Genomic DNA, 72,089 nt, shown 5'->3' with positions numbered 1-72,089 from the left:
TACGTACTAAACAACATTACTGTGGGCTGAAAATCAAAGCAAAGTAAATGTCAGAAAAAAATCAGTAGAGATAGAAATGGTATTATGATTTATACTATTAAATATATATAATTGATACTGCAAAAGCCTATCAGATATACAGGCTGGAGACAAAATAAGACACCAAAAGCCATGTGAATGTCCACAGCCTGAAGATGAGGTAGTTAGTAAAGCAGTTAAATCAAGATCCTGTGTAGTTTGTAGTGAAGAATGTTAGCTGTGCATAATAAATCAAAGACATGTACACAAAACAAAAAAGTTAAACTCACAATTTCAAAAAGATAAGCAAACCGAAGTGTCCAAACCGGTCTATTCACAAGAAACAGAGATTGTGAGAGCTGTGAGTCAAGATTTCATAGATAGACTTCTGAAGTTGTACCCCCTAATGAACCTGTAATGCAAATAATGAACCTGTAATGCAAAAAGAACAGTTCTCCAAAGCAGGACAAGTTATTAAGTGCAAACAATCTTGTTAAATTCTCCAAATAGAGAACACTTGAATAAATTAAACAGATACATGGACTGTTCCAGTTTTTAAAAGGATTCTAAGGACTGAAAGCTACATTAAAACATTATTCTTTTCATTGTGCAGCAAAAGTCAGATTTTGATGTAAACAGGTTGTGACATGCATAGTATAGTGATAAAATTAACATATTGTGATTAATGAAATTAATCATGTTAACACAGAGCTATACCAGTTTTGTAGCTTTAAAGAGGGAGGATGTTAGATATGGGTATATACCTTTAAATGTTGATGAGTTAGCTATGGAGATTATTAGTATGTGACGTAGTACATAGACGTTAAGAGAATTCCAGTCTGTAATACACAACAATGTCACTGCCTCTGGGTGTGATTTATTCAACTTCCTGATGTGATATTATGGGTTTTCAGTCTTATCTCCATAATACAAATTTCATCTTGTGCAACACTAATGAAATAAAACAGATTTCTTCAATAAAAAGAGCTGGAAACACTTGCTAGCTGTCCTCCCCCCAAATTATGAGCCAACATAAACTAAATCATGGGGCTAAATATTTAATCAATAGCTTAATCTGTTGTTGAAAGGCGTTTTCCTATAACCATGGATAGCAACAAAGAAGACACTTTTAAGAAAACATTCAGTGACTGATCATCAGAATTATAACATGGTAGACATTGTGTTTACTGAAGGAAACCTATGGTGCCCTCAGCCAGTCTTCAGTCTGCTTTAAAGTCCTCCACAGGGCCAGTGTAGATGGTTGGTTAAACATGCTACAGTTAAAACAAGCCTGACTGCTTAATTCAGTGGAATAACATTTCATATCTTAGTGTTCAGACAGAGCATGTCTACTGTTGCAGTTACAGGCAATCTTTTAACATAAGTTTGTCATGTACATTTTATGGAAAGTATTAGAAAAAGCCTAAGTAACTCCATTATTTAAATTCTCTGTCACCATCAAGTTGCTATTGTCAACTTTCTCTGCTCCAGCAATGTAACATCCTCCACCTCTCCTTTAAACTACTTCTCAAATTTATTCTCCAGCAGAAGTGAACTGGTGGCTATTAATTGCCCCCATTGCCATATTTTTTCAAGTTTGGTATTATTCTAGTTCTTTAGCATTCTTTTCTTTCCTTATTTTTTCCATTTTTTTATTCATTATTGTCTCTGTTTAAGCACTTGTGGATACTTTTCAGTGCTCTTTAATTTACTAGTTGTTTTGTACATCACGTGTGCTTTAGTGTCACATTTATTGGCAGTGCGCCATATAAATGTAGAATGTTGGCATTTGCATATTATTAGATTACATACATATCTATAGTATAACAGATGCCATATTACTACTTATAGGTTCATAGATTCATAGGTAAGTACCAGGCTGGCTGCTCTTGTACACCATTTTAAGCCTAGTCAATTTTTCTCAGAGGTGAGAATCAAACCAAGTACCCTGTACTCTTTGTCATGTAAACACCTTAATCATTATGCCAATCCCCAACTTATTAAATGAATATTAATAATAGGTCATAAAGAATGAGTGTAAAACCAAAGAAATGTAAGGTCCTGAGGGCAGATGACAAATCCTTGGCCCACGCTATGTGTCACTTTCCCTACCTTCTGGGTACACTAAAGAACCGATTTAGCAAACACATTTTCCTTCCACATTATATAAGAACTGTCATATGTCTTTCTCATACCTTCTTTAATTTTTTCACTCTTGTTGATGCTATTACCTCTGCATGAATACTGTTCTAATCACCCACCATGTCTATGTAAAAAAATTCTTATCTCTGCCGAGCTTACCAGCATGTCTAATTGTTGTCTATCTCTTGGCAGCCCTAACTAGGCATATGTATGCACACACACACACACACACACACACACACACACACACACACACACACAAGAGCAGCTTTCCACTTGAGTAGCAGACAATGTAAGGAATGCATGTACTATGTCTCAGCTTAGTCTCTGTATGCTTATGCTTTGCCATGCAGTGTATATTGAAGCAAATGTATAACACAGTGAGTGTACCCAGAAGGACTCTGTAGAGTCCACTGAAGTACATCAAGACAGCTGTTTCAGAGACACAGGATAAAGTGTAAGATGTCACAACCCTACTGTCTGTCTTTTCTAACACAACTGCAACTATTTGCAAGTGAACAGAATGAAATACCTATTGTAAATAATGTGTGTGTGTATATGTGTGTGTGTGTGTGTGTGTGTGTGTGTGTGTGTGTGTGTGTGTGTGTGTGTGTGTGTGTGTGTGTGTGTGTGTGTGTGTGTGTGTGTGTGTGTGTGTGTGTGTCTCATACAGAAATACAAATATATAGATATGTGTGTGAATATTTATATTTATATTAATATGCATGGCGCACTGCCTCAACTTCAAAGCTTACATGGATCGGGGACGAGTTTAGGGGGCTTGTGGGACTGCCGAGCAGTCCAAATTCCATGCCCCTGCAATGAAGAAATGCCGCAACTTCACATTTAAATGAGCGAGTCTGCTCATATGTGTACAATGTAACACTCCACTCCACCATATGTTCAACAACTAACAGAATATAAAATAAAAAGAATATTTTTTTTTTCTTCCGATATAGCTGTCAGTGTACCATCTTAGCAGTAGTGTGTGTGAGCAACTATCAAAATATGTTGCAGTAACATCTGCATCTTGGACAGTTTGTATGTAAGATACAGCTCATGTATATAATGATCTAGCAAAATCCAGTTGCACAATATAAAGACATTGGGTAGTGTAATAATACATGTAAGGGACATATAACTGCAGTTAATAGGAATGTAGTGAAAACTAGAAGGATATATAAGTTGTTAATTGAGCTATGTTTTTCCACCCTACTCTATGTGCATAAAAAATACAATTCCACACCTCAATCGGTATGTCTAATCTCAAAACATTTGTCGGGACATATTTCCTATTGGTTTATAAATATTTGCATTTATTTCTATGCATGTGCCCTGTTAAAATACCACAATATTGGTGGCCTGTTGCCATCAATTAAATCTGCATGCTGTTGTAATGTCTACTATTGTTGTGTATATGCATGTGTTATGCCTGCTTTTCAACTGTTGAAAATCTGGTGTGTTGGTTTAATGGGAATACTTCTGCATGCTGTTATAACTAACTGGGAATGCTGTTGACTGTTACTACCCCATATCTTTATTAAACTCTCCAAAACATAGTTCGTATGGGAAGGCCGGTCCCAGTGGACCCACCTGTCCCACCTCAGCTGGCTATGGCACCTGGCATCAGCAGATCCAGTGCCCAGCCTGGGACCTCCTCCTCCATTGGCCCTGTGCCACCTTCAGGTGGAAGTGCTGCAGAGGATGGGGCTCGACCCCGTGCAAGTGTGGGCGGAGAGGCACCTATCACCCTTTGTATGGTCCGGGCTGTGGTGCGTAGAGAGATTGAACATTCTGTTGCAGAACCTCTATGCCAGCTTGAGGCCCGAGTGGTGCAACTCCCAGGTCAGCCTGCCCCTCCTACACAGCTCCCAGCACAGCCACCTTCTGGGCCGTGAAGGTGCAATGGTGACTGCCCATGGGTGGGGACCTCAGTCCCACTGTTTCCATCTGGGGGTTCATGGGCTTGCGATTTCCAAACATCCCTCCCTGTCAAAGATGTTCACCCACCACATGTGTCATATACCGTCCCTGCATGTGTCTTGTTTGTCTTGTCTGTTTACCTCCCCAACCTACCTCCCCAAATATACCTACTTCCCCTACCCCACATTCCACTCTCACCTGAAAAAAAAGGGCAATCTGCTCCCAAAAAAAAAAATTACGCCCCATACATAGCTGCCCATTTTGCACACATGTCCACTGGACACATGAAATGTAGTTTAATTGGCATTACAACATACTTTGTTGTCCTCACCCCTCTCTCAGGGGTTGAAGGGTTCATATCTACCTTCAAATTTATTACATATGCACAACTGTTGCTGTTGAAGAAATGGGCAGCTAAGGACCTTCCCTACACCCGTCCTGCACATCCCAAGCTATTTTCCATATTGTCTTTTCCTCTTTGTGCCCCTTTTTCATCACTTTCCTATCTCCCCATTTTTCTTTTCTTTCAAAAAAATTAGCATGGGGGTGAGTGGGAGTAAGCAACATTAAGCAGTAGTGAGCGGGTTTGCGCTTGGCTAAGCAATGCAAAGCATTGCGCAAACCCATGCAAACCCACTTACAACTGCTTAAAAGTGCCTTAGTCACTCTGTATGTGAGGGCCCTTGTTCTGCTCAGGAACAAAATAAAACACCTCTGTAAGTCTCGAACCCCGGACCTTGCACACACTACACAACATGAAGTACCACGGTAGATATACATCCAGTTAGTGCTTAAATAATTATATCATGCATCAGAATGAGTGAATGTAAAGGAAAATTCGGAATACCATACCACACAACTTGTTCTGTGGATGTTGACCAACAGTTGTTGTGGGATTACATTACATGACTGTGATAAGAGAAACAGCCATTCTAGCAGGAAATAATGTTGCAACATCACCTTCCAACCCCAGACAGTATCACAGCAGGACAAACACTAGCATATCTGTTTAGGGTAGAGGCCATACCTCTCAACTGTCCCTACTTTTCAGGGACGCCCCTGATTTTGACCCAAATTTTAGCTCTGTCCCTCTGAATCCCTCCTAAAACTAGTGACTTTGGGCAGAAAGGTGGTGAATTACACTTAATGAATAATGACAATAATTGAGAGTTATACACTTCTTTTACTTCAGAAAAGATGTATTAATTCATATGCTCTGATTATTTCAATGTTTCAACTTAATAGCACTAATATTTTAAAAGTGACCCTGATTGTCCCTGAGTTTTTCTTGACGTTTCCCTGATTCTGTTCAAATTTGTACCTGATTGGTTGAGAGGTCTGGCAGAGGCAGAAACACATAGGCATATTAGCCTTTCTGCTTACACACTGTGGAAATAGCTTTGGAAGAAGTTTTGGAAATATACCTTTATGTAGGAATAAATCACTGAAATACAAATGGATGTAGCCATGTACTGGTAGCAACAAACTGTAAGAATGCCATTGCTCTATTGCTGAAAAGACCTGTGTGGTGCACAGACAAAAAATAACAGGCTATTATCTGGCTATCATGTGGATAGGTCCACAGTTGGGCGTTACGCAGATAGACTACATGCCTTGATAAACTCACATGTACACAGCAACCCTGGAAGTCCAGCAAGATAAAATCCACACAATACTACTTACACTCTCTGTACTTCTGCAACCCTACCCAAATGTAGGATATACCTGTGTGTGCATGGTCTGAAATAAGAACTATACCAACCTTCTGTCTTAAACAATGATGTCCACACCAGACAAGGATGATCTCCATCTTGGAAAGATGAAAGGGCCACGCCTACATGAGTCAGCAATTTATAGTACTGTATTGCTATGACAGTGATTACTTCAATTACTACACAGCAGGCTGCATGCAATTAGCAAATGGTGGGCACTAATTAGTGCAGAGGTCATCACATGCTCATGTGCAATTCCTACAAAAGCAGGCTGCAATCTATGCCAACAAACTCAATCACTCTATTGCAGAGACTGACAGAGAGAGAGAGAGAGACAGAGAGACAGAGAGAGAGAGAGAAAAGGAAAAATAAATATTACCAAATTATACAAAGGAAAGGTATGTGACACATATGTATTTACTGGCATGTAGTAGATGTTACTGAAGAATAGTCTACATAATGTGAAACATTCATATGTGGCAGCAGTACTTTCTGCACAGATGTTCTGCTTAACTACTGCTATGGACAATACTGTGTGTACCTGTGGGCAGTGGGACATACCTGTGAAATGTGTAGCTCAGCATTAAATGTTAAAGATCTGATCCATGTTATCTGTGTTCTGTACAGTAGTGTGGCCAATGGCTGTTGGGGGGATTAGCGCTGACATTATATAAACATGGGTGTGACAGAACAACACATGCATGATAGTCATATTAAAGTGTAGCTTAGCATTGGCAAGTGCTGTAGCAGTCTAGTATGCTTATCTAGCATCTGTTGCCATATATACCTCCCTAATGGTAGTCTGTGTTCATATGTGACACCTGTTTGTGTTGCAGCAAGACCCAACAGTTCAGCTGTGAGGTCCAGGGACTTACAACAGTGTTGACCATGTGTGTGTATGCCACACACATACAGAGAAATATATATGTGTCATATATATTCACATCTGTATATGTGCATAGAGCAGGGGACATATTGCAACTGTTTGCGAAGGGGTATATATATATATATATATATATATATATATATGTGTGTGTGTGTGTGTGTGTGTGTGTGTGTGTGTGTGTGTGTGTGTTAAATTCAAGCCAAGTTTTATTCCTGGAAATACAATGGTGAACGCTTTTGCAGTAAAAAACTGCTTCATCAGACATATTCTGCATTTCACTCATCAGTTTAAAAATACATATGAGCCTATCAGAACTCAATAGCAATTAATAAAGCATCCAATAAGAATTCACTACTATATAGCCCATTAATGAGCTAGCTATATCAAAAATAAAATGTAAATATACAATAAATACTGAAAAATATAAATACATATAGGATACATATAAAATATACCTGCATGTATCATATTATAATAAAACACATAAAGGACACATATTTCTTAAGATGTCTCTTATCTAACATAAGTTTGATGGAAAATTTATCATTCAACCCTTTCCCCATAGTGGCTCTCATTCTAATAATCCATTCTAGTTCTTTACATTCTACTTTATTCCTCTCCACACCCCTCTATTCCCAATCAAAACTTTCTCTATGACCATAAATTTAAATGTGTGTGATACATCCGTATCTATCACATGTCTAGCAAGGGCATTAGTGTCTGCTCTCCTACGAATAGCATAAAGGTGTTCCCTAATGCGATCACATAATCTACGTGTAGTCATACCTACATAGAAAGATAAGCACAATTCACAGTAAGCCAAATAAACTATATTATATGTGTTGGAGTCTGCTCTAAAGTTGAATGTCAGAGCCTTCCCAGTGTCTGGATGTAAAAAATAACCTTTACTATCCACTGCTTCACAGAAATTACATTTCCCACATGGTAAGGTGCCATGTACATGTTCAGTAATCCCAGTGCAGTGCAAATCACTATTTCTCGGCCCACAAAGTAACCTTTTAAGTGATTTCTGATTCTTAAAAGCAAAACTGGGTCTGTCTCCAACCATATTTTTTACCTTATCATCCACACATAAAATATTCCAATGCTTCCTATAGATCCTTTGTAGCAGTCTGATATTACTGGAGTAAGTAACAGGTACGATCAGAACTTGATTTCTATTAGGTTTTTGCCCATCTGTATAGGTACAGTTAGAGAAATAATGTTTAGCTTCACTATTCCTGAGAGTCATCATGGTAGACACAATAGGGTTAACTTCTTCAACTTTATAACCTCTCTCTTTAAATGTCCTCTCTAATGTAGGCATTTCTTGCATGAATGTCCCATCTTCCACTGGTAATCTAGACATCCTAAATGCTTGCCCCTTTACAACATTCCTGAACACGTGGTTGGGGTGCATACTGTGTCTATGGACATATGTATTTCTACTGCATTCTTTTTCATAGACCTCAGTATAAAACTTCCCTGTGCTTTTTCTTTTAATATTAATATCCAAAAACTCCATAGAAGTATATGAGGTTGTAAAAGTAAATTTTAAAAAATCAGTACTATTGTTGACATTAGTAAAGAAATAGTTAAAGGAGTCCAGCCCTCCTTGCCAAAAAAGAAAGAGATCATCTACAAATCTCCGATAAAAAATAGCATGTTTACTGAAGTCATATGTTAAAATATGGTGACGCTCCCAGGTCCCCATTACAAGGTTGGCATAGCTATTGGCACAAGAAGCGCCCATAGCCATGCCATCCAATTGTCTATATACAAACTGCTCAAACAGAAATAGTTTATTTTCTAATACAATTTCCATAAGAAAACATAGAAAATCTATGGTGGCAGCATCATATGTGCCATCTTCCATCAGGTATTGTTTCAAATATTCTATACCAGTCATATTGGGGATCATAGTAAAAAGTGATTTAACATCCATAGTAACCAGTAAACAATCAGTTCCAGGATGTGTATTTTCTAGAAACTCAAAAAGATCTTCTAAAAACTGTTTTGTGTCTTTCAAGATATGCTTATTCAAAGCCAATACAGGTTTCGTATGATGTTCTATATAAATAGAGAGGGGTTCAGTACTGCATCCCCCACCAGCCACTAAAGGTCTCATGGGTGGGCAGGAAGGGTGTTTATGGATTTTAGGGAGCCCTTGAATAATGGGTGTAATGGGTTCCTTCACTATAAAATAATTAAACAAATCAATATTTATAACACAACTTTGTAGACACTCAAATAAAGCATTGTGAATTCTATTATTAAAAGAATTAATATTCCCATTAGGGACTTCTTCATAGACATTAACATCATTTAACATGGATAGCATAGTCTGTCTATAGAATTCATAGTCCATCACTACAATTCAGCCCCCTTTATCAGCGGGTCTAATACAAATATCATGATTTCGGCATAAAGATGATAAGGCTGCCTTTTCATCCCTGTTAAGGTTATTATGACACTTAGTAGTTGTTCTGTTATCATATAGACTATAGATATATTTCAGACATGCTTTTTCGAATGTTTCAACCACACCATCAACAATTGGTATAGAGTTACTCAATTTTTTAAAACATCTACTTGTATCAGAATTGGTAGCACAATCATTATGTTGCATTTTTTAAAGTAAGTTCCTGGTAAACATTTTAAGTTCGATTATATTATCTGTGATAGTCATTCTGTTTGAAGGCACAAAAGTCATACCTTTATCTAGTACGGCAATTTCAGCTAGTGTAAGTTCACACTGAGAAATGTTCCAAATTAAGGATGTGGTTTGTGTGACTACATTTTCTTGAAGGTGTTGGAGCCGTTCTCCTCTGTCGACGCCTTGCGTTTCATTCGGTTCTTGCCCTGAGGAAATTCACAAAAATGCATGCCCCTGATAGGGTATGGAGATGTTGGTAGTAAATTCCCCACATCAGCAGGGGAATAAGCAATAACATCTTTATTACCAGCCACAAATGAAGGATTGGTAGTTTTTTTGCGTGTTCCAAGAGAAACTTGCTGGTTCTTTCCTTCGTTGTTCACTTCTGATGTTGCCTGAATACTCTGTGCACTTGGCTGTTCCTGTGGAACATATACGTCATCCTGGGCCACAGTACTTAAGGTGGATACTTCCTTGTTAGTATTCATAGTATTGATGTTATGCATATTAATTCTATTGGGAGCATTTGTTGTTGAATTGTTGACAGTGTCTGCCCTCGACCACGCAAAGACTCGGCCGTTGGTAAAATCTTCATAGTCTCTCTGAATTTCTTTATTTTTATAATTTAAGGGCTGAGCTTCATAGGCATATAGAAGTTCACTAACATAGTCCACCTTAAGATCAACAATCGAAAGTGGATACTTATCATAAAGTTCTTCTTGCAGACTAGTTATACGAGTGACTAGAGATTCCTCTTCAGGTCTAAAATAGTCAATCAGTAAACGCATGTAACTAAAACTAATCTCAATATTGATACGTTGCCATTGTAAAAGCATGTCTTTATAGACATTGCCATAAGAAGGCATATTAAGTACTCGCAAGCCACGAGGTATAATGCGGAGATTGAGACAGGCTTCAAAGTGAAATCTTTGCAGCCGTAGACATACTAGTTTGCGTGTTTCATTCTCTATTTTATGAAGGTCTCTCTTAAGTGAAACTGAGTCATAGTCACAGTCAGATTCTTCTGTACCTGATGTAGTCACAGGAACAAAGTTCAGTAAAGGATTATTCCTATTCTGAATAAATGGGAATGTCTTCCTTACATCAGAAGTTGTGTTCTCAGTAAAGCCTTTTTTAGGATCCATCACCAGTGTAGCATCCATGCCTTCAGCCATGTCACAGCACCACTGTAACAAAAGAAACACTATAATCCAAAACAGAAATGTGGTGTGTACAAACTGGTCAGTCAAAATATAGGAAATCCAATAAAAAAACAAAGAGCAACCAGACCACAGCTAATAAAATCAAGCCAAGTTTTATTCCAGGAAGTGCAATGGTGAGCGCTTTCACAGTAAAAAACTGCTTCATCAGACAAATTCTTCATTTCACTCATCAGTTTAAAAATACATATGAGCCAATCAGAACTCAGTAGCAATTAATAATGCATCCAATAAGAATTCACTGCTATATAGCCCATTAATGAGCTAGCTATATCAAAATAAAAGGTAACTATACAATAAATACTGAAAAATATAAATACATATAGGATACATATAAAATATACCTGCATGTATCATATTATAATAAAATACATAAAGGACACCTATTTCTTAAGATGTCTCTTATCTAGCATAGGTTTGATGGAAAATTTATCATTCAACCCTTTCCCCATAGTGGCTCTCATTCTAATAATCCAGTCTAGTTCTTTACATTCTACTTTATTCCTCTCCACACCCCCTCTATTCCCAATCCAAACTTTCTCTATGACCATAAGTTTAAATGTGTGTGATACATTCGTATCTATCACATGTCTAGCAAGGGCATTAGTGTCTGCTCTCCTACGAATATCATAAAGGTGTTCCCTAATGCGATCACATAATCTACGTGTAGTCATACCTACATAGAAAGATAAGCACAATTCACAGTAAGCCAAATAAACTATATTGTATGTGTTGGAGTCTGCTCTAAAGTTGAATGTCAGAGCCTTTCCAGTGTCTGGATGTGAAAAATAACCTTTACTATCCACTGCTTCACAGAAATTACATTTCCCACATGGTAAGGTGCCATGTACATGTTCAGTAATCCCAGTGCAGTGCAAATCACTATTTCTTGGCCCACAAAGTAACCTTTTAAGTGATTTCTGATTCTTAAAAGCAAAACTGGGTCTGTCTCCAACCATATTTTTTACCTTATCATCCACACATATAATTTTCCAATGCTTCCTATAGATCCTTTGTAGCAGTCTGATATTACTGGAGTAAGTAACAGGTACTCTCAGTACTTGATTTCTATTAGGTTTTTGCCCATCTGTATAGGTACTGTTAGAGAAATAGGGTTTAGCTTCACTATTCCTGAGAGTCATCACGGTAGACACAATAGGGTTAACTTCTTCAACTTTTTAACCTCTCTCTTTAAATGTCCTCTATAATGTATGCATTTCTTGCATGAATGACCCATCTTCCACTGGTAATCTAGACATCCTAAATGCTTGCCCCTTTACAACATTCCTGAACACGTGGTTGGGGTGCATACTGTGTCTATGGACATATGTATTTCTACTGCATTCTTTTCAATAGACCTCAGTATAAATCTTCCCCATGCTTTTCCTTTTAATATTAATATCCAAAAACACCATAGAAGTATATGAGGTTTTAAAAGTAAATTTTAAAAAATCAGTACTATTGTTGACATTAGTAAAGAAAGAGTCACCATATTCTAACATATGACTTCAGTAAACATGTTATTTTTTATCGGAGATTTGTAGATGATCTCTTTCTTCTTTGGCAAGGAGGGCTGGACTCCTTTAACTCTTTCTTTACTAATGTCAACAATAAATGTATGTGTGTGAGTAATTATTGTAATCTGTGCTCAGGTACAACATATTGTATTATGTATGTAAGTATATATATATATATATATATATATATATATATATATATATATGGGTCTACGACTAATGACCGAAACGACGATTCCCGACAGAATATTCACCGGCGAGATGACCGACAGGTAAGTTTACCGACAGGGTTATTTGCCGACAGCGGAAAGACCGACAAGGGAATGTGCGATCGCGACCCGGTAAGTGTGCGATGGTGACGGAGTTAGGAGCGGTCAGGTAAGTGCTCGAGATTGTGGGATGTCGGCTTAGGCTGTGGGAAAGGTGAGTGTGTGTTTGTGTCGGAGGTATGGTTGGGTAAGGTAAGTGTGTGTTAGTGAGGGACTGTAGTTTAGGGACGGGTTAAGTGAGTTAGGGTTAGGGTGCAGGTAGGTGATGTGTGCGTTAGTGTCGGAGCTTGGGCTAGGGGTGGGTTAAGTGAGTTAGGGTTAGGGTGCAGGTAGGTGATGTGTGCGTTAGTGTCGGAGCTTGGGCTAGGGGTGGGTTAAGTGAGTTAGGGTTAGGGTGCAGGTAGGTGATGTGTGCGTTAGTGTCGGAGCTTGGGCTAGGGGTGGGTTAAGTGAGTTAGGGTTAGGGTGCAGGTAGGTGAAGTGTGCGATAGTGTCGGACCTTAGGGTTAGGGTTTGGGTCAGGGCTAGTGTGTATGCTATGTAGTGTAGTGTGTTGTTTACTTTCCGTGTGTCGGTGTACTGATGTTCGGTGTTTTGCGTTGTCGGGTTTGTGTGATGTCGGTTATTTGGCGTCGGTGAGTTTTGTGTCGGGAATCGTCGTGTCGGTGTTTAGTAGTAGACCCATATATATATATATTTATATATATATATATATATATATATATATATATATATATATATATATAAATATATATATATATATATATATATATATATATATATATATATATATATTATATATTTATATATATATATATATATACAGTTATATGTATATATATATATATATATATATACAGTTATATCTGCACTGTATAATATTAAATGTGCCATATGACTTGCTCAGACATATTTTTGTATTTATGTCTTCCAGGGATCATGGCCCACCACAGGAACCCAAGCTACAGTAGGGCTGAAGATGAAATCATCACTAGCATTATGGTTCACCACTACCATTTACTCTTTTCACGAACCAGCCAGGACCAGCAGGAGCGTACTGCAATGTGGCAAGATCTTGTCCACAGGGTCAGTGAGTTAGGCCTGCATAACCGCACCTATGAGCAGGTACGCCACCACTGCAGTGATCTTCTCCGACATGTCCGTCAGCATGCTGCTGATGTACATACGGAACAGCTTGCAACAGGGGTGGTGTTAGCATCCACCCCACCCTCACCAGAGTGGAGGAGCTGCTCATGAGCCTGGTGGCACCTGCCCAACAACAACAGCAGCAGACATACACCATGATGGAGGTTGGAGCCACCCAGCAAGCACACATTGAGCATGCAGGTAACATGGCATATCTGTAGACTACTGTTATCTGTATTAGTAGATCATGCATATGTGAGATGTGGAGTGTGTCATTCAAAGATATAGAGCCTATTGTTGTGCAATACTGATCATTTGGAACATAATCTGTAGCCCTGTGAATGTAAACTGTTGTTGTACTGTAAGATTGCAAGCACACAGCAGCAATGCCACAGTTGCAACCACTGACAAACTGTCTCATCTCTATGTAGGTACCTCTGGGGTGATGTCAAGGCAGTGGACAGATTCTGGTGAGTGTGTTCTACATTTATTATTGGAAATAAAAAGTGCATGTCATAGTTAAGGTGTAGGCCATGTACACATGTAACACACCTACCCATAATGCATGCTGTGCATGTTTGGTGAAAGAGCACGCACATCTGACTAATGTGATTAGCAGCCTCAAACACATGCAATACCCAGACCATCTCAAACAAATGTGGCTAGACTGTAGTGACCATTGGATAGGCACAGTTGATACTCAACATTCACATAACATACACATCTATATCATACACAGAACATTTTAACATGCTACACATAAAGGATCCCCAAACCCTCTGTAAAGACACACTCCAGTATCCAAAATCTCATCCACACATTACACAAAATATACCTGAGGGGAAGAGGCCTATCCTGGAGCATTTAAACACTCTGCAACACACTTCACATTCATGTCAGGGAATGCTCCTTATTGGCCTCCTTACAAACTCACGTAACAACTGGTTGTGAAATGGTGAATTTAGCCAAGGTAGTACAGTTCTGGCACAGCATGATTTGTGCTGGTTTGTGAAACATTTGTAGCCTTGAGTGACCACCTGATGCTTCATGATGATGGCCTATGGTACTGTACCCCATCCAGTTATTGTAACCACAGTACTACACATAGCTGTCATTGCTACACACCATAATGATGCGTGTGTGCACACATATGCACCTCTAAGCAGTATGCATACCAATCACCATTTGCACAACTGACACATATATGTCTTGTGATGCTATTGAGTGGCTAGGTCATATGACACATATTGGGTATGTGTAGTGTTTAAATATGCAGTTGTGTTTTAGCATGCCATGTCATGAATGAGACTGGCATGTCCACAATATGATCTACACTCACCATAAGTACCATACATTGGGTATGTGGCCGAATGGTATTCTATCAGTTATCCATGCACCACTGATGATGTTGTGTGAATACTCATCATGCATGTGCTAAAAACGTGTCCACAATTAACATGTGCCCACAATTATTTGCTAAAGTCACAGAGGCTGTAATCAGCATTGGATACCTATCTGACACACAGATACACATCCAGCAATGGTATGTACACCTGTGAGTTATGGCGCACAGTACATCACAGGGTTATGAATATCTGCACAGCAATGTTGTGTCCATGTATGCATTGTGTTCCAGGGGGAGGGCCATCACCTAATAACAAAACACATGCATCAAAACCATGTATACTGTTAGTAACAAGGATTGACTACACTTGCACTGCATGCTGTTGAGCAACACATGTCCTGCATGCTGACAGGTGTGATATGACTGATTTGCTTGTGATACTGTACTCCACCATCACCTGCTATTGTGTATGTTCTGTGATTTCTGGTGTTGTGTGTGTCTGCTTTTGGGAGGAGTGTAGTTTTGTGTGTGTGCATGTGTGCATGTGGTCTGAAGTCATGTTCAGGTCTTAAAGTGTGTTTCCTGTTTTCCTCTCATAGGTGGTGAGGGGGGGGCTGGTTCAGTACAGCAGGGAACCTGATGTCACTGAGACAGACAGTGATCATGAGGATACGTGTGTTGAGGCACAGGAAGGTTTGTCAGGGTCTATTGCTGGGCCACCAATTGACAGTACACAAGTCTCCACCCCATCCATGCACACAGTCATACTGCCTGTACATCCATCATCACCATTGCCCTTAGCTGAGGGACAGTGTACGGTTGGCACTGGCCAGAACAGTGTGGTATCTATGGCACATGTATCAGGACACAGCAGCCATAGCCAGATGTCTGGAATGGTAGCACATAGGCAGATGCTCAGGGGTTCTCGTCAGAGCACTGCTGGTCATCATGCCCCTGGCAGACATGCCACACCTCTTTCTACCACACGCATGGTCCAGGCTGTCATGGAGGCACAGACATGAATGGAGCAGTACACCAGATAGGGGCTAAGGGCACAGAGGACTCATTACACCTCTGTAAATGGCAGTATCCTTGACCTAGCAGGTGCCATACATAACTACACTGAGGTCATTGATAGACGTTGGGGTGAGACATTGGATGTCATCCACAATGTCATGTCCATGTGTCAGGACAGTGTGGGACAGTTGAGACATCGACGTGGATGTATGCCAGCAACATCAGCAGCTGGAGGTCACTGTTGACATCCAGCAAGTCACAGCTGCTCCTGTAGTGCCAGTACCAGCCCCAACAATGTTGGGGGGGGGCTGTCCATAGACCGTCATAGCAGATCACATGCACGTGGCTCTGGCCAGTCCCAGCAGGGACCTGGATCCAGTGGACATTTGTCAACCTCTGAGGATAGTACCCAATCTGGATTAGTACCTGATACTGTCTGTAGCACCCCTGCCAGGCACAGGTTCCATATCCGTGGCCAGAGATGATGATCTGTAAAGCCTGTCAGGTACAGTCTGTAGCTGTCTCACAAATCCCTGTATATGACAGCCACATGGTGGAACTGTGTGCATGCAGACACAAACACATAAACCAGAAACCTAGGGCAAACACATACCCGCACACATGACATCAACATTGGCACATAACAGTACTCATGGCCCTCACACACACACACTCACACACACATGTTGATTGTATGGCTCAGTGTAGGCCTCTGGCAAGCCAACAACACACCCTGTGCATATAATGAAACCTGTGCCACCTCCTGCCATCGGTAACATTGATGCAGGAACAGGCTAACATGGTGCTGATGCACAGGGTGATTTTAATAAAGTATAGCAATGGTTGGATGAGTAGCATGTTGTCAGCAGTAAAGTGTAATGATATCCTTGAAGGTGTAGCTGAGCAGGCATGATGTATTAAAGCTGTAATTAGCAATGTTGTATTGTTTTCACCAGTGTTTATTCCAATTGTGTTTTGTTTGCCCATGTGCCACTTGGCTGATGTGTGTAGTTGTGTCAGCATGCATTATACAGTGGACAGTAAGTGTGGGGTGTGTGCAACACAGGTTTGCAGGTGTCCATTTGTGAACATGGTGGAGGTGCACTGTCTGCATGTACATGCATATTGGACACATGGACAGGGTGACATGCCGTGTATTGGCCAGTGCTAACACTCCATAGTTTCTATTGGTGGCCAGTATGCATTGTACTACACACATTTTGGAACTTGAGTACGCATGTGTGTGTATGACACGGGTTGACACTGTGCTGTGGGTGATGCTGTTGTTGCTATCTGTCATTGGTTCGCATTACTAAGGTTAACACTGTCCCAGCTGCATAATCCTTTAGTAATGTACACTGTTCACCTACAGGGTTGCATGGACCATGCTATCACAAACACAAGAAATACTCACTTATACAGTAAAAGTGCATTAGTCTCATGGACCCCTGCCATAAACTAAATATATAATAGAAGGTGTGAAGCTGTACCAAAACAGAGTTACATACCAAGAAGGGATAACCTCTTTGGTCAGTATCACTGGGAAAATACAAGCCCTCATTAATCATACAAGGCAAGCTTCAAAATACAAATTGGCAAGGATTCCAAAGGCAACACTAAAGCTTTATTTAGTGTTGTTTATAATCTAGAGGGGAAATCTCAGATAAGGTCAGAGTTAATGTAAATGTTCACAAAGTACACTTATCTGAATGACATTACCAATATCTTGTCAGACAGTTTGAATTCAGATTTTGCCACCCTGTTGTTACACAAGAGCCACATTTCCAGACCTGAGGAATGTAAAACCTGATGATTCACAGACACTCTAGTTAAAACATCTCTTGACCAAAGTCCAAACCATAGTGGCAATGGTACTGGACAGTGTCCCTGGCTGTGTCAAACACAAGCTGACATATGAAGTAACCACTCACCTAAACACTCTGTTCAGATGCAGTCTCTATACAGGTTACATACTTGTGAAATGACGCACAGTAATGGTGTTCACAGTCCACAAGGGTTGAGCTACAACATCTTCTTCTTCTTCTCCTTTCGGATGCTCCCATTAGGGGTCGCCACCATAGATCATCTGTTTCCATTTCTTCCTGCCCTCTGCATCTTGCGCTGTCACACCATCCATCTTTTTTATTTATCTACTTATTGTTCTTATCCAATATTAGAAGTGTACCAACTTATTGTACTAAATGTCTAATTTCTGTTGTATTGCTTGGAATTTTTGCTCTTGTATCAATATTCTTAGGAGCTTTTCCAATATCAGAAGAGTACTTAATGTATTATACTAAATGTCTAATTTCCATTGTATTGTTTGTAATTTGTCTCTTGTACCTCTGTTCCTTGGAGCTTTTCTCCCCGGGCCTCCACTGAAAACGGATATGTATCCAGCTGGACTATCCCGGTCAACAAATGTAAAATAAAATAAATAAATAATAAATAAATAAATAACCCACGCCTGGGTGTGGGTAATGCTGGATTTACTCACGGTTGGTGTGGTTTGGTCACGAGGGCGAAGCCCGAGTGGCCAAACAAAGCCAACCGTGGGTAAATCCAGCATTACCCACACCCAGAAGTGGGTTATTGCTATTATACAATGACATTATTTAAGAAAAAAAATAATTACTTTTCTTAAATAATGGCATTGTATAATGCTTCCTTGCTGCCTTCTGCAGCTGTCTGGTATTCTGCAGCAGTTCTGATGTACTGCATATGCGTATGCCCACGCAGTACATCAGAGCTGTGGGCAAAAGCAACAGAGAAAGCAAGATCTCTGTTGCTTTTTACAAACTGTTTTGCTATGTTAAATGGGTTTAACATAGCGAGACAGCTTTAAAAAAAGCAACAGAGAGTTTAACATAGCGAGACAGTGTGAAGCAATGGAGATCTTGTGTCCTCTGTTGCTGTAAAAAAAGAGTTATAGTAATGGACAAAGTCCGAGTGACCGGACCTTTTTCCATTACTATAACTCAGATTTACAACATGCATGCTGACCAATCAGCGTGCACATTTTTGAATATTAATGGGGGGTCGTTGTATAATTCACAATATACTCTGCAGCCCTCCTCAGCACATGTACAAACCAATGTAATCCTGCCTATCTGGCTTGGTCTACTAATCTTCAAACCTGGGCTGACCCTCTAATATACTTATTCATAATCCTGTCCACCCTTGTCACACCCAGTGCAAATGTTAACATAAATTGATTAAGGGTAGAGCTACAACTGATCCTGGAAACTTTCATCCTATAAGCCAGACAAATGTTATCTGGAAGGCTATGGAGCAGAGCAGTATGGAACTCATTAAAAGAGACATTATGAACCTGCAGACACTGCACCATACCCACTTAGGTTCTCTAAAGGCCAGATCATGGCTCCTACACCAGTAGACTTCAAGCCAGTTAAGAAGGCTATAGGTGAGGGAGGGGAGGTCCACACAGCCAAGCTAAAGCTCACCCAGCAATTCATACCCATCCCACATTCTGGTATTATACATAACCTCAACAGACTGACCATAAACGACTGTTAGATGATGGATTGACAACTGACGCACAGATGTAGGACACACAGTAAAATTTGCAGCCTCCATATACAATTCTATGCCAGTAACAAGTGGTATTCACCTGCACTCAGTCCTGGGACCACTCCTGTTTGGCATATAGCTTTCTTAGGTACAAAAAAACACAGTAGGGATATGTCTCCCCACGTTTGATGAAAATGCATACTGTGGGCTATACTTTATTCTTCAGATGACACACACATCCTCCAAAAGGGTATCATAGAGACAGATACCTGGTGTCAAAATCATGCTGTAAAGCTATAAGCCAAAAAAAGCATAGTTATCCACTTTTAGAAAACAAAGTATCCCCAGAGTATCACATAGGTAGTAGCCCCCAAAATGTGTAACAGGTACTAATGTATGCATACAGCCATGTGTTTAGTCATCTCTCCTTTGATAATCATGTTACCATAGGGTTTTGGAAATCCCTCTGTGGAGCACATAAGCAATAAAGGGTTTGCATGCAGATCAACAGAGGTTGTTGCACACCTATAATGATTAGTCATCTTTGCCAGACTTTGCTTGCTTTGGAACAGCACACACAGGGTCAAACTGATGGCTAAGCTCTGTCAACCCAGTACTGGACAATACAGTCAAGAGGAGTAGGGTCCTACAAGCACAACACCAACAGTCTCACATAGACCTACAATATAAGCACCAGCAAAACACACACATAAATACACATTACCATACTTGGAGAATACAAATATTAATCTGAAAAAGAGAAAGTGTCCTCCTAAACAGACAAGCAAGCAACATGCGCCTCCAAGCACATGCCAGAAAACACGTAATACACCAAAGCAGTGTGCCTCACAACAGGCCCTGAGGCAAAACAACATATCCAACACACTACTAATAGGTGACTCCATAGTCAGGCACACAGATGTTCCATTCACTAGGCTGGACAAGTGGGAGGTTACTGTCAGTTGTCTGTCAGGTGCTGTGATCCGCCACATAACACAAGCACATCACTCTGTAACAGGTACTTATATGACACGGTCTTTGTACATGTCAGTGTGAATGATCTGAGACATACCTCCCAGGACAACATGACAAGAGATATATAGTAGCTCTGTGATCATGTAGCCCAGGCTGGTATGACCCTGACCTTGAGTAGCATCTTACCTTCACCTACATGATACTGCAATATAACAGAAAGATGATAAACTTCAACAATTGGCTGAGCTTCTGGTGTCATTAAAAGGGGATCCAGTCTCTGTCTGCCTGGTATGACATGATAGATAAGCCTCGTTGCTTCGCTAGAGATGGTTTGCACCTGTCACCCCTATGCTTCTGACTACTGGCCAAGACTCTTGCTGTCCCCATGTTACCTTTTTTAGGCAAGGCTCAAAAGACAAACCAACTCCCGTAACCAACACAAATAACCACAAAGTGAGCTAAATGCTACTCATTGCCAGAAGTCTCAGCCTCCAAATGCACACACTCGAGGCACTCCTCAGTATGGAGAATATTGATATCTGTGCAGTAACAGAAACCTAGTTCAAGGCTCCAGAGAGCACACCAGCACTACCAGGATACTACTCATTCCATACCTTCCAGCATCAGGACTTGGATCATAGCACATAGGGTGGGGATCTATCCATATTCATCAAGGATACCTACACCTCTCTGTACATCCTCTCTACAGGATATGTACCCATAGAATGTTGCACAGCAATGTTCTTCCCACTACACGGGGTGGGGCCACAACAGACCCTTGGCATTCCCGCTGTATGAGCCTGACGAGTCTGATCTGCAGGGCAATGGAGCCAATCATAATGGAACTCAACAATAAAGACATTGGGAACCTTCACACAGTTGAGCACACCCAGTTTGGCTTTGCCAAAGGCAGATTATGCCTCCTGAACTGGGTGGATTTCTTTGAGACAGTTACCCAGGCTACAGATGATTGAAAGGAGCTCCACACAGCCTACATATACCTCGCTAAGGTCTTTGACACCATTCCCCAGTCAGGTATCATAGATGAACTCACCAACCTGGGCATAAATTCATACATCACAAGATGGATTGCAAACTGGCTCACAGATAGATCCCACAGAGTAAGAGTTGCTGGCTACATGTCAGACTCTAAACCGGTAACAACTGGTGTCCCCCAGGGTTCAGTCCTGGAGCCCTTCCTGTTTGGTATATACTTCTCAGAGGTACATGCCAACACAGGAGGGTTGTGGTTGACACGTTTGCTGGGAACTGTAAAGTGTGTGCCATAATAGATTCCAGAGATGACACAACTATTCTCCAGAAGGGACACTATGAGACAAATGTGTGGTGTCAGAATCATGGCCTCAAGCTCAATGTGAAAGAATGCATAGTAATCCCCTTTGGGGAAAAGAAAGTACCCACAAACTACCACATAGGTGTTACCCCCTAAAAACTGATGAGGTAATAAGGGATCTGGGGACACAATTAGATAGTCATCTTTCCTTTGACAACCATGTTGCCAACGTGGTTAGGAAATCCTATGTGGCCCACCTAATCAACAAAGGGTTTGCATCAAGATCAAAAAAGGTAGTGGTGGCCCTCTACTCTTAAGTCATCAGACCCATCATTGAGTACAATGCACCATTTTGGATGTACTCGACTAGGCATATCCAGCAGCTGGAGAGACCACAGAGGTACCTCACCAAGAGGATTACTGGCCTCAAACAGTTGTGTTATGCAACACAACTGAAAAAAAAACTAAATCTGTTCTCTGTTGCATGCTGCCTACTCAGAGGCAAACTCTGCCTAACATACAGAGCCATGTCCAACACATAACTGTTGAACGTGCTCCAGCTAAGGAAAACAAAACTGAGTCACACTACACACTCCAGGGATATGAACCTCATCATAACAATGAATACGACATGCTGGTAGGATAGAGTACCATCCCAGAGACTTGCCTTACTGTGGAACAGAGTCCCAATGTACATAAGACAGAGCCCCTCGCTGACACTCTTCAATGGGAACCTTGATGAGTGGATGGGAAACAGACAGTTCATGCCAGGGATCACATCAGTAGCCCCACTAGAAAGGGGCTTAGGGTACTAACTATTAGAACTAGGCCTTAGGAGACTAACCAATGGGGTGGTGAAAGCTGCACAACTTGCCTAGGCTAATATATGCCTTCCTGAAGATAGTCTACTACATACCTATGAACCTATGTGACAGGTACATGTCTACAGATAGTAGATGTGTACTTCATTGTACAGTCATGTTGTACAGCAGGCACATGCACCACATATACTGTAATGCTTACAGATACTGGTGGCTATTATGTACAGTGGGTGAGATGTGCACCTCATGTCTTTTGTGCCATTGGGATGTGTGCTGGGTGGGACAGTCCTGGATGGCTCCTTGTCATGGTCACCCTCTTACACACATCTCTGCCCATCCATCTTTGGCTTATTATACTGTGTTCCCCCTACATATATAGGTACATAGGTAGGTAATAGGCTATCTGCCTGAAGGCATATATTAGTATGGCCAGAGTGTGCAGCTATCACCACACCTGGGGTTAGTTACCTATGCCTCTGTGTAGTAGAGCTGATGAAGTGATCCATGGTGTGACAATTCAGTTTCACATACACTGATCAAGGCTCCTCTGGAAGAGTGTCATTGAGGGACATCCTCTGGAAGAGTGTCAGGTGTGTGTGCATTTCTGATGGGTATCATCAGCCATGGCTCCAGTGCGTATCCAGCATCCCCTACTAGGTGACGTAGGGAATGTCCCCATTGGCAAACAACTGGTACAGCTGGGTCAGATGCCAAATGTGGGAATCGTCTGAGCTTCCAGAGCATCCAGCACACACATTCATTATCATGCCCTGGGCATCGCACACAAACTGGCAGTTGATGGAGGGGAAGCCTTGCGGTTGATGTAGACCCTACCCCACTCACTGGGTGATGCTTTGATGCATATGTACGTGCAGTCTATTGCACCCACTACCTCAGGGTATTCTGCTATTTGGTGGAAAAGATGCATATTGCTGGCCAATGCCTCACGGGAATTGTGGCAATATATGTGGTCACTGACATGTGCTGACATGGCATCCAGGAACTGGTGGAGTACCCCGGATGCTGATGCCTGTGAAATCCCCATCATATCACCAGTTGGTCTCTGGAAGGTACCTGTAACTAGTATTCTTAGGCCAACACATACCTTGGTTTCCACTAGGATGGGTTTCCCTCTGTTGGTTCTGTGTGTGAGGCGTGGCCGGCACAGCTCAACAATTTGCTGTAGGAGGTCACTGTCCACCCTATAGCGCTCCAATATCTCCAGCTCATGTAGCCCCTGGTAGGTTACCCTGGATCTGTACATTCTTCTCCGTCTCCTCACTGTGGGTTGCTCAGCAGCATTCACAACATCACCACCCTCAGCACCTTGCACATGTTGGTTTATGATAGCAAGAGCAGCCCCTAACATTTTGTCTGACTTAAGCTTTTTAAGCTTTCCCTCTTTGTATACTGCAGTGTTGCAGAGTTCTTGAGAAAAAACAGGGGGGCATGGTGTTTGCAGAGTTTATAGGGCTGGGCTAGTCTGCTGCCTGCGTAATTGGCTGATTCTGATATATTTCACCTGGCAGCTCTGCTAGTTCTTCTTGGTTAACTTCCTACTACTTCTTTTCCTTCCTTTTGCCTTTCTGTTTCCGCCCAGGGCAGCGCCGCGCAAACAAGCGCAAATGCGTGCACACACGCGCACACATCATGCTGTGTGCATGTTTGCAAGGAGTTTCCTATCTTTCAACAGTGTGCACCTTGGGTTTGAGGTTTTCAAATAGGACAACTGTAGACATGTCTCTTTGCAATCCTGAGCAACTCAGGGCAAACACGAGCCACTGTGTTCCAATTAGCTTACAGCCTGTCTGACACACCCCCTCATGATGTCACCTATATTCTAATCTTCTACTCACCTACTCCTAATCTTACACTCTTGGGACATGCCTCACATGCTGCGAAAAATTGAGATTCACCATCCTTATCCTCATTTGCATAGGATTGCCTAGTAATGCATGGTTACATCTCTCACACTGAGCTTCCCCCTCTTAGCAACCACTAGTCAGTAGCCATGTTGTCTTCAGCCTGCCATTCACCTGCAAGGCAGAATAAGCTTTTTAGTGAAAATGCCTATTTTTGGCTTTTTTTAAATTATTTTCTTGTTTTTTAAAGGGCCGCATGTTTGCGTGGTGCTGCGCTACGTTTAAACAGTGGAGATAGGGGGAAAAAAAAGTTACATTTTTTATGTTTTTAAACATTTTGCAATGCCAGTGGCCTTATATTTGGCCATTGGCATGCTTCCTCAACTATATGCATCCTTTATTTGGAGCTGTCATAGCTCCGTTTAGCTATTTGCAGAAATGTACTCTGTTACCAACGGAGTACATTTCTACGGGTAACACTAATCTTCCACAGACAGGTTAGTGTTTGCTGGATCACAAATTTACCTCATTTGCATGGCTTTCACCAGCAAATGAGGTAATTTGCATACCATGACACTGTCCGTGCAAGACTAGCTTTAGCAGCTGTCGTGCACACTCCTGCCAGCTGTTCCTGGATCGCATGGCAGACATATTGCCTGCGTGAGCGCCTACACTCATCTTGCACTCCGTGCAAGCTTTCGTGAATCCAGGGGATGCAATCAACATTTTGATGGTAAACTATATATATATATATATATATATATATATATATATATTCACTGCAGTACAGAATAGTAACTGTGTATAATCATCTTAAATGTGTATTGCTATTGTTTCCAATTATTACTACTTGTTTGCTATTTTTTTCTGTTACTACTTGGTTTTGTCTTCTCCTTTGAAGTCCAGGTTGTGGCTTAAAATTGTCAGATGACCAACCCAAATGCACAGTTACCAAATGGCAATAAATAAATAAAGACCAGCCAGATAAACTTCTGCAGTGTTCTTCATATAGCTTCTTACAAAGACTACACATTATATTGTCCTCATTTGTTTCAGCTCTAAGTTATAGTGAGAGAGAAAGAGAGACCGGTAGTAACGTTTATTTTCTGCTGGTAATGCCTGTTCATATGTGTACCAACGGTCCCTGCCTGTCTTCCTCATCCTCCTCCTCCTCCATCCTTTATCTTACCATCCGATGTAATTACTTCTACGTCCTTTTGTGTTTTTTTCCTGCTTCTATTTTCATTCCACTGTATACATATTTTAAAGGTTATTGTTTCCCACATGTATCATTTTGCATTTTTTGTGTTTTGAGGTTAAGCTGCCATGCTTTATATCCTTGCTATGCATGATTCGTGCAGGCATTTCAGATTATATTGTATCAATGATAGAATGCTGGAAGCAGTCTGTTAGTGAAAATACTGTATCTTGATCACATGATCACAGTTAAATACTGTCAGAGAATGAGTGATCTGTAGATTGCATCCTGACTGGAGAATGAACATTCTGTAGCAGAGTATTAATACAGAAATGCCAAATGAAAAATGAGTTCACTGCTTCATGGCAGCATAGCAAGATGCCGTGGAACTCGGACAGAAAAACCTAACGTCTGTCATTACTTTATGTTCACTAAGCAGTGCTTCCACTGCTTAGCAAGTGTAAAATGTGGAAAAAACAAAAAAAATTAAAAAGTGTGTGTGTGTGTGTGTGTGTGTGTGTGTGTGTGTGTGTGTGTGTGTGTGTGTGATTGTGTGTGAGAGAAAGAGAGTTAACAGTGAAAGTGATCAAGTGATCCCTGGCAGCAGTAGTTAGGAGGTCTGCAAACGTCTTGACATACCTCTCAACTGTCCAGATTTTTGCCTCAAATTTTTGGATTTTTTTGGTGTGTTCCTCATAAAAGTTTTGGTTTTCTGTCAAATCAGTCAGAACTGAAGTCAGAGAATAAAGGCAGAAATTTTAGTTACAGACTTCATACCCTTCAGAAAATTCATGATAATGGGGCACTTGTTATTCTATCAACTCTCTTCCGTTTATAAGAGCAATATTAATTGTCTCTATTTTGGGCCTTTCTCACCCCATTATTTATGGCTTTGTCCAGATTTCTTCTGATAAGAAGTCTTAGCTCAACATATGTGGATAAGCCTTCCTGCCTGTTACTAGCTGTGGTTTTGCTTGGAATTTTGTTTGGGTCTACTGCTGGAACACATTCTGCTTTTTGCTATATCTGGATAAGCATAAAATAAATGTGGGACAAAGGCTCAAAATAGGAATATATTTTAAATGATCCTGTTATAAGATTACAACATTACTTGAACATTAGGATTTGTGTCGACTTGCATTTTCTGAAGCAGAGGTGTGTGTGTGTGTGAGTGAGAGAGATTGACCACTGGCAGCAGTAGTAAAGAGGTCTGCTCATCTCTCAACCTTTCAGCTAAAGAAATCTAGATAAATAAAGAGGGAAACAAAGGTTAAATAATAGGAACAGATTGTAATTGTTCTTATAAAAGTGCTTAAATAACACTATTAAGTAACATTATTATGAGCAAAAAAATGTTCCTCTTGAGATTTATGGAACCAGGTATGTATAATATTCAAACTCTGTAACACTATAAACCATTATTGTAAACCAAACTGCTGTGGTAAGAATTCTGGACAACTGCGGATGGAGCATTTCCTGGTGTAACACTTTTTTTAAGAATGAATAATATACTTACAATACTTTCTGTTATGACAATAACAGATTTCTCTAAACCCACATATGGAAATTTCCATTTTAATTAAGGAATGTGGTATATAAATGGTCTGGTACCTGTTTCTTAATATTATATATGGTACTATAGCTCCTCTCATATTCACTTTTTGCCATGTATACCCTATACAGCTTGATAGAGAAAATGAACTTAACAAAATTAATGAGATGTTCTATTTAAACAGTGATTTTGTTGTAATGTTTATTCTGATGAAGTCTTGGCAAGGTCCAAGACGAAAGCGCTTAATACATTTTGTTTGTAGAGTTATTTTCCAGATTATTTTTATGTCCGTCTGCATTTTGGATGTCAGCTTCAGTCACTGTCCATCTTATGTTTGTATATAACTTAACAAAATAACTGAATTAGCTCACCCGTTAGGTCTGGAAGCCTTATAGTTCCCCCTTCCTCTCTGAAGCATGTACCACGTATTTTTTAATCAGATTCAGTCTGCGGCCAGTAGTATGTGGTAGAAGCAACTGAATAGAGATGATGAAACTGCACTGGTTCTAGATTAAATAATCAGAGATGTACGGATTTAGGCATTAACTAACTTTTGACCAGTAAGAACTTTTTTTTTGACTATTCTAACTTCTTTCACCTTTACAGAACAACCGGCATCCTTTTACATTTCTGATCCCAAATAATTTCTGCATTTTTATCCTCACTAAAATACATGTTAAGAAATGTATTCATACTACCCATTATTCCACTTCCTCTCAAAAAATCACTCACTGCGTATGGTATTTATCTAACTGTAAAAAAAAAAAAAAAAAAAAAATCAGTTAAGCCCAGATGGAAAGACTGAGGGATTCCAGTGTTTAGGACTTAATCCCTAGGTGACCTCAGAAGTAGTTCTATTAGACATTAACTAGAGTGAAAGTTGGAGGAGGTATTGCCTCCTGTATAGGTGCCATTAATACATTATCTGTTGGAAGCTGATTTGGATTATCAGTGATATTTGAAAGGGCTTCAATAAATTAATCTGCAGTTATATCAACTGCATCCATTTTGCACTCATAGAAACTACCTTGCACTTTGCTTGACTTAACTTTACCTCTTGCTTTTGTATCTCAAGTAAACTCATTTTCATAGCCTGCAAATCCATATCCTAAACCACTGAATCATTTGAATTATTCATTATTTTAAAGTTTATTGACTGATAAAGTCTCATGTTTAAGACAGAAGTGTTTAGTAATAAAGTGGATTGTTTGACAGTTTGTTTCCACCTGGTTTTTGCTGCCTGCCCCAGATCTTAGTCTTGTCTTATAAATGTGTCAAAAGTTCTTCACCTATGAACCCTGAGTGTTCAACTTGATGAGGTCCCAGCTCACAGAGTTCGATTTGTTGTGAACTCAGACTCATGAAAAAATTAAAATAACTGTTTTTTTGTACTCTCTCGTGTGGTCCAGATTCACCATACCCCAAGTGCACATATACAAACTGCACACTCAAAGAAATACAGAGAAATGAGATATGAACATACACAACACTACCACAGCACTATCACTCTCAGTGCAGTGGTAGTGAGTTCCCATGGAAAACAGTGTTCATAGAATTCAACATTAGGGAGATGAACTCAGCAACAGAGAACATCATTGACTTATACTCCATGAGGGGTCTATATTAGAACATCGAAGTCTTAAAACTTCGAATGTTCTAATATCAAACCCTATTCAGCGAACGCTGAAAATAGCGAAGCTGCAGAACATCGAATTTGTTCCTAGGGAAAGAATGCGGTTGGCCGTTTTTGTCACTTCGCTATTTTCAGCACTGTGGTGGAAAGTTACGGGTCGGGTTCAGGTAAGTGTGCGATTGTGTGGACGTGAGGGTTAGGGTACAGGTTAAGTGAGTTAGGGTTAGGGCGTGGGTCAGGTAAGTGTGCAATTGTGACAGATGTTACAGTTAGGGCGGGGTAGGTGAGTTAGGGTTAGGGTGCGGGTGAGGAAAGTGTGCGATAGTGACGGACCTTAGGGTTAGGGTTTGGGTTAAGGTAAGTGGATAGATAGTAGTGTATGTACAGTTTAGTGTAGAGTTAGATGTAGGAGTTTAAGTGTATGTGTGTGGATTGCTGTTTTTTTGGTGTGCTTGTGTTGTATGTGTTTTGGAACAGCAAATTTTTTTCCCTGGGAAAAAAAATCGCTGTTCTGCATATTCGATATTTTAAGCTTTCGCTGAATAGGGGTCGATATTAGAACATTCAAAGTTTTAAGACTTTGGTGTTCTAATATAGACCCCTCCATGAGATGTAAGACAGCCACCAAAAAAGAAAAAGACTCAAGGGACCCCATGCTGCAACCTTACTGTTACGGTTTATGTTTCGACTTGGTTCTAGTTTATCCCATGATGCACCTAAGATTCCACTACCATTTTACTCAAATAGTGTACTGTTGGACATGGCATCTCATAAGCTTCTCAAAAGTGCAAACCAACCAGTTTATGGGTTTAATACCACTTAATCACCAACAAATGTTGCACTTCTTTCTTTTTAACTATTTTAATCAACCACTGCAGTCAAAAGTGCAAAGCTTTCTGTGCTGACTTACCTGTTTTTCCTCCCACAAATTGAAATATTTTGTATTAACAAATTCTCCAAGTCAGACAACCTACTTTGTGTTACATTTAGTAGTAGTCAAATCGGGACACGTCTGTGTAATCAGTATAGTAACTTTGAGTTCCCAGTCCCTGAAGACATCTCTTTTATAGAAAGTATTATTAGCATCTCAATTCATTTATCCGCTTAGTACTCTTCACCTAATACAAAATTAAATTAATCCGCTAAAACAATGTCTATTAATTCATAAAAAAATGTTAAAACAAAACTCACTTGGCACATTATCTAATTTGGATGTGCTGAAACACTCATATCTAAGCAATGAACAGCCAGTTGTCAAAAAAGACAATATAATATGAATCTAATATGATATAATATGAACATATGAACCCATAAAATGACTACTGAAGTGGTAATACAGTATTAAAAATGTTATTAGGGCACACTACTAGTAAAAAAAATAAACTTTAAATAAAAGTAATATGATTGTTACAGACATCTACAGATAACCTTGGTAGTCTACAAAACAGTGCATGATAGTTAATCAATCGCACTGAAACTAGGACAGTACTGTAAAGAGGGCAGTCGGTTAATTAATTAATTTATTTATTGACATTTGATTACTGGGAAAGTTCAACTAGGTAGAAGCCGATTTTCAGCAGAGGCCCAGGGAGAAAAGCTCCATATTATTATAAAACATTTTGAGAACAATGATTTTACAATCTTCCAAAATAAAACAAACACATTGGCAACTTAAATAATTATAACAAATTATACCATGACCCCCCATTAATATTCCAAAACGTGCACGCTGACTGGCCAGCGTGCACGTTGTAAATAGACTTATACTAATGGAAAAAGGTCCGGCCGCCCGGACTTTTTCCATTAGTATAAGTCTCTTTTAAAACACTGTCTCGCTATGTTAAAAGAGTTTAATATAGTGACACAGGTTTAAAAAAAGCAACGGAGATCTCTGTTGCTTTTTTAAAGCTGTCTCGCTATGTTAAACTCCTTTAACATAGCAACACAGTGTGTAAAAAGCAACGGAGATCTTGCTTTCTCCGTTGCTTTTTTTTTAAACCTGTCTCGCTATGTTAAATGGGTTTAACATAGCGAGACAGCTTTAAAATAAGCAACGGAGATCTTCGTTGCTTATTTTAAAGCTGTCTCGCTATGTTAAACCCATTTAACATAGCGAGGCAGGTTTAACGGAGAAAGCAAGATCTCCGTTTTTACTGTTTCGCTATCTTAAATGGGTTTAACATAGCGACACAGCTTTAAAATAAGCAACGGACATCTCCGTTGCTTATTTTAAAGCTGTCTCGCTATGTTAAACCCATTTAACATAGTGAAACAGTAAAAGCAATGGAGATCTTGCTTTCTCCGTTGCTTTTGGCCACAGCTCTGATGTACTGCGTAGGCATGCGCAGTACATCAGAACTGCCGCGGATGCCAGACAGCTGCGGAAGGGCAGCAAAGAGGCATTATACAATGCCATTATTTAAGAAAAGTAATTATTTCTTTTCTTAAATAATGTCGTAGTATAATAGCAATAACCCACTTCTGGGTGTGGGTAATGCGGGATTTACCCACGGTTGTCTTTGTTTGGTCCCGAGGGCTACCAAACCACGCCAACCGTGGGTAAATCCTGCATTACCCACACCCAGGCGTGGGTTATTGCTATATTAGACATAATATAAAAACATTGGTTAAGAATCAATACAAGGTTTATGACAATCATTTAATATTTAGAGAAATTGTATACAGTTAGTAGAGAAACTAAAATAATTTAGTCTAATACAAATAGGAATTGCAATATGAATTGAGGGAAAAACAGGCTTATGGTATATTTAGAGAGAAAGGGAAGAGAATTAGATAGCAGTAAGGAAGTAAGTGAAGAAGGGAGAGTAATGAGGTATAAGGAATGAAAAAGTGCTTGTTCACATTCCGGGATATAGTTTATCCTGGTTTTGAGCAAGAGCAAAAACAGATTTTAGCTGGGAAGTCTTTCAGAGTGATTTTGAAAGATGGGAGGGAGGGTATAGATCTGATGGGTACAGGAGTTCCAAGCCTTAGCGACCTTGTGTGAGTAAAGACAATGCCCAGGAGATCTGCTACGTTTGTAGACAGGAATTAAACCTGTCACATTACATTATACTTTAATTCCTAGAGACATCTGTTGTAAGTTTTTCACTGAACCAAACAACACTTTTTGTCATTTTTTCATTATACATACCACTTTATTTCTCTATGACCATTTGTCCAGTTCACTCTTTTCTATACAAAAATGTTCAGATATCCTCCTTTTACCTTTAGCATTCCCCACTGGCTTTTTACTTTTCTGTCTTCATTTAAGTCCATTTAGTTGAGACTAGGTATCATCTTAAAGGTGATACATTCTGCTACGTGTCAGTTTCTCTCTCTCTTTCTTACATATATACACATGTTGCTCAGTTGCAAATTTTAAGAAAGCCACTTGAGCTTTATTATATACTCTTAAAATATGTATGCTTTTTAAGCACCTCTACTATCCACTTACAGACTTCCCTTGCCTTCATTAATGTGTGTAGCATTACACACACCTTAATATTCTACATATTTAAATCGCTCCTAGAATTGTTCAAAAATAAACCACCTTCTTCTTACCCCATATTTACTATCCCCATATATTTAAAACGTTATTTCCACAGCATAAATGATTCACTACTAAAGTGAATACTTTTCAACATCTGCATTTGTTCGTCACTACATTATCATGTAACTGGGTTCTTGAATAAGAAAACCAACCCACCCTTTTGACAGACAAAAAATACTGATTTGTGATAACCAAAATATGATAAGCAAACCCCATGGTCTTATAATTCTGTTTAGGGTGAAACCATTCTGCAAACAGTGTGTATTATGTGTAGGACTGTTCTCTCTCTGTTTAAAGCACAAGAATATTTTTTTGGCCTCTCTACCTTTCTCAGCCCGCAGTCTCATAACATTTGTCATTGGTTTCATTCTTATCAACATTGCTGAGATCCCGACTCTGCACTGAACCAGTTCAGTACATAACAAATGGTTCCACTTTTTTAATACTTTCAACGCTTTCTTGAGGAAACTTTGAGTTAATCACCTTTGCTGTTCTGTTCTGATCATTGCAACTGTAATTAAAACTCACTCTACAACTGTGCATTATACTTATATGACTTTCTGTTCCTAAGATTTAAGCATTAATTCAACTCAACATACTATCCTTTCTGTGGCAATGTTCACACCATATCACAGTATCTTGTGCAAGGTATTTATACGTGTTCTACAGCTCTTAAGCTAAAATGCATTAGATACACTGCAAAAATAAAATGCCCACCTGATCAGTTTCTGACTCCCTACTCCCCCAAAATGGAATTTATGGCTGCCAGTTAAGATACTAACATTATAATATTTCATCCAAACATTAAGCTTCAATTCTGTCTCAGTTCTGCTTTCCAATATATTTTGGTATTTCCCCTCCTTCTCTGATATTTCTAATCTTCCCATTCATTCTGTGAACTACTTCTCTTCATCCATTGAGGATTTATAGATGCATGTTCTTGTCAGCAGAAAAAACATTGTCTGCCAACTTTCCCAATATGCACTCTGCAGGGAAATTTTCCCATAATCAAGGACTTGTTTACCTATGCTCCTAATAAACTTTCCTTTGACAACTACGCCTATGTTGTTGTCAGAAAATCCTTCTATGTTGTACAACTTATCTCCTCAAGGTTCAGAGAAGTTATATTCCCACTTCATTTCTCCCCCTTTAGTCTCACTGTTGAATATATGTCCCTTCAGCATGTACCTCACTAAATACATACACTAACTAGTCAGACCGCGACATTTCTTCACCACAAAGATCTCAGATCTTAGTTCCCATGGCTACTTTAATAGACTAAAAGTCCTGTCTCTCTGCTTGGTCTTATATATACGTTCTTGAGGGGTGGTCCCTGCTTAGCCTTTCATGCTATAACTGGTACCACAGTCTTTGATCTCCTTTACTTACACAACACCAGTCTTAAAAGTAAACAATAGGTTTGGAAACCTAAAACTACTGTCATAGCAATAAAATTGACTGGTGTAACAGGTACTTCTCCCAATGTATCTCCCATTTTTGGGATGGGTTCCACTTACATATCAAACAGAGTAATTCCCTGTCAGTATTTAAAAAACAGTCTTGGACTGTTTGGGTGATTACAAATTTTCACCTGGGATACATGGGGAAATCTACTTAACAGGGGATTACTGGTGGTCTTCCATCAATATGGAGTGATGTGGCTGAACTTTCAGGGGTCTTTGTGTCCATAAGCTTAGTGAGAAGATATGAACCTTTGAAGACATATTTAATACTTGAAGGAAGACATTTAGTTCAACAGACCATGAGTTCACAGGTTCACAAGTCTTACTAGCTCCACATATTTAGATGGTCTGGGAAGGTATTATTGCAGGAGTTGTAAATAAATATATATTCAAAATATCTCATTAATAAAAATGCACAGGCTGGAAAAAAAAATGCTCCCATCACTGTCCCACATAACTGCAGTTAACACTTTTTGTTGTAATTAAAAAACATTTTTTGACAATACCAGTTCTAACAATTCAATAAAAAATCATTGGACTCAAATGAATGCAAGTCTGAAAACTTTAACAAATAGTGTATTCTTTCTTATCCCAATGAATGAGGTATGTTATTATAGAGGGCTTTCACATCTAGAGTACATAGACAACAGCATCTGTGCAACACCAGTCATGTTATGTGGTTGAGGATATACATCATTATTTGATCTATTCCTTTTACCCTATGTACTTGCTAAGCTATGATCCATTGAACCTGTGAACAGATCTGGCAAAAGTTTGAAGGAAGTGTCAGCCACTGTCCAGTCTACTGTCAGTTGATGGACCTGCTTTTACCCCCTTATATGACTTCTGTTAGCACTTGCATGCTGGGGCCATGACTGAGAAATATAGAGGAGTTTGTCTAACGTCCTCTTCAAAACCCATTTTAGCATTTGAGTCACAGATCTGTGGGGGGTTGGGATGGAGATGTACAAGGTTTACAATATTATTGCTTTGATGAATTGTATTTTGATGTTGCAAGTTCACATAGCAATATAGTTCACATAGACACATACACACACATCTGTGTGTGTGTGTGTGTGTGTGTGTGTGTGTGTGTGTGTGTATGCATGTATATTTATGTATGTATGTGTGTATATTTAAGTATGTGCATGTGTTTATGCATGTATATTTACATGTATATATATGCATATTTATGTGTGTGTGCATATTTAGGTGTGTCTGGGTATGTGTGTGTCTGTTTGTGTGTGTGTGTGTGTGTGTGTGTGTGTGTGTGTGTGTGTGTGTGTGTGTGTGTGTGTGTGTGTGTGTACATGTATGGGTATGTGCATGCCATACATGAGTTTCTTTAGGTTAAGAAATACAGTGCTGAGGTTTCTGTTCTGACCCCCTTCCAGAGGAACCCCAGCCCTGTAAGGTTTCACTAGACTTAGTACTACCAAAACCTGAGCATCTCACATTGGGACCATCATTGCCACACAGTGAAGTTATACACAAATACATGCACTAAATAACACATAACATAGTACACACTCCCTCAGGATACACAACAGTACTGCTCTGTACATTTCCTGTATTCGTGACCTAATATATATAACTGTCAGTAAACACGTACAGCTGAGTCATTAGGCCCAAACACACCAAATGTCTGCCTTTTTATAGTGTACACAACCTCTTTATAGTCAGAATATCTGTCTGTAATGTGATAACTGTATTCAGAGATAAAAGATCTTCATGTCTGTGTTATACAAGCAATACAAGCAGCAATGGGGAAACTATACGCATGTGTAATGTATCCTGGGAATAAGTATCACTGGATATTGTGGAGGGATATTGTGCTGTTTACTCATAATGTCATATCTTTAAGGTAGTTAATATTTTTCCTATTTTATGAATGGCATCTTATCTAACATCACATTTTCTTATATTTATGGAGTGTATGTTGAATATGTTTGTATCTCATAAACTTGGTTACATATCGAAAGCACGAAAGTTACAAAGTGCGAATGCTCAGATGAGCGAAAATGCCACAAATCGAAGTTTGTTTTTTTTCATCGCAGTACAGTGAAGATCGGAATATTTGCCCTTTCTTCACTGTAGTGAGATCTCGGAGTTGGAATATATATTTAGCGAGGGGTGTGGGGGGGGGGCGCAGCCCCTCACAATAACGTTTTCGATATGCGGCATTTTCACTCATCTGAGTGTTCGCACGTTGTAACTTTCATGCTTTCAATAGGTATCCCATAAACTTTATACTGCTAAATTGACTAAAAATGTGGATTTGTGATTAATATTCATTATTTTTGTGTAAAAATGCACATGTTATTATGGTGCAAAACAAACAGAGTTTTTTTTTAAACTAAAGCTGTGATTAAATCCATACTGAATGATGTGATCAGGCATTAACCTGTTTTTAACATTCTATGCATCTCTGGTAGGTAAGAAGAGTAAGAAACAAATCTCTGTCTATGGCTGTCCCAAGGTGACATATATTCCCTTAACCTGTAAATCAGCCACTGTAAGTGAACGGAGTTAATTGTTCCCTGCATGGCAGCGACATATTCAGCTTGAGACAGCCTACAGAAATAAATGTTAATGAAATAAACAGCTAAAGGGTTAACTCTTGCTTATGGAACTTGGACTGCACCATTATATCACTATAAAATAGCATGTGAATATAGCTATAATATTTATGTATATATTATATATATATATATATATATATATATATATATATATCTGGGTTTATATCACATGATTGAAAGCTGATAATATCGAAGCTCAAAACTTCGAACTGGCAACCTCGAAAACGGAAAACATCGAATGTGAAAAAAACCCCACTAAACCCCCAAAACAACACAAAATCCGCTCTATGTAGGTAGCAAGCCCCCTGTGCGGCCCCCACACCCCCCGCTACTTAAATATACCAACTCCGAGATTGCACTACAGTGCAGTAAAGGGAAATATTCCCTTCACGCAATCTATGGCGATCTCTACTTTACATTTTAATGTTTTCTGTTTTCGTGGTTGCAAGTTCGAAGTTTTGAGCTTCAAACTTGTCAGCTTTCGATTTTGTGATATACACCCATATATATATATATATATATATATATATATATATATATATATATATATATATATATATATATATATATATATATATATATATATATATATATATATAAATATAAAGAATTAGTGTAAATTGTATTTGTACATTTGTTGATTGGGTTAAATTATTAGTCTCAGGTGTGCATTCCTTTTTTAACGGAAGAACCCAGAATAATATTAAACAAAGTTCTTAGGCCATTTTCTGCAATAAGTTCTTAACAAAATTCATAATTACAACAGTATTAAGCAAGATTAACATATACTGAAACAAATTTAGGAGGGTGGTGAATACAAGGAACTCGAGTAGTTTTTTGTTTTTAAAAAATGTTTACGTCAAAGAGGAAAACCAAGGAAGGATAAAAACACATGAAAAGATATAATTCTGTAGTGAACTTTATGACAGCTGTTCTTCCAGTGGTACTGCTGACTAGACCCTCTACGTACTAAGTTCCCTGCTATAATCGCTACACTTATTCTTGAATTATTACTGATTATTTTACATATTACTCTACTGATGAACAACATTTGTATATACAATATGTCAAAGAATCACTAGGGCCAGACATCTGAATCTACTTCAACAAATAAGGGATAGATTTGTCATGAAGCACCGACCCCTCCTTTGGAACTAACATCCTCTCCAAGATAAGTTGTGTGACACACTTTCTGCCTTTTAAAAGGAGCTGGACATCTGAGTGGGCATTCAATAATTCACCCATGGTATGAGTGGCCTGGTCTTCTTTGAGAAGACAGGCAAAGCATAAGGGTGGGCGCTAGCAAGGCAGAAATGGCTTTGTGGCACACTTTCCTTCAAAAGTCTATGACCCTATGACCCTATGACCCTATGAATCCTTGTATTGCTATTCATTTAAAAAAATGAATATTTTTTTTTCTTTAGGTTATGCATACATAAACACTTTTCAAATCTTATAATACATTTGTTAATTGGGTAAGCCCACTGGACACATGTTCCTTTTCAGGGACAACCCGAGAGCACTGTCCGGTCAAGTGACTTGCCCAGAGTCACATACTTGGCAAATGGAGGTGGAAGGAATCAAATACTATATTTTCGACTACCAGAAGCAGCACAGCATTTCTGTTTACTATCAATGAACTGAAATGTCCATTGTCAGATATTGTCATTTAATGTCACATATTGTATGTTTACCAGGAAGTTCAGATTGTGTCTGGAAATGGCCCTTGGATCAGTCTTCCCATCTAGTTACCAATTGTAAAACAAATAAAATAGAAGAGAAACCCTATGAGCCAACTTGAGGAAGAAAACAAAAACACTGCATAGTTATCCAGTCAGATTACCGATGTCATGTGATGACCTCATGATCATGTTTTGCAGAGCCTGCGTTAATTTCCTGTGGTTAAAAGGGTAATGATGAAGGTTGCAACACTAACTTGCCTTATCTTGCATGGTCTGAGACCCTTATGATTTAAGGATCTGTTGATTAATTAGCAAACGGGTAGTAGTACATTATGAGAGGAGGGAAGGCAGCACAACCTAATGCAAGCCTGACACCTAGTGGGAGCTGAGTGTGCCAACAGGACAAGTACAGTGCCTGCAAAGCAGAATGCATGCTATAGCTGCGGGATAGAAACATGCATAAGAACAAATATTGGTCAGTTGGTCTTGCAGTGTGGAATTTCCACTTGTCCAGGCTACAATGAATTTAATGTGAGTTAGGGTAAACAGAAAGCCCCGACTGCTACTTGGATGGTGTGCTCTCTCTTAAGTATATAACAACACTCATATAGGAGCTGATAGTTAGCAGGGAAAATGAAGAAACATTACAAAGAATAAAGTTGGTAAGCTGAAAGGAGGGGTGGGAGACTGCTGCAGAAGAATCAAGACTGCCAGAAGAGATGCACTGCACTAGTGCATAAAATAACTACACAAAACTAAAAGAAAGTAAAGATAACGTGCAGGAAATACCATGCTTCTCAAAGGAAGTGGCAAAGGTTACAGACAGAATGAAGCCAACAAGGAATATAAAATGAGTATAGCAGAGGAGTCTGTCAGGTATAGCAGAATGAGACAAGAAAACGTTTGCAAAGGCATGCAGTGAGCAAAAGACATCAGGCCCTGTCTGACAGAGCCCATTTTTATAAGTGTATTTTGGAGTAAAGAAAAAAATTGAAAGTGTACCCATGTTACCCTGGACAGATAATAAAGAAAGAAAATCATGAACAGCTGCTACCCCGTTTCAATGAAGGATGTACCCATGTTACCCTGGATAGATAATAAAGAAAGAAAATCATGAACAGCTGCTACCCCATTTCAATGAAGGAATGAAAACATTGACAGAATGAATGCAGAATTAAAGCAAATTAAAGCAAATGATGGAACTATTTCAGATGTTGGGGTAGGGTTAATATAAGTCTCTTCATGAAGAAAAGGTGAATGAACACATTTTTAAAACTGAAAGCATGTAAGGAAATAATATCAAACTGGACTTATTCCTAGTAATCTAAAGGAAATAAGACATTAACTATTGGAAATGTTTTCAAATTTCTTTAATAAGTGACAGGATGATGTATTTGCCCCTGCAGTAGATGAAGGCACGAAGGTAGGTATGATTCCATTTCACAAGTGTGGAAATAGGGCAGCAATAAAAAAGTGCACATGATTTTGTTTAACCTCTTTAGGAAAAAAATCATGAAATCATTGATGAAGAGAAGGCTTCATGAGTATCTAGAATCAAAAATCCTGGGAATGAGTTTAGAGTGGGTGGTGAATTATTTTAAAAATGAAAAGAAGCATTGTTATATTTATTTCTTATGATTGGAAATGGAAAATGAATATAAGAAGGCAGCAGTGGAAGGTGGACTATTCTCAGAAAGAGGCATAACCTGTAAAAGGTCAGGCATTTTTAGCCATCTATACAAGAAATTGGTGCCATTCCATTCTGAATTATTTATATAGTTCTGGAGACCTCACTTTTGCAAGGGTATAGATAAAGCTAAGGTCTACCACTGGGCAGGATACCAAATCCTGAGCGATTGTACTGGACATCACTCATTATTCCTAGCATTGTCCTTTCAGGCTCACCCTTCCTCTCCCTGTTGGGAGGAAAGCGCTGAGGGACGTAATGCCCAAACTTGTCTTTTAGTCAGCTTGAGCTGCCTGACAGTTTGGCCACGTGGAAGGTACCCAGAAGATTTGGAAGCTGGCCAGCTGTTATATCCTAGGCAGGATATAACCCATATAGATAAGGCTGCTGCAGAGGTGATCGTTCGGACATCTACTGTTGCGTTTCCTTACACAACTGTACTTTTTTCTTTGTAAGCATGTCTACGTGTTGAAGTTGAGACCACATCAATGTAAAGTTACCTTACATAGCAAGAAAGGGTCAGACAACATCCTTACTCGCACATTAAACTGTATCTCCCTCACCACTACAACAGACATAAACCCTTAACCACTGTTATCTTAGAAAATAGTGGACAGAACTACTGATAAAGAGAACTAGCCAGAGATGACAGGAGGAGGAGAAAGGGTGGGAGTATGGCATAATGGTTAAGGTGTTTACCTTACAGACACAAGGTGCAGGGTTTGATTCTCACATGGGGTAATTGGCTAGGCTTGAAATGGCCCACAAGGGTAGTTAGCCTAGTACTAACCTATGAACCTATGATAATATATTATGTAAACAGAAATACTTGCCTTTGTTTATTCCTGCCTTAAATTAAAACTCTACATAGGCCATGCACTTTGCCGTTATGGGTCTGCAGTGCAGGTGGAAATTGACTAACCAGCAAAGCCAACAGATTATGTAGATCAGTTTATGCAAGTAAATTTAGTAATGAATGATTTGATGGATGATGTTCATGCTTCAGAAGCTACTAACAGTTATGGTGGAGCTTGCTAATAGAGTTTAAAGTGGAGGACCTGCCTCTGCTTATAATCCATTGCAGTGAATATATACCCACATCTGTTACATGTTCGCCACCTCTAATTCAGTCCTGCCTTTTTACAGTGTAATGTCAGTATTTTTCAATTTGTTTGTGATTCAGCAGTTCTTTGTTTAAAAAATTAGAAATTTAGGAAGTATTATTTTAGATGTTAACATTTGAGAAATGCTGAATAAGTTCCTCTAAGCATGTAGCCTACGCCCTGTTTACTTCATTACCTTTTCCATTCCATTTTCATATACAGTATTCTGTTTGATTCACAAATTAATATTTTTTTGTTGAATAAATGTACTAAAGTGTATAATTTCTGGATAATATTTTTTAATCTTCATGAATGCATTTCATCTGTGCTCGTATGTATATTTTTATTGTACAATTCAAATGTACATTAATAGAATAAATGGGTATTTATTTAGTTGTCGTGGGCTTTGATGGCAAGGGTAAAGTATGTACTGTTGGCAATTTAATCTCTAGTTTTTAAGTACTTCTTTCTGCAATTATCATAATATACTAATTTATAGTGAATAAAGTTGAAGTGTTTTTTTCTAAAAGAACTAAACCCCTGATAAAAGGGGAGAAGAAAAGATAGGACAGACTCTTTCAAGTGGAATCAACAACATCCAGGAGCATAACATTTTCTAGAAATAAAGGGGTAGGGGGTCAGGTCAAAGGTGATGTGAAGGACCATTTATTCATTGAGATGGCTTTGCATAAAACAAGATATTCTGCAAACAGGGATATTTTCAAAATTGTGAAGAAATCATGCAGCTTTGTATTGGGAGACATAACTGTATGTTGGAGATATGTAGAGAACAAAATACAAGTTAGCTTATTATGGCAACTTATGTAAAGGGAAGCTTGGGGAGGCCTGTCTGTCCATGCTGCCCTGCTATGTTGTTACATAGTATTATACTTCTATGTTAATTGTTGGCAAAGACAAATAAATATGCAACATTCACAAATATTGTCACCCAGGGAAAAAGAAATGAGAGTGCAGGAGGAGGTGGAAAAAACAGTTTAATACAGCACAAGTATAATATAGATAAGAAAGCTGACAGACATGTACAACAGTGACTAATGAATGCACCCTGATTTTGTTTGGGTATGTTTTCATTCCTATGTATGCAGCTGGGTCATTGGTGTTGTTCATACTTTGTACTGCCTCTAGATGTCACTGTTGTACAGCACTTAATTAACCAACGACCCTGCAATGAAAGGAGCAGCAGCTCAGACTCTGGAGTTAAAGAAACAGGTGAGGAAAATCAAATGTGGGCTTTATTGCTAGCTATGGTCTGCCTGCATGCTATCACTCTGCCACAGTGATTAGGTATTCTGAAACTTTACTTTTCTTCCTTTTTGTCAGGGTGCCCTTTTTGTGAAACATATACTTGTAATTTCCCACTTCAGGGAGAGTTGCAAGCATTACTGGCATTTGCCAAAAAAAAGGAAAAAAATGTATTATCTCTGAGCGAACCTTCAGTGCAATTATTTTATTTTACTTTTTCTTCCAATGACCTCTTTTGTAAAGCACATGCCATCATTTGAAGACATTTGATTATCTGTTCTTGTTTTCAGAGTAAGTTCAACAGGCAAGAATGCTATCCATTTTCTGGTACAATTTGTGAGAGTACATTAACATAAGATTTTAAAGAAGAATTGTAAAGATAACAGGCATTTTGGGTAAAGATCATGGATGACATGATGCCAGTGGGACAGCTGTAAACTGCTGAGTTGCTGTAATGAGTGTCCCTCTCCTACTTTCTGTCCTGTTCTACGCTTGCTTGAAGCATGCCTTAATTGCTCAAGTCATCACCACTGTACCATTGAGTCTGCCGATATGTTTTGTGGCCCTACAGCCCTTTGTGTAAATAGCATTTATTGAAGTGGAGCTTGACATCTTTACGTATGCTTTGAATTCCCCACCTAGGCAGCTGCAGTCCATCCCCTTCTTCCCTGTGTATTCTATGATTTTAACATCATGCCACAGCTTACAGGGGCCCCTGGCAATGCACTGTGCCCAGGATGCACTGTTCCTTTCATATTCTTCTTCCACTATATCGAATATGATGTCATCTAAAGTATATCTTCACATTCCAGCTTCCCTGTTCCCATAAACATTTTGCTAATTGCAACCACATTATCACTTCTGTATACTTACTGGAGGTGGACAACCATTCCATACCAGAGGCCAGTGATGAAGTCAGAATATCTGGAGTCCACCCCTTTTCCCCCAACCATACCTCTCAACTGGCCAGATTTTCAAAGAATGTTCAGAATTTTCTCTCATATTTTTGGTCTGTTCCTTATAAAAGTTTTGGTTTTCTGGCAAATCATTCAGGATTGCATACAGAAAATAATGGCAGACAATTAAGATTCCGACTACATACCCTTCAGAAAATTAATACAAATGCAAAAACTGTTATGCTATCAACTTTCTATGTTTGTAAGAGCAATATGTAAAAATTGTCTGTATTTTAGGGCTTTTGTCCCCCATTATTTATAGCTTTATCCTGATTTCTTGTGCTAAAAGGTTGAGAGGTATGCCGCCAATATACTGTTAGCTTTTGTACCTCCCCTTTCCCACTGCATTGTGTAGATCACTCTAGGGATACGTATGGCTGCTACAATCTTTCTCTCCTCTGTGGTCCTAGGACAGCTCCTATCACCATATATGTCTACATCAGATCATGAAAGTACATAAACTTGTACTTTAGCTCAGACTTACGTCCACCCTGAATGCCATACCAAGATCTGTCTACCCAGAATGCTATATGAAGTCTCAACAGAGAGTGCTTCCTTCTATAAACAATCTCTTGCAGTTGCAGTTAGCGGAGAGTGCTGATAAATATGGCTGAAATACTGAGGCATCCATACCATATAGTTTCTTTAGAGTGGCTCGGTGGAGTAGTGTAGCACTATTTTGATCACAAACAGCACTGTACATGCATGTTTGTGTTTTGTTTGGCAGAGAGGTTGCAAGCTACGCTATCACACCCATCTTCATGTGGTCACTAAGTAGGCTGGTCATTGTGTCCAAGCATTTTGCTTGACAGTAATATCATGAACAGAGCTGATTAGTGAAGTGAATCCTGCTGCAGTCCATGGGGTTTGGGACTGCAAAGTTGTAACCTAACTGCCACCCACCTTCCTCAGTGAGCTTCTTATTGACGTCACTGTTTAAGGTCGACCCTCACACTGTTAATATTCCCATAACCTCTTTGAGGTAGGGTTAAAGACCTTGGTGAAGTCGGGTTGTACCGCATCCATGGGCACGTTCATATGCATTTCATTGGTAATCCAGCCATGGAACTGAATCAAGTCTAAATGACAAGACACCTAGTACATGAAGACACATTAATGGCCATCTACCTGGGAATTAGCATCTAGCAACTTTGTGATTTATACCATTTTCTCATCTTCCACAAAAGTATGTCGTCAACTAAGATAATCTCCGTAGAACAGAATATCAAATTTAAATTTAAATTTAAAATGAGATTTTTATAGAACTACATTTCTTGACATATAAAAAATTACAGACTCTGGCCAAGGGTGAATTGGAGCTAAAAAAGTGTTTGGGGCATTTGTGACATTCAGTTTATTAATGTACCAATAATTAATTAGCTAAGATATGCCTATATATACACAAGTCAACAAATACAGTTGGAGAAGGTAAAATACAAAGGGAGGAATTGTCCGCAGTGATGAAGGGCAGCAAGAATGTACAGGAACTGGGTTACTTTAGTTCTTTAGAACAGGAATGGAGTTACTCTTACCTTATGCTGATAGTTGCTATTAACTTATTAAATGAGAGACTTAACCAGTGTTGCAGCTGTAACTTTAAAATAAGTCCTTCTGCCACAGAATGCATCTTATATTTATGCAAGTTTATATAAATAATTTAGGGGCAAGCAGAGGCAACATCTATCACTGAGCAGTCTGAGAACATACAAGCCCGCATTGTACTCCACCAGAAGTTGAACCCAGGCTACCAGTGCTGCACTCAGAGCTCTGTGTACCATACAGCCAGCTAGTGAGACACTTACCTTAGACTTCATAATCCATGTTGGTTCCAGCATTGCCTCCAGATCATATTACACCAGATTGTTCATGATATTTTAAGCTGTTCATTGTCACTGCTCAGAAACAGTTTTATTCTTTCCTCTTCATTAGACTATCAAGGCTCCCTCCATACCTCTCAACCTCTTAATTCAAGAAATTTGGACAAAGCTAATAATAATGGGGGTGGAGATGGCAAACGCCAAAAAATAGGGACAAATTTTAAATATTGCTCTTTTAAACTTAGAATGTTGCTAGAAAAATAGAGTGTGGGTTAGTGTGCATTTCTTGAAGGATATGAAGTCTGAAACGTATGAGGAAGAGACCAAAAATATGAGGCAAAAATCTGGACATTTTGCAAAAATCCGGACAGTTGAGAGGCACGCTCCCCCACTGTTGCTCCACTGATCTCATTATCCACTTTTTTCTAAGCACTTTATAGCTCATTCTTTTCCTTTGGGGCAAGAGTCAAGTCCAGACAATGATGCTATCATTCCCTGCGGGATCTGGGCTAGGTCTGTAGTTTGATCCTAATATTTCCCTGCACATGCTCAGTCATGTCTTTGAGGATGGATATGCAATAGGCATTGCATGAGACTTTTAGCTGCTTCCATGACTGACATCAACGTATAGATGCCACGGCTACCTTGAGGCAAAAGCCTCCGTTAACTCTCCAGTTTCCAAGAACAAGGAACTTGAATGAAGCTTACATTCCTGGACGTGTATCTCTACCCTCCTACCGTAAGACAAGTAAGCAGGTTAAACTAGTGCAGTCCGTTGCTTCCGTAGTAGGGGCTGCTAATCAAGTCCGATGACTTGGATTATGGTCTGGCTTCTGCATCATATTACCAACATTATTTAGAAAAAAATGGAATAATAAAAACACAGAACATAAAAGCAAAGAATATGTTAAAAAAGAGGCATACCCCCACTACGTACACTTCCATGTTCTCATAACTTTACCTACTTCATATCTATTTTCCATTTTGCTATAACCTAGCAAGCTTTCAGCTCATCATATTTTCAGGTTGTGCATGTTTCTTCTGTTATGTCTTAAGGTGTAGTATTACTTCTAAGCATAACTATTTCTGACTCCTAGTTTTCACTAGGCATTTGTTCGATTCACTTGACTCCATCTATATCTATATCTCTCTCTCTCTGTGTGTATATATATATATATATATATATATATATATATATATATATATATATATGTATGTATATATATATATATATATATATATATATATATATATATATATACATATATATATATATATATATATATATATATATATATATATATGGATCTAGGACACTTGCTTGAAAAACAAGTGTCCGAATCCATATATACCGATCACAGTTTAACGAAACCGCTTTAATCGAAAAAGCGCTTCCGTTAAACTGTGAAAAAAAAAAAAACACTAATTAAATGTTTTTGAGGGGGGGGCTTTGCCCCCCACACCCCCCCCTACTTAAATATTCTCACTCCAAGTTCGCACTACAGTGAAGTAAAGGAATATTCCCTTACACGCACCACAGTGCAACCGGCACACCATTCACACATACCCGAAACTGCTGCTTTGATGAACAGCAATTTCGGGTATGTGTGAGCGCGAATTTGACTTTTGGTGAAAGTTAAATTCGCGCAAGTGTCCGGGTTCCATATATATATATATATATATATATATATATATATATATATATATATGAATCACCTTCATTTCACCGACACTCATTTAGTCGAAAATGATATATGGCCTATTCCCCACTGTAGAGCGATCCTGGAGTTAGAATATATACTAAAGGGTGTGTGTGGGGGCAATGGGGGGTGTGGGGGGCAAAGCCCCTCACATACTCGGATTCTATAATGGTTTGTTGGTAATAGTTATTCATTGCACTTGTAAGAATGCATCTGTATACTGTAAAACGTTTATGATATGTGGGGGGTTTCACCCCCCCACACCCCCCTTGCTATATATTCTAACACCAGGGCCGTTCTACAGTGGGGAATAGGCCATATATAATTTTTGATGAAATGAGTGTCGGCGAAATGAAGTGTCAGTGAAATGAAGTGTCAGTGAATTGGGCCTGCTGACTTGGTTGTCGGTGAAATGAACTATCGATGAAATGAAGGTGACCCATATATATATATATATATATATATATATATATATATATAGATTCATGTTACTTGAACGAAACGCCACTTCACCAACACTTATTTTACCGAGACAAAATCACCGACAGCATAAATAAACGAAAAAACATTTAACCGACAGTTAATTCATCATATTAACATTCCGTGGCTCAAGTGCATGAAGTAATATCCAGTTTTTCACTTGTAATGGTTGCTATAAATACTAATGTTACATTCTACATTGTTTTACTTTGTACCACTTACAAACACAAATGGATGAGTTCTAGAGGATTGGTCCTGGTGTTTTAGGGAATATATGTCAAACTGTGCCGTCTCAACTTAGCAAAGAAATGCTTGTGATAGACGGATTCCTCTACCATTTAGAAAGAAGCAGAAATAGCAGGAAGTACTGGGGATTTCAGTTCAAAGTTTCCGACAAGTGCACAGGTAAAGCTGTCACTACAATAGTTGCTGAAGGTGAATGGCTAGAGAAATCAGTGGCTCATAACCATACAGGTAAACCTGGTGAAGTACAGAAATATGTAGTTTGTAATGATGTGAAGGAAAGAGCTAGGTTAAGCAGAGATAACCCCTGTTTAGTAGTAGACGATGTTTTAGCATCCACTTCTCTTTCCACAATACATGAAGTACCAGGTAGAAAAGCGCTATTACAGCAAGTTATTTGTGTAAAATCGAAAGTTTTTCTAGCAGAGAGAGATGACACTAACATTGAACACGATAGACTTTGAAAAGTTCCCTTTGAAAAGTGGATTGTTTCTTAGCAAATGTTTAAGTGATTCAAGTACAGGAACAACTGTAGTTGTATTTTGCATGTTGAATAACTTGTATGATTTAAGTACAGCCACAATTTGGCTTATGGACAGCACTTTCTTTTGTAAGGGTGTCTGCTGTCGTCAATTATATAATGTTCACGATTTAGTGAACTTCAGCAGTTACAGTAAAGCTATCCCTCTTGTGTACTATTTAATGTCTAAAAAATCTTTGAAGTCATACAACTATATGTGGCATGCTATTTACCATTTATTGTCGGAGAATGACTTTGAACCTGCTGTACGATACGTTTTGTCCGACTATGAAATTGCAACTATGAAAAGCATACGCCTGAATATAAATGGTGCTGTGTCAAAAGGTTGCCTATTTCATTTCGGGCAAAATTTATGGTGTAAAGTTCAACAACTAGGTCTTTGTCCATTATATAATACTAACATGACGTTTCAGTTGCATGTGAAAAGCTTGGTAGCGCTGGCATTTGTGAATGAAGAGTTTGTCATCGACACATTCCAACAGTTAAAAGATATCTTTCCAGCAGAGGGGAGAGAGCTTTTATGATACTTCTCTGATTGGTACATATTTGGGAAATTAAGGAAATTTAGCACCAGGACTAGTTCTACTATGAGGTTTCTACCTTTATTTCCAGTCTCATTCTGGAATATTTCAGAACCGAATCAGCTATTCCTCCCGAGAACACAGAATAGCGTGAAGGCGTGGCATAGACATTTAAAGTACTTACTGAGTGGCAGAGGGACTGATTTGGCTGTTTTACTTAATGTGCTTACAAGGGAACAAAACAGGATAGACGAGTTTACTGTTAATGGCCACTGGTATACCATCATCCCCAAAACAATGTAAGTTAATGAAAAGACAGTCACAGTTTGCAACTATTCTTGAAAATAAAGATTCATACAGTCATTTGGAATTTGTTAAAGCCATTGCTAAATTGCTGAAACTTTAAAATTACTGCAATGCATAGTGGACTATTGAGTGCTGACGTGAATGCACTCATGTTTTGGAAAGGTGTTCGTGGATGAAATTTCACTGATTTGTTTATTGACGTGATTGCATTATTTGGAAAGTATTTATTTGGTTGGAATGTGCAATGTGTACACCGCTCTACAGGAAGTGCTATGATTTCAGATGATTAACGGTTGCATTTTGCAGAGTTGGGAGTTGTTACGTGTTGCACTATTATCGTTGATATGTATGCTGGTGATTTAAAATTATATGACACAGGCGTCGGTGAAGTGGTCTTTCAGGTTTTTAAAGGTGTCCATGATTTTGTCTTAGTAAAATAAGTGTCGGTGAAGTGGCATTTTGTTCAAGTAACATGAAGCCATATATATATATATATATATATATATATATATATATATATATATATATATATATATATATATCCTATCTATATCAAACAAAGTTTAGCATTCTTCAAGAAAAATCTTGATGATTGGATGGGAGATAGGAAATTCACCCCAGGGATCACTTCTGTGGCTCTGCTCGACAGTGGCACAGGAAAATAATTTTCTTGGGTGGCGAAAGCCAGGGTACCTTTTGGTTAGGCTTATATAGGCCCTAGGGCCAATAGCCTAGTACCTACCTATGAACAAAAAGTATTCACTCGTGAATGTTTGCTCATCCAAATTATAACTATATATATATATATATATATATATATATATATATATATATATATATATATATATATATGGGTTCCATACACTAGATTGAATTTTCACTAATTCGAAATAGTGCATGGAATGCTCACTGCAGTGAAAGTGCACTTAATCGAAAGTGCACTTATGCGAAGTTCAATACAATGAACGGGTGTTGTACTGAACTTTCGTGCAGTACTCACGGACCTTAGGGTTAGGGCAAGGGTCATAGTAAGGGGATAGCCCATAGGGCTATCCCCTTACCATGACCCGTGCCCTAACCCTAAGGTCCGTGATGACTGCAGCGCAGTGAAGGACATAGCAATGTCCTCCACTATGGTGTGATAGGTATGAACCTTAGGGTTAGGGCATGGGTTAATGTAAGGGGATAGCTTTACTAACTATCACAACTAACACAGTCGAAGATGATAATGTATGATCAGTTGTACTAGCTTTCTTGCCATTCATCCACTTGAATTTTCAATAACATATATGTATACTGTACGTATAGATAGATAGATAGATAGATAGATAGATGGATAGATAGATAGAGACATCAGAGCTGTTTTTTTTTTCTTCTGAAGTCAAGAGCCAGACGTAAAGAACATTAAAGTGTAGACATTGTCTCAGTCACTGCACAGGCTCAGATTGTGCCTGCTTCCTGATGAGGCAGTCAGAAATGTTTAGGTTATTATTAAACACTAAGGATGATATGTCACATGGCAGTGCTGGCAGATGACACCATAGGCAGTCCTAGTGTATATACATAACAGTACATATTGAAACATCAAGAGAAGAAAAGAGAGATAAAGGGTAGAAAAAAACAGGCAAGAAGAGGGAAGAAACACAGGAAGCAAAGTGAAGGTGTGTTTTTCTAAATTTTTTTCTGTATCTCTCCCCCATATTTTCACAACAGGTTTTTTTTTTTAATTTAGTAAAGCACTATGTTAGAAAACACTATTTTCTTGTATTGGTTGCAAAAATATATTTACAGAAATACCCCTCAGTCCCATTTTCATGTTAAAAAGTATGTCAGTCTGGCCTTAATAACTTACAGAGCTGAACATTACAAGGTACATACTGAGTTTATATATAGAGTTATATATTGAGGCTTTTCTATAGCAGCCATATTGAGGCTTTTCTATAGCAGCCATATTGAGGCTTTTCTATAGCAGCGTGCTCAAGAGAGTTTGTATCTTAGACATAACTATCTTGTATCCATCCATCCACAACCGCTTTTTCCCATTTTTGCACATGGGGTTGGGGTGTTACTTAACAGTGGCAATCATCTACAGCTAATTAGACATTATCTGAATATTTATTTACAATGCACTGCACGTTTTTTTTTTTTTTTTTTACAGTTTTTAATTTAGTTTTTAACTGTATAAACCAATAAACACAAGTACCTATCTTCAGGGATGACCCCAGGACACTGTCAGCTTAAGTGACATAGTCAGAGTTACATTGTAGGCAAAAGGAGGTAGAGGGAACCAAGCCACCATAATAGGCTATAGCCTTATTGCCTGCTCTAAACTGAGTTGCTTTCAGCAGTAATGGGCAGGACAGTCTTGTTCAGGACTGTGTAAGCCTCTAACCTGTGTCTTTTGACTAGGGCTAAATATTCTGACTGGCATTCAGTGTAAGACACATGTATTGTGTATTGTAGGTGTAACGCATGGTTGGTTTTTACATACTTATAGGGATACAAATGTGGCCCAAACCTATTGCCTAAGATAAATGTGGATGTATTTATAACAGATGGAGGATAACTGAGATTCTGCCTCAGGTGTTTACAAAAATGTGTTCTCAGAGATTACTGGTTTCCCAGGCTAGGGGGCTATTACAAGTGTTCACATTTTACCTGCTGACATGTGTTCATTCAAAATGACTGACATTTACCCCAAGGTGATATGACCCTGGGGTTGTTAGATTGTGTATATAGGGATGGGTGGTATGAGGAGGCAATGTCCCCAGGAAACAGCTTATATTTTTTTAGTGTCTGTGAATAAGCATTGGGTGGCTTGTTGAGTGAATGTATGTCAGATGACATTCAATGGCTGTAAACAGATCTCCCAAGTACTACAAATTTAAAGAAAAGCTGGGAACTTTCTGCTCCTGTCACACACAGCCTAACCTCCCAGTACATTTTTTTTTAAATTTTACAAGAAATATTTATTGTTTAAGACCTATTGGCTTTATTTCATTTTCAAAATTGTTATGTACAGAAATCAAAACTTCAAAGTGCCACCAGGGTATCTTTAATGTTAAAACAAAACAATGCTGCAGATGTTTGCTTACCAAGTCAGACTTAACAAAAATGAAAACAAATCTGCAGGCAAAACAAAAAAAAAAAGGATTTATATTCTTAAAATCACAAAGAGAACATGATGCTTTTGGGGTGTGAAGCTTTAAGTGTTCACCCTTTTTAAGAACATATTACAGTAAACTCTCAGTTAACCAGAACTCAAGCAACTGGCAAAAAAAAAAAATGTGTTGCACTTTCTGTTTCCCTCCCGCAGAAACATACCTTACGTTTTTACAGTTATAGAGTTTTAAAAAGGAAGATAGGAATAAATTCCTTCTCTCCCCAACCTGAGAACAAGTCAAACCAAACAAATAGTATAGGGTACAATATTAGTCAGGCCTATTTTTAATAGTAACTCTCAAGCAACCAGAAACTACATTTATCTGGCATCTACCAATCCCCATGGGTGCCAGTTAACTTATATATATGTAGTTATTTAGGGGAAAATTAATATTTCAGGTGGTGCCAAATGACTTACTAACTTACAGAAAAAAATGCATAAATATACTAGAATACCACATTAGGTGATTTCTGATGAAAAGAAGCCACTGGCCTAATGAGGCTAACCTGGTCAACAAAGTGTATATACATGCATACATTAGAAAACAAATAAATTAAAGCTGTATCCTTAAATGTTTAATAATTTAAAGACCTGCTGCTACATACATTGTTACAGCAGTCAGAATGAGTGTTGCTTTTAATTGTGTGCATAATTCTGAACTTTAGATGTAGTAATTCCACTGACTAAAAGATTCCATTTGGATTGCTGATACCTGTTCAAGAACTCTGTAAGTTTTGTTGTATCAAAGATTTCAGAAGTCAGACTTTTGGTGTTCATTTCTCACAGGTTCTCATGGAAACAGCAACCACTAAATATGTTTTTTAAATCAAATGCTTTATTAATGTTATAACTTTATAAAACACCACATAGGAAGTGAAACAAAATATTCACATATTTTCCTTCCCCGTGCTTAGGTTCCTTACTTCAGTGATAGGCAGTATTAACTGTAAATCCAAATGAACTACAACTGTCCTCCACATTGACAGGTATTTTACTAACTGCCATAGATTCCTGTAAAATAATAATATCTTGACAATGAAGCATATCAAAAGTGGGTTAATGGGTACGTTCTGTGCAGAGATGTAAATCTTCCACTATCTAGCTAGTTGCAATTTCACTACACTCCCCAATATACACATTACTTTTGACAACCAAACATTTTGCCTTTTCCTTCTACAATGCCCAGTATCCAGAATGCAATGAATATTTAAAGGGTATTGCACTTGTAGGACAAGTTGGGCAAAGACACCTCAGGTTGGGGGAGGGAAAGCCTGTAGTACAGAGGATGAGTGCATGACCTCTTAGCTTAGAGCAATGATGGTGAAGCTTTTGGTTTGGCGTGTCAAAAATTCAGAAAATGCCTAACTTGACTCTGCTGGTGTGCCACCCCCCCCCCAAATAAAAATAAATAAAAAAAAATATATAAATAAAATAAATAAATAAAAATAAAACAGCATAGCTCTCAATACATCAGGGACAAATTTAGAAATAAGAGACATGGACAGTTTTAAACTACTAGTACTATTAATTTGAGGCAATGACAGAAAAAAATGAACGTGAATTAATATACATTTTCTGAAGTAAAATAAGTCTATAAATCTAATTATTGTCATTATTACATGTAAAAAGTCACCAGTTTTAGGAGGGATTAAGAGTGAGAGTTGAGAGGAATGTAAAACAGCACACTCTTAGAAATGCAGACTACTTGCCCTTTGCAGATGTGTAACCGCAAAGAGAAAACAATGTCAGCACTGCCCTTTGCAGACTGTATTGAGACAGTATATCAAAATAGTCTTTGAGGTTAATAACTTCCTTACCTCTGCAGCAGTGTTGTTGGACTGGCTCCTGGAGCAAAATAATTCAATGCACTTCACATGAGCAATGAATGCAAAAGTAGTTTCTTTGGTAACTCGGGTGTTGGTGAATGCTGGTGTGTCACCCAAAATGTGGCGTGTCACCTTTCACATGTGCGTTAAAGCTTCGCCATCACTGGCTTAGAGACCTCAACTAGCAGGAAACTGAACTGATCTGGCAGTTTACAGAAGCAGTATGTGGAAGAAAATGGATGTTGTAGATTAGCAGAAGTAGATATTCCAGTATCTCAGGATGTTTTCCTACACACTGTCTGTGTGTTATACAACCATGGAGATGATGGTATACCAAACCAGATGACAGGTGATACTTTTTGAAATGGGGGGTGGGGGTGGGGGGAGGTCACATTTCAGAGCATGTCAGGATAATAGCAATTCCATGATCTTTGATATCATGGGATAGACACACATATACAATGCTTTAGCTCCAAATTTAGAGAAGTTCTGGAGTTTGCTTCATATATTCGCAGAACAGTAAAATGAAAAAAAAAAAAAGAACACAGAACACCGTAACACTGTTACCAGATGGCAATACCAATGGTAGACAAGAAAAAAAGCAGTACAGAAAATAGATTGTTTATATTCTGTACACTGATGACTTGCATTAGAGATTAAGTTGGATGACTGGGTTTAGCTTTCAATGAAATGTGCATATGAGTGTGTGTGTTTGTCTCTGAATGTGGTTTGTTTGGGTGGGGTTGATGTGCCAAAGGATTGTATCCTTCTCTGTATGAAAGATAAGGGCAGTTAATAACTGCTGTACAATTTCAGTTTGGTAAATTAGTAGTTTGCTTACAGGCCAGATGTTAGAGGGACTGCATTTATTTAGCTGTAAGCAAATCCGTGGTGTTATGTTACAGTACAGCAAATCCGTGGTGTTATGTTACAGTACAGCAAATCTGTGGTGTTATGTTACAGTACAGCAAATCCGTGGTGTTATGTTACAGTACAAATGATCATCAAGGGATTGGAAGAAATGGAGTTTTCATTTTTTTTTTGGTGATCTTGGGCATTTCTTGACAGTCAACTTCTAAAACTACTACTTTCTTTGTTCTGTTTCAACTATAAAATGTTCTATGTTATGCCTACATGCGGGTCCACCAACTGTATTAACACTAGGTAATTTATGAGCAACTCCAGTCCAAGATTAAGAGAAATTATATGACAATACTAGGTTGGTGTCACCTATTGCAAACACTGTAGATATTTTAATCCCAGCTCTTCTGCATCCGCTGTTAGTTCCAACTTGTACTTGTATAGCTACCACAATTTTGATATGCACAACTGACCTTACCCTTGCATGTGTGCCCCGAACTAACAAATGCACAGCTTAATATATACCCTGCACATTTAGTCAATCCTTCTGCTGACGTATGCAATGAATCCCTCCAATACAGATATTTTAATTGACTAATTTGTGATTTGGGTAGGCTGAATCATCCATCTCTCTTTTTACCTGCAGTGATTCAGGGTGGTCATTTATCCCAATAAACAACACAATAAGACACCTGTACACCCTGGAATGCATTGTGCAAACATGAGAGGCAGGAGATATGGAGAGCATCATATACTATTGAATCTGAAACAGCAGACCATTTTAGATAAAAACTGACTGCAGCTGAGCTCATAGTGATACTAATATAAGTAATGCAAAGACACAATACAATGAAATGTATTTACTACAAGTATAATGAAAAGCTGTAATAATGCACAGAGTGAAGAATTCAGGAATAAGCAGCGAAAAGCAACAAGAAAGGTGGATCGAGAGAGGGAGAAAGAGAAAGAGAGACGGAAGGCAGATTGGAGGTGTATGGAAAGCTTTGCAAAATAAGAAGTCTGGAGATGAAAATGAATCAGTTGTAGGTGGCATTAACAGAGAGAAGGGTAGATATCACACAAATGTTGGAAATAGGAGTGAAAGACAATAGGCACAGGGATGTAGCTATACCTGGGTACAAAATGAATGGGTGGGGGTGGAAAGTAGTGTAGGAGGGATCAGTGATAAATTGATTGCATTTATTGCTGAGTGATGGATATAAGGACCAATGAGAAGAGGAGAAGGGTAAAAGCTGATATAATGTGTCTAAAAATAGTCAATGAGTGAGTTGGAGCAATAATGGGTTGGTACAATGTGCAGACATCTGGACACCAGGGAGGAAGATGTAGCTAAATTATAGGGAAAGTGCTGAGCTTGAAAGAAAAAGGGATTATAATAATAATGGAATAACTTGGTGATTGTAGTGGTATATATATGTGGGGGGGAGGGTCAGCATCATCTGTTAAGAAGGAATCTGCACTGGTACATCGCTCAGTGAGATTAGGTTCTACACAGATAGAGGGGAACCAGCAAAGAAGAAGGGCTTATTGGGTTTGGTCCTAAGAGAGAAAGGGTAGTGAGAAGAGGCAGTTACTAGCAAACAGTCATCATGCTTCAGTATGGTTATTGTTAGCAGCAGAAAAAAAGGGAATAATTCCAGAATGAAAATTTGAGACTGCTGTGGGATAGCTAATGGAAAGCTGAGTGATATTGCTGTTTGGCAGTTAGCACACAGGGTTAAGGGCATGAGTTGCTACAAGCAATAGGATGGAATCCTATAGTTCATAGGTGTATCCTAAGCTAATGGCCATTGTGGCCCTAAAAGCCTAGCTGTACAACCCAAATGTGACCCATAAATTTGATTTATATTTAATTAATAGGGGTCTATTTACTGACTGCCCCTGTCCCTTAGAGACAAAGGAGCCAGACCAGGGGTGAATTTCCAATTACTAATCCATAGGTCCAAGTTATGATTAAATAGGGCTAGGGAGGAACGCTGCTTCACATGGATGGAGAGTCTGTTCCACAAAATGGGAATTCTCTGAGAAACACATCTGTCTGTCCAACATGTAATATTTATGTTGCAAGAAAAATGTAGGCCTTTTAATTTAGTAGTTCTGATGCTGCTTGTTTTGTGAATGTCATTAAAACAGGGTCCAGGGATGCCTTGTATGTCAGGCAAAGGTAAGTTCTCAGAAGTTTGTATGATGCAGAGTAAAGAGACAGGGCTTTGAGGCAATCAGAGTAGGACATTATATGTACTACCTGTATTCTTTTAGTAAGGAACCTTTGTGGATGTTCCATTTGCTGCATGTGTCTGGTCAGGTACATACTGAAGGGGCATTATACTCTATGATGGGCTTAATGAGGACTGACTACAGTAGTATGATGACCTCTCTGGACCTAGATGCCATGCTCTTGCTTATAAGTTCAGCAACATAGAAGGGTTTTCTTACTATCTTGGACACATGGTGGTGAAATGCTAGATTACTAGTGTAATATCAACTTTTAAGGGTGTTTTATTGATAACGTAGTTACCCAGAATGGCAGACTTCCCAAAAGATACTATAATGCATTTCTTGGTACTGAGATTTAATGCAAGGCTTTGGCACCAAGCTTTTGTCTGTATTAGAAATATCAAAATCCTGAAGGGTGTTCTTGTCTTGGGGGATTCAATGACTCCTCCCAGTTTGCAATCATCTGCAAACTTGGTTAGCCAGAGGCTCTTGACATTGGCTTTGACATCTGAGAAGTAGTTGCCAAAGAGAAGTGGGCCTAGCACAGAGCCCTGGGAGACTCCACTGTTGATCAGACTCTTGTGGAGGTAGCTTCACTGATTCTAACCTCCTGGGTCCTAACAGTGAGCCAGCTAGCTATCCAGAGTGTTATAAAGGGGTTTGTAACTAGTTCCGTAAATATGTTGACAGTGCCCAAGTGAAGTATTGTATCAAATGCTTTAGCCAAATCTAGGTAGGTAGTATGCACAGTTTTCCCATCATTCATTGCCTTAGTGACCTTCCTTTGACAAAGCCAAACTGGAATGGATCTAGTCTCCTACGTCCTTGTTGATAATTTCCATGATAGTTCTTTTCATGGTTTTGCAAAGAAGACTAGTCAGATTAATGGGTCTGTAGTTTCCAGGATCTGTTGAAGGTCCTTCCTTATGAAGGGGATGACCATTGCAGTCCTCCATTCACATGGCACAAAGCTTGTTTTAAGACTTTAGTTGCAAGCAAAATTTAGATCTTTTAATCTAGTAGTTTTGATGCTGTTTGTTTTGTGGATAAGTCATATTTTAGACTATTTTGAAGGCATTCTGGGATGTTATCAGTGCCCACTGAGGCCATGCTCTTGGCTTTAGTGAGTAAAGTTAGTACCTGCACCCTAGTTAAAGTTGGAGGTTTTATGTTTGCGGGTATTATTGGGAGGTGAAAGGAGGTAAAGTTGGAAATGCTAACAGTTTCACTATATCACCAGGCTCAGTGAATGTGGCATCATAAACTACCAGTTCATCACATTGCTATATGCTGCTTTTGAGATTTTTGACCTAGCTGTAGAAGGCCTTATAGGTTCATAGGTAGGTACTAGGCTTTTGGCCCTAGAGCCAATATAAGTCTAGCCAAATGGTACCCTGGCTTTTGCCACCCAAGAAAATTATTTTCCTGTGCCCCTGTCAAGCAGAGCCACAGAAATGATCCCTGGGGTGAATTTCCTATCTCTCATACAATCATCGAGATTTTTCTTGAAGAGTGCTAATAAGGAGCTTTGTTTGATATAGATAGGTAGTTTGTTCCAGATTATGGGAAGTCTCTGAGACAGGAATCTATCCCTCCAGAATGTTTTGTTTATTGTGGTGACAAGGTTTAGGTCCCTAAAGCATGTAGCTCGGAGGGATTGGGATTTCTTTAAGTGGAGCATGTCCAACAGCTCTGGGTTTGACATAGCTTTGTATGTTAGGCAGAGATCGCCTCTGAGTAGGCGAAATGCGACAGAGTAAAGCTAGAGTTTTTTGAGACGGTCTGCGTAGGGCATCTGTTTGAAGATGGTAATCCTCTTTGTGAGGTATTTCTGCAGCCTTTCCAGTTGTTTTAGATGTCTTATGAGATACATACCAAAATGGGTGTTGTATTCCATAATGGGTCTAATGAGTGATGACTAGAGGGGAACAATGACCTCTTTTTTCCTGGATGAGAAACATTTTGTGATGAAATGTGCCACGTAGAAGGATTTCCTGACTACTGTGGTGATGTGATTATCAAAGGAGAGACTACTGTCAACCTGTGTCCCAAGGTCTCTTATCACACTTTTGGTGTTAAGTAGATTATCACCTATGTGGTAGTTCATGGGTACAGAGTTCTTACCAAAAGGGATGACAATGCACTTTTTGGCACTGAGCTTGAGGCCATGGCTTTGACACCAGGCATCTGTCTCAGTGAGGCCCTTTTGTAGGATGTCCACATCATTAGGAGTTTTGATTATGGCTCCTAGTTTGCAGTCATCTGCGAACTTTTTTAGCCAAAGACCTTCTGTGTTAGCCTGTACTTCAGAGAAGTAGATACCAAACAGGAGAGGACCCAGGGCTGAACCCTGTGATACTCCACTTGTCACTGGTCTGAAGTTGGATTTAGAGTCTGCTACTTCCACAGTGTGGGTTCTGTCAGTGAGCCAGTTGGCAACCCATCTTGTGACATAGGGATTTATACCTAGTTTAGTGAGTTTATCTATAATTCCAGAGTGGGGGATGGTGTTGAAAGCTTTGGCGAGATCTAGATAGGCTATGTGAACCACCTTACCCTCATCTACAGCTTTGGGGACCGCTTCAAAGAAGTCTATCAGTATTAGGAGACATGATCTGCCTTTTACAAACCTGAACTGGGCAGGGTCCAGAGTTTGGAAATTACCAATGTCATCGTTTATAAGTTCCATAGCCTTGCAGACCAGGCTCGTCAGGCTGATGGGACGGTAGTTCCCAGGGTCAGTGGTGGCTCCCTCTTTGTGGAGTGGGATAACCATTGCTGTGCGCCATTCAGTGGGCACAAAGCCTGAGGTGAGGCTATGATTGAACATGGTACTTAGGTGGGGTGCCAGTTCGTTCTTTAGTTCATGTAGAATGCAGCATGGGATGTTGTCAGGTCCCATGGATGCTGTGTTCTTGGCTTTGGAGAGTGTGTTTTTCCTGTGCAGCCATGATTAGAGGAACTTTGCATTCTTTCTGTATAGAGATGGGCCCTTTAGGGGGTGAGAGAGGGGTGAAGTTAGCACTGAACCTATCTGCCAGGATGTTGGCAATATCAGTTGGCTCTGTATATTTAGTGCCATTGTGCTGTAACTCAGAGCAGATCTGAGTGTTGCCATTGAGATTCTTGACATAGCTATAGAATGCTTTGTGGTTGTCTTTAGAATCAGTGGCAATTTTGTTTTTGTAACTAGCTTTGGAGGATTTTATGAGGGATCTCACCTTCTTACTGAGGCTGACCAGAGAGTTCCTCTAATCATGGGATTTTACTCTTTTTTGCAACAGTTTCTTTCTTCTGTTGTAGAGTTTGTTTATGGCAGGGGACCACCAGATTGGCTTCCTTTTTTTGGAGGATGGCATCTTGGTTCTGTTAGGGATTGCACAATCCATGCACTCATGTAAGTGCTTATAGAGTGCATTTGTGTAGGATTCAGCAGTCGTACCTCTATTGTCCATCTGCATTTGTGTCATGAAGTTTGCCACTTCTGTCTTAAGAAGCATGAAGTTGGCTATGGAGAAATGTTTTACGGTGGTTTCCCTAATGGGGGTGGGATGTGGATGTCTAGGGTGATTAGCTTGTGGGTGGATCTGACCAACGAAGAACTGACCTCTGGTGTGGACAGTGGTTGCCCATGTTGGTTATGACCAGGTCTCGGATATTGTTGCCCCTGGTGGGAGTGTGGATAGGTTGATCCAAGGCGTTGGAATTTATGAATTCCAGAAAACTTTGAGCACAAGAGTTGGTACATGAGTAGTTTCCCCAGTTAATGGTGGGGTAGTTGAAATCACCCATTATTAGGGTGTTAGGTTGTACCCTAATATTTTCCAGTGTATCAAGAAATGAGGAGTGGAAATTTTGGGGCATGGTGGGGGATCTGTAGCAAGCTAAAATTTGGATTGCGGTCTTGTCCAGAGTTAGTTGCACTTGGATAATCTCGGATGCATTATGCTGTGCAGCTAGACTGGAGGTGTGGATATCCTTAATGAATATAGACACGCCTCTGCCTTCAGTGTTTCGGTCCAGGTCAGGAGGCCGAAAGGTGTGGTATGAATTATAGCCTGGTAATGCATGGGGTGCTCTCTGGAGCACTGAACCAGGTCTCTGTCACTGCACAGATGTCAATGTTCTCCATTTTAAGGAGTGCCTCGAGTGATTGCATTTTGAGGTTTACACTTCTAGCATTAAGTAGCATTACCCTCAGATTTTGCTTGCTTGTACCTGTTACAGTTGTGAATTTGTCATTTGAACCTTACCTAAAAAAGGCACTATAGGGGTGGCAAGAGCCTTAGGCAGTATCCAGAATCCCAAGGGCGACAGGTGCAGGCCATCTCTGGCAAAGCATCGTGGTTTGTCGATCATGTCATCCCAGGCAGACAGATACTGGATCCCCTTAGAATGACACCAGAAGCTTAGCCAATTGTTGAAGTCAATCATTTCGTTCTTGTATTGTGGTATCATTCTGGGTGATGGCAGGATGCTACTCAGGGCTAGGGTCATACCTGCCTGGGCTACAAGATCAGACAGCTCCTCCATGTCTCTTTTCATGTAGTCCAGGGAGGTACATCTCAGGTCATTCACATCAACATGGACAATGACAGAGTCATATTTGTACTTGTGGAGTGACCTGAGTGCATGTGTTATGTGGTGGATCCTGGCACCTGACAGGCAGCTGACAGTAACTTTCTTCTTGTTTAGCCTGGTGAGTGGAACATCAGTGTGCCTGACTATAGAGTCACCTATGAGTAGAGTGTTGATTAAGTTGTTATGCCTTATGAGCTGTGGTTGAGTGGCACACTGAGTTTGTGGGCTATGTGTCATTTGGGTTGTGTTGGGGGGTGGAGATTGCTTGCATTTCTGCATTGGAGGTCTCTGTTGCTTGGGTAGATTTTTATTGAGAGCCTCCGTGAATGTAGGTGTGTGTTTTGTGTTCTTATGTGTGTGTTTTGGTGGTGTAGGTTTTGAGGGACTATGTGATGTGTGGTGTGGTGCAAGTGTTTACCTTCTTCTCTTGACTGTCTAGTCCAGTCTTGGGTGAAGAGAGCTTTGCTTCCAGTTTAGCTATATAAGTCCATCTCTCACTGGTTGTAGTGTTGGGTGGTAGGAGGAGAGGGTTGTCTGTGTACATGAGGCAATTGCTGCATTGCCCCAAGATGCCCAGATTCATCAAGTAGACAGGAAAAAACACCGGGAGCTGACCCTTAGACATGTCTGGATAGGTGCTTATTTATTAAGTACTAAAAACTGTTTTCCTCTAGACAAGTGAGGAAAGTTGAGTGCTGTAGTAATTTGTAGCTTATTTAGTGCAATGAGTTCTGAACAAGTGCTGAGCTCAAAGAAACAGATTTGAGTGCTGAAACTAGAAAACTGGCTAGTTCTAATAAACAAAATTAAGCAAGAAGGCTTTCCTCCAACACAGAAAGGCTTGGGGGCTCAGAAGCTTACAAACAGTCCTGGATACAGCAAATCTGTATCTGGACTAGATTACTTACAGGAAAGACAGGAAACAAGCTCTTTCACCTGGGAGGATATCCTAAACTCAAAGTTGGCTTTGCTTGACCTAATTAGCCCTCTTAGTTACCTATTTACTTTGATGAGAGAGGTTTTATTGTTATGTGAATTAGCCTTCCTGATTTTTGCTATAAGTTGTTTTCCTTTTTTGTATATCCTGTTTAATTTGGGATGCCACTAAGGTGGTTTGTTTCTGAGGCTAGGTCTGGGCTTGCTTCTGGTAGGTACAACAGCCTCTATGCAGCCACTGACGTAGTTCTACAGAGTTTCTGAAAGCAATTCAGCATAGGCTGGTGTGTTGTTGGGGTTTGGAGGGGCATTGAATTTTAACAAATCATCACTTAATAACATGTAATTTGCCTTGGATTAGTTCCTGACTGCTACTGGTTTAATGGGATTATGGAGTTGATTTTGATTTTGAAGAAGACAGCTTTATGGTTGGACCTTACTGGGTATGACGATACACTGGCAGGAGGTGCAGCATGATTCTCCCACATTTTTGAGCACAAGGTCCAGTATGTTAGAGCCTCCTGTGGGCGTATTCACTATTTGATCAAGGGTGTTTGTATTTATGAAGTCCAGAATCTCTGTGCCTGTAAATTTGAGGCTGTGTTGGACTCTCAATCTACAGAGGGGTAATTAAAGTTTCCCATGAGTAGGGTGTTAGGTTGGATGGTAAATGTTATCAGTAGGTCTAGGTATGCATTGAGTGCTTTTTGTGGCAAGAATGATGACCTATAGCTGGCTAGGATATTGTATAGGATTTTGTCTATGGTGATCTGCACATGGAGGTACTCCAGCCTGTTGTCCTGTCTGACCACCATAGAGGTATGCTTGTTACTGATCTATACTGAGACACCTACACCTTTAGCCCTTCTCTGTGCAGCTACTGATCTAAAAGTGTGGAACACACTGAAACCTTCCACTGCTGGGGTATAGTCTGCAGCTTTGAACCATGTCTCAGTAACTGCACAGATATTCATATTCTCAAGTGTGAGGAGAGCTTGGAGGGGTATTTTTTTATTTATTTTACTTTTCATTTAGGGCCCTGACATTGAGCAGTAATGCCTTTAGGTTTGGTTGAGTTGATTTTGCTATGTCTGTAGATTTGTCAGTTTGGCACTGCCTAAAAAAGGCACCATGGGGGTGGATAAAGCCTTAGCCAGTATTCAAAAGCCTAAAAGGTAAAGGTGCAGACCATCCTTGGGAAAGCAACGTGGTCAGTTGACCATGTCCTCCTAAGATGACAAATATTGTATCCCTTTAGAATGACACCAGAAAGACAGCCATTTGTTGAAATCAGTCATTTTTGCTCCTATTGTAGCATCATTCTTGGTGATGGTAATATGCTGCTCATTGCCAAGCTCATACCAGCCTGAGACACATAGTCTGAAAGTTCTACAATGTCTCTCTTCATATTGTCCAGTGAGGTACATTTCAGGTCATTTACACCTACATGGACTACGATGGAGTCATATTGGTACCTGTGGGAGTAATGACTTGAGCGCATGCATGATTTGGTGGAGCCTGGCTCCAGATAAGCAACTTGCAGTTACCTTCTCCTTGTTCAGCCTGGTTAAAGGGGCATCAGTATATCTTACAATGGAGTCCCCTATGATGAGAGTCCTAGGAAGTGTTTATTTGCCTTACAGGCTTAGTATATAGGTCTACACTGAGAGTGACAGTATGGGTGCTGTTAGGTGGTGTTTTTTCTGAGTGCCTTTGGGCTTGCTTAGGTATAGCTTTGACAGTGAGTGGTCTAGTTGATCTTAGCTGTTCAGGAAGATTGCTTTTAAGTGCCTCAGCATACGTTAGTCTATTTGTGTGTTGTGTGCTATGCGAGATGGGTGTTGTGTGTGTGGTTTCGACAACCAGAAGAAGGTTAGCTTAATGGCTACGATATTTGCCTTACATACACAAGGTGCAGGATTTGATTCTCACATGGGTTAATTGGCTAGGCTTGAATTGGCCCACAAGGGCAGTTAGCCTAGTTCTACTCTATGAACCTATGGACCTGATGTGGACTTGTATGCGAGAGTTTAGCCTCCAGTATCGTTGTGTAATTACACTTACACATATACTGTGTCTGATTCCTTAAGGGTTACATGGTTGTCAGTAAACATGAGACAATTGTTACATTATCTGAAGTTGCCCATATCCACTAACCGGACTACAGAGAAGTTAGAAAATTGCATATCCATACTGTCCAGTCCTATGATTTGTGAGCTACAAGGGGGTGGTGTATTGGGGCTAGAAGGCTATTAAGGGTGCTTTGTTTGTGCAGATTAATAAGGGCACTTTATTGTGGCAGATTATACTAAACAGTACTAAATTCTACTAACTTTAATGTTTACATAATACTGAATTCTACTAAATCTCTATATACTGCTACTCGAGGCCAAACTAGCTGATCTAAGCTTATTGGCATGCACCATATTTGCACTATATTGTTGCTTTACAGGTTACAATTTTGTGGACTGTTCTACAGAATAAATTTGCTTTGTAGGTCTTTGCTACCCTACAGGGCACTGCTAACCCACACAAACATGCAATATGTATAGCAGCACAGAAAAAACAGAACACTAAATAATGACCCTTATGGCCAATAAAATAACTACACTATGAGCCAAACCCATCCTACCACCAGACGAATAAACTCAGTCCTCTTGATGCAAAAACACAGTAGAAGAGATCCACAAGTGCAATGCTAACACAAACCACTTAAACAACTAGTTGGAAATCCCTTGCTGAAGACAATTTTAAGACAGTAACAGTGAGAAGAAGAGCATTTTTTTTCAAAAAAGTCAGTGAAATGCACACATAAAAGCAGGAATCAAAACCGATCACTCAAAATAACTTGTGTGATTTAGCAGTCAAAAGTACTCTGCCTGGACACTTCTGGAATGCAGGCCATGACTACAAGCTTTGCTGAGCTCCAGGAAAATGGGCAGGACACAGTATGTAGTAAAGGGGGTTTACTCAAGAACAGTACTGGTTTGCTGGGTGGGCACTCAATATGATGGGTCTATTGAAATCAGTTGGTGGAAGAGTACATAAATAGCTTATACAACAGTCAATAGCAATGAAAAAAGGGGAGGGAGGGACTTTGGAAACCAGATAATCACAAGACAGAGACACAGCCTTATAAAACAACGCAGTAGAAGAGTGGGAAGGTTGGGAAATTTTCAAGGAACACACAGACTGGTTGCAGAGGCTGGCAATCAAATAAAGGCAACATTGGAGCTCTTTCAGAAACTTTAACTAAATGTGTTAGTGGGGGGGTGGAGCAGACTCAGAATGAAAGCAGGTAAATGATAAACAGAATACAAAACTACTGAAGCACAAACTGGAGCAGAGACAATTCTCTCACTATTAAACTTCTACTACCATTTAAGGCATCGGACTATGCAGAAATTTACCAGTAACATTGTTTATGGAAAAAAAATACAGTAATAAGTGATTGAGGTATAAAGCTGGTAGTAGCACACAGTTCTACCACAACTTTGGCCCATCAAGATTTAAAATACAAACAGATAGCTTTTACAAGTTATTCTACTTGTGGAAATAGAGGTGAAGAATAATGCAGAAACAATCTTTCCATAACTGCTAATTAAAATACAATACTAAGGTCCCAGAACAAATTAAACAAATGCAATCAGATGGAAGTGAGCAGAAAAGTACAAACTACAGTCACCACACAGATCACTATAAGTGCACTTACATATTTAAGCAGAATTGAAATAATTAAAGAAATTTCATTCTCTTTAATTTTTTTTGAAAAGCTAGTTACTCACATTTTCACACCTTTCCAAGTCTTGGAGTTGTGGGTTTGATTCCCATTGTTTCTACTTGCATATTATATGATTCTAAGCAAGTCTCCTAACAAAATTGTTTCCTGGTTCATCTTTGAGAAAAGATACTTGTACATGTCGAGCCTACCAGTTAAATGAACTTTAAAAAGGATGACCTCTAAAGCCAGCTATGAAGGCAGAATTGCGGAAGACACTAAAAACAACCACAAAGCCTTCTATAGTAATATCAAGAATCTCCACCGCAATACCCAGGTTTGTTCTGAGTTACTGCACAATGGTACCTCCTATATTGAGCCAACAGATATTGCCAACATACTGGCTGACAGATTCAGTGCCAACGTTACTCCCCCCCCCAAAGGACCAGTTACAATACTGGAGGAATGCCAGGCACCCAGCATTACTGCAGCACAGGTTAAAGCTGCATTGTCCAAGGCAAAGAATACAGCTCCCATGGGACCCGACAATATCCCTGGATGTGTTCTACTTGAACTACAAAGTGAACTGGCACTACATCTAGGTGCCCTGTTCAATCACAGCCTCACCTCAGGCTTTGTCCCTACCGAATGGCACACTGCTACAGTTATCCCTCTCCATAAAGGGGGAGCAGACCCTGGGAATTGTTGCCCCATTAGCCTGGCGAGTCTGATATGTAAGGCTATAGAGCGCATCATCATGGACCTAATTAACAAGGATATAGGAAATCTTCGAACTCTAGATCCCACACAATTTGGTTTTGTGAAAGGTATATCATGCCTGCTCAACCTGGTTGACTTCTTTGAGTCAGTCGCCAGAGCTGTGGATGAGGGCAAGGCAGTTCATACAGCCTACCTCGATCTGGCCTTTGATTCCATTCCCCACTCAGGAATTATTGATAAACTCACCAAACTAGGCATCAACCCCTATATCACTAGGTGGGTTGCAAACTGGCTCACAGATAGAACCCACAGTGTGAAAGGAGTCTGATTCCAAGTCAGACTGCCGACCAGTCACAAGTGTTGTCCCACAGGGATCGGTCCTGGGTTCTCTCCTGTTTGGCATCTACTTCTCAGAAGTCCAGGCCAACACGGGGGGGGGGGGACTCTGGGTGACCATGTTCACAGATGACTACTAGCTGAGAGCCATTATTAACTCCTCAAGTGATGTAGAAATCCTACAGATGGCCTCACTGAGACCATTGACTGGTGTCAAAACCATGGCCTTAAGCTAAATGCCAAAATATGTGTCATCCCCTTTGGGAAAAACTCATTTCCCACTAATTACCACATCGATGGTAGTCCACTGAACACTGAAGGCATTATAAGAGATCTGGGGACACAGGTTGACAGCAACCTCTCCTTCAACTATCACATTGACACTGTGGTCAGAAAGTCCTTCTATGTGGCACATCTCATTACCAAGGGTTTTGCATCCAGGAAGAAAGAGGTCATCATCTCTCTACTCTTCCCTCATTAGGCCAGTTATCGAGTATAATGCCCCATTTGCCATGTACCTCACTAGACACATGCAACAGCTGGAAAGGCTACAAAAGTACTTCATGAAGAGGAATGTAGGCCTTAAACACATGTCCTACATGGACGGACACAAAAAACTCCAGCTATTCTCTGTCTCATATCGTCTATTAAGAGGCAATCTCTGTTTGACTTCAAAGCCATGTCTCACCCACCCCTGTTGGAAATGCTACAGCTAAAGAAATCCCAATCCCTCCACACCACATGCTCCAGAGACCTCAACCTCATTGCCACAATCAACAGAATGTGCTGGAGGGACAGGTTCATAACCCAGAGACTGCCCATGCTCTGGAATAGACTTCCTATATTGGGAACTAACGTCGGGCGGCACTATGCCAGGGCACTCCCATGGGCTAGGCTTGTAAAGGCTCCAGGGCCATTAGCCTAGTACACACCTATGAACCTATGAACCTAAGAGGGGGGGTTAATAAAGGAATTTAGCATTTCAGTAAAAGCAGGCTGTGTAAAAGGAAGAATGAGTTCAGCAGGACAAGAAAAAGAGATAAGGAGGAGAAGGGGGCACCTAATCTGCATGATAAGCAGCAAGGTTCTGAGTGTGATGATGTCTGAGAGGAGGCTATATAGAAGGAGTGAAAGGGAAGGAAAAAGAGTATTTGAAGAAGCTAGGAAGATGGCAAGCAGGACAGGAAAGCAAGACAATGTGAACATGTAAAGAAAATTCATTGAGATGGTTAAGGAGTTAAAGAAGGCAAGTTTCCAAAATATCTTTGTTATGCCTTCATTGAATATCTATCAACCTGCATTCCAGACCACCCCAGGCCCAAATTGCCCCTCTCATGGGGGGTTGTCCTTCAGAGACTCATGCCAGGGTTGGAAATACATGTCTTTGTCAGCTAGTGTATGAGGAAATTTGGAAGTTTTGAGTGTGGCATCATCTTTGGCGTTCAATGGATATTCTTAATAACCTACTCCTCTCTTCCACTGTGGCCAGCAAACACATTGTAGGCACACAACATGGCTTACTGAGTTACAAATATCTGCAATAAGTATGTTTTATATTCTTACTGAGTTACTGTGATAGCTGTTCACTATTTTGGTATTAACTAGTAGTCTAACTAAGAACTACCTTGGTTAGTACTGTAGTGAGAGTGGAGAAAAAACTTAGCCATTTTATACCTTTGATTTCTGTAGAACCTTGAAACATGCTATTTTGCTATTGGCCAGTTTGCTCATTTGAATATTTTTAGTTTTTCTATGTTGTTATAAGTCACCTGCTTTTGTGTGGTGCTTTTCTTGCACAGCCATGTTTAATTGTGCACTGTATAGACACAAGCACTAAAAACCTTAACTTTCTTTATATAAACTAATCCACAAATGCTTATAGTACTTAATAGCCAATAGTTGCATGAAAAGGTCACACATACACGCTCCTCTTCATATGCAGACGTAGATTGTTCCTTTTAGACAGACCACACTTCAGTAAATCAACTCCAAACCTCAAAGTCGCTACTCCCCATTCATCCCACATTAATAAGTATCTGGAACCATGGATTTGCACTTTCTAATTGTCTGTGTAGCAAGCTTGGTTTAAATGGGTAATCTGAGACAATGTAGTAACTGTCTCATGTTTACTAACCACCACCACCTACTACTTAAACTGACACAGTGCTTGAGAGATGTAGTTATATAATGTTATTGTTGACAAAGTTCTCCCATAAAGCCACTACAAACAGCAAACAGGCTTTAAATAACACACAATACCACATTATACTTATCACACAGAATATAGACTATAAACACATAGACCTACATATGCTGAAGTTCTTAAAAGTAAACTATCTAAACTACAGAGACCTCCTAAATGTAACCTAAGAAACAAGTACACTCAGCAACCTCACAAGAGCACAACACAGGCAGCACCCACCATGAAACATACTGAGAACATGCTGAGGTTTGCCTTAATAGTCACAATATCTCAGTTAAAAAAACCCATAAGCAAACCGTCCCACATTCCAATATCCTAGTCAGATGTGATTATATAGTGAGCCATACAGATACACCATTCACCAGGCTGTGCATGGAGAAGGTCAAGGTAAGTTGGCTATCAGGTGCTGGGATATGCCACATCATTTGTACACTCAAGTCACTACACCACAAGTACAAATATGACAAAGTCAGAATGCAGCTGGGTGGAACTTATTTGAGATGTACCTCCCTAGACTATATGAAGAGCAACATACTGAAGCACTCACAATATGTGTCCAAAACAGGTATGAACCTCACCTTGAGGAGCATTTTACCATCATCAGGAATGATGCCACAATATGAACAAAAGATTATTGACTTCAGCAATTGGCCTAGCATGTGGCGTCATTGAAAGGGAGGAAATGGTAGACAGTCCTAACTACTTTGTCAGGGATGCCTTTTACCTATCCCTCAAGGCTTTCATATATTGGATAAATTCATGTCCACCTTCACAGTGCCTTTTTAGACAACATCAGTGTTGTAAAGCTTCCTATATTAACAAAGCATAATCCAGATAGAATTAACGTATTGCTGCTCAATGCTAGGAGCCTTAACAAAAAAATCCACTCTCTACACTCTTTACTCTAAACATATTGATATATGCATTGTTGTGGACACCTGTTTCAAGACCAGTTATAACACTCCATCACTGCAAGGTTTCAATGCCTACCACTCATTCAGGCTCACCACACTAGATAAAGGCACTGAAGATGGTGGTTTCTCTATAGTTTAAAAAAAAATCACTTCCAGACCTGTTAGATAGGATAATGACCCATAACTCCTTCATGTCCAACTTACTATAAACAAAACCCCTTATCTCATAGCTAAAAGTAGGATGTCCTCTATGACCTCCTCAGCTCATACCTCCTACCTAACCAGTATGGAGTCCCCATGTATTAAGCCAAACACCATTCTCTGAAGAGGCTTCAACTATCCCTCCATCAACTGGGAGACTTATACATCCTCAAACATGTATGCCCAGAAATTAATGGACTTCATCAGCACAAATTCTCTTAGTAAGTTAGTCCACATCTCAACCAGGGGCAACAAAATCCTGGACTTGATCCTTGCCAATATGGGACAGCTTAACTTCCCAACAATTGTAACTTCCTTCCTAGTCAAATCAGACCACAAATCCATCACATTCCCTGTAAGACTGATGCCAAAAGGATCTTCCAATATCTCTGCATTCAGATATTATGCTAAGACAAATCTACTAAAACTAGACTAAATTCAAAATCCCATTCCAAATTGATTACCCCAGTACTTACATTGAATCCTTTACCACCAAATTACATGCACATGTAAATAGCTGTATAAAACATACTCTATAATACAAGGGAAAAAATAACTCATTACATGCAAAAATAAGTTTAACTCTTATGATGCCAAAAATGCTGTTGCTGAATTAAATATGGAACTCCAGACCCTGATCAAATCAACCAAAGCCAGACTTGAGGTAAAAACAACCACCCAGGTGAAGGATAACCACAAAGCCTTCTTTAACTATGTTAGAAACCTCAGACTCAATGCCCAAAACTATGCAAAGCTAGTGGTAAATTATATCCCATACACAGACCTGGAGGACATAGCCAATTTGTCGTGCCACTAATCAGTGTCAGTGGTTTAACAGGTAGCACATTCACCTTTGGTGCAGAAGGCTGTGGATTCTTTCTCACACTAGGTATATTAATTACTGACACTGCAGTGCAGCGTAAGGGGGAGAGTGGTGCACTCCTGAGTATACCATCATTTGGACATGATGCTAAACTGAGGCCCCATCTGCGTTAGCCGTTATCTCAGATGGATGTAAAAGATCCCACAGCACATATCAAAAAGAATAGTGGTCCTTTACTTTACAAACATTTACAATTTACAATATTATTTACAATACTATTGCTACATATTTACATATGAATAGAATGTTCTCTGGAAGTTTCTATATATATATATATATATATATACACAATGGTCTTTTATTTGACCCCCACTCTAATTTCCACAACCAAAATCTTATCTTTTTTAACATTTCTGCTAAGTCCCACTTAGCATTATACATTAATTATTTAACTTTTTGATTCCAAATAATCCAAATCACATTAAATACTCTTCTAAAAAATTTTATCTACATATTCTTTGTTTCTATTTTTATGTAAAACATATTCAATCATGTCCATGTTATGTCATCTGTTCCCGTTATATCATGAAAATAGTTTGTATCTCCTACTTTTTCCATAATTTCACAATTCTTTTACATTTCAGAAAGACATTCCACGTTTTCCACACATATTGCTCACTTTCACAACTTTTTATAAGACACATTAGCTTTCACTGGCAATTTCTTTATAGAAAGCCTCCACAAAAAATCCTAACACTCAAACATATTTTTATACCTTTCATTTCTAGCTTTTAATAGCTTTGATTTTCATTTGTTATAATTCTTTCCACAGATACACATAGAAACATGTCCCAGTTACATTTTGATTCCATATTTTCCTGTCATTTTCCAGCTATTCTATATTTATTTTCCATATTATAATTTTTTGGTAAGCCTTCATCTCATCATTTTTATA

The sequence above is a fragment of the Protopterus annectens genome, chromosome 13.part0, assembly GCF_019279795.1.
Source record: "Protopterus annectens isolate FY-2018-M chromosome 13.part0, PAN1.0, whole genome shotgun sequence".
Lineage (NCBI taxonomy): Eukaryota > Metazoa > Chordata > Ceratodontiformes > Protopteridae > Protopterus > Protopterus annectens.
The sequence above is the reverse complement of the archived record's forward strand: the minus strand, read 5'-3'. Positions refer to the sequence as shown.